Here is a 60,948-nt window from a genome sequence, read left to right as displayed (position 1 = left end):
CCTTGGAACTAGAGACAGAAAGAGCATTTCAAAACAAGTATATTTTACCTTCTTTCTCTGATTTATGAGCAGGAAGAAACTTCTAGGCAATCTCTGACTTTCCGGTTGTGTGCCTTTCAAAATTTCCTGCCGTATTCTCTGGCCCGTACGGTTCTACTTGATGCCACATAATTGGTTCCAAACTGAATTACCTCCCAGATAATGGTATCAGCTTCTGCAATAGTGCAGTTGCTTTTCATGCTTTTCTGCTTCAGGGAGACAGCACATTGCCTTATTTTTCTCCTGTCATGTTTTGAAGATTTGGTCTTCTCTGGATGATAGAGGAGTACCTGTTGTGGTGGATCTGATTAATAGTGTAAGGAATTGTTTTGGAGATGTTTCTGGCAGCAAATGTATTTCAGTGGATGAACTGTTAGATAGCTGAAGGTTTGACACTTCTATCCGGCTAAATACCCATTCTTGCTTTTTTTGCTCATAAATGGCCAATCCACTACTTTTGTTTCTATTCTTTCTCATTCCCCTGATGCTGTCCTCCCCCATGGTTTCTGTGGCAACAGTTTCAGAATGTAGTCATCCAAGAGGTGTTCATTTTCTCAGGTACTATACTTTTGAAATATACAATTCTAGATGACAGGTATCATATAAAATGATTTTATATGGTATTTCAGGATATTTCAGGTTGCAGTAGAGTTCATAATTTATAATATTTTCTGAAGTCATATTCTTTATGTTTCAGCTGAAGGAAAATTTACTAGTCCATTAACTTAGTTGCTAAAGAACATTTACTTCTGAAGATCATAGAAATTGTAATGATTTAATGTTATAGATATTAAAATATATTTTTTACAGTGAAAGGATGTATTTATGATCAAGACCTTGTGTGCATTGGCATTGTTTTTAATAATAATGCATCTTGATCTACTAGATTTTTGTTTATGTACAAAAAAAAGACAGGGTGGCAAATATCTTGGCTAGCTTTGTGCGTCTTTAGTGCAGGTATCAACATCTTGAACAAGTCATCCAGATTTCTCTTACAGTCTGCAGACAAGCAACATGATTAAGCTCTTTCTCAAGTAGGTCCCTCAAGTACTTGGTATGACTACTCTACACATCAGCTTTACTTTTCAAGATGTCTGAGGTGGGGGCATGCAAATCCCAGACTCACAGAACCCATAGGGTTGGTCATCTACAGCCAAGGCAGGAAAAAGAAGACAGGAATTAATAGGCACATGCCTTTCCACATCCCCATCCTCCTGGGAGGTACCCCAGAGAGACAGCTTTTACAGCTGCTGTTGCGACAAGAGAAGTCACTTGGAAGTTATCTTGGCATGAGTGACTGAGCTGATAGGAGGCAGAAGTTTTCTTAATGCCATTCCATAATTTTCTTTTATTGTTTAGCTGTGAGTTATGCCTATTCAATCTCCTCACCTCTCTGGGCCACACAGGAACTCTTTCCCTGGACTTCGCTCAGTATTTGCATTAAGCCATCACACACCAACTCCCCTCACCCCCAAGTCTCCCACTACCAGTGCTCACCAAGCACCTACTCATTAGATTTCAACTACTCTCTTTTTAGTCTAGAGAAGAGGAGGTGATCCTTCCCCTCTACTCAACCCTGGTGAGGCCGTATCTGGAGTGCTGTGTCCAGTTCTGGGCTCCTCAGTACAAGAGAGACATAGAGCTCCTGGAGCAGGTCCAGAGGAAGGCAACAAAGATGATTAAGGGACTGGAGCAACTCTCTTATGAGGGAAGGCTGGTGGAGCTGGCCCTGTTCAGCCTCAAGAAAAGACGAGTGAGAAGGGACCTCATCAATGTACATAAGTATCTAAAGAGGAAGTGCCAAGAAGATGGAGCCAGGCTCTGCTTGGTGGTGCCCAGTAACAGGACAAGAGACAACAGGCAGAAACTGATGCACAGGAAGTTTGCTTGAATATGAGCAAGACCACACACTGGAATAGGCTGCCCTGTTCAGAGAGGTTGTGGAGTCTCCCTCCTGGAGACATTCAACAAGTGTCTGAATGCAAATCCTTTGCCATGTGCTCCAGGATGGCTCTGCTTGGGTAGGGATGTTGGACCAGACGACCCCCAGTGGTCCCTTCCAACCTGATCCATCCTGTGATTCTGTGGTCAAGTATTGGAATAGGTTGTCCTAGGAAGTGGTGGCGTCACTATCCCTGGAGGTGTTTTAAGAGGCGTCTGGATCTGGCGTTGGGTGATGTGGTTTAGGGGTCACAGTGGTAGTGCTGGGTGGACGGTTGGACTTGAACATCTTAGAGGTCCCCTCCAACACTGACGATTCGATGACTCTGCATAAACGCCCGGGCCACCAAGGGACCTGACCACTCCCTCCACCCCTCCCGCGGCGCCAGGCGCGGCCAGCCGAGCATGGCCGGCCCGGGCGGGGCGGGAGGCGGGGCAGAGGCGGAGGGGCGGGCGGGAGCCGGGCGCTGACCCGGCGGGAGGCGGGGCCGCGCCGAGCCGGGCGGGGCGGGATCGCTGGGAGCCGGCGGCGCGGGCGGCGGGAGCGGGGCTGCGTGGCGGCGGTGGGAGCTGCGCGCCCGGCCGCGGGGGCCCCGCGCCGGCGGGGGCGGGGGGCTGCCCCCGCCGCCTGCCTTCCTTCGCTCCGTCCCTCCCTTCCCTTCCCCTCCTGCTCCCGCCCGGCCCGGCCCGGCTCCGCTCGGCTCGGCGCTGTGATTGGGCGGAAGATGGCGCTGGGCGGATGGAAATCCTAATGACAGTCTCCAAAATCGCCTCCATCTGTACCATGGTGAGTGAGGGGCTGGGGCTGTGCCGGCTCCCCGGGGGTGGGGACGCGGGCGGTGGCAGCGGCTGCGGGGGGCGGGCTGCGGGGGAGGCCGGGCGGGGGCGCGGGGCGGCGTCCGTGGCGCGGGGCGGGAGCGCTGCCGTGGGTGGCGGGCGGGAGCGGAGCGGAGTTAATCGGCTTTGGGAGACTCAACCTGGATGCGGGCGCCGAGGGGGTTGGGCTGGGCGGGCGGCGAAGCGGGGTCCCGACTGAGGACGGGGCTGGAGCGCGGGGTGACCAAGCACAGCCTTCCCCTAAGTGTGCCGAAAGCGGGGCATCGCCTCCAGCTCGGGGCTGCTTATTGCGGGCGTGTGGTGGTTACGGTCGGGTTTCTGGAAGCGCCCTCCTTCTCCCGACACACTCCGTAGCGTCCCTGCTCTCCCTCCGAGTGCAGCGCGCCTGAGCTGGGGCTGGAATCGCCCATCAGCGGGCCGGTGCTCCCCGGGTTACCCCGACAAGTGCGGGCATCCCATCCCGCCCGATGGGCTCGGCCAGGCGCGCTCCTTGTGATCTGACTGGTGTGCATCGATCCTGGTCCCGTAGGAGGCTTCTCCCTGTGACTGCTTTCTCATTACTCTCTCTCGTGATGAATTAGAGCCAAAAGCAGAAGCACAGATGTGATAAGGCTCTCTCGGGTTGTTTTAAAGAGGGATGGGCGGCTCAGTAGATTCGCTGATGGAGGAGTGATGAATTTAAGGAAGGAAATATCCCTTAGTCAGTAGAAGTTACTGGTTGTCATGCAAGAGGCGTGCTGGTGGTTCATAGCAGAAGGTCTTGCATTTGTGCTCTCTTGTACCTATTCCGTGGCCATGTGAAAGTTCTTGTTACCAAATCCGTTTCCACGGGGGAAGGAAAGAGATTATTAAGTGGAAGAACACACTCTGTCATCTACTCTGTTAATTTGCTGAGTTGCTATTACAATGTCTCATAACATCAAACAGTGGGAAGTGCTTACATTTCATATTATTGGAAACTGATTTATGGTTTTCATGAATCGTGCTGCAAAGAGGCTTTAATGTCTCAAACAAATATTTCAGAGGTGGCCCATGAGAATTTTGAGTGAATGTCTGGAAGCCCATAGGATGGGATTGCTCAGGTGGTGTTTAGTCACTGGCATAATGTTTTTTGTGACATGGGAGATGACATCTTTCAGTTTGGAATTAGAAGAGTCTGATAAAATTCTTGATAAATTCTTGAATTTATCAGCTGTATACTGATATCTTTATGTGGCCAGATTTGTAGGATGTGTACCATGTACTTGAGGAGTTTCCATTCTCTGGAGGCAGGTTGTTGAGGAATCAGTGTGATTGATCCCTGAGCTGGGGTGATCTCCTTTTCTTGCAATTCTAGCTGACATCTTTTCACCCAGAGTTGGCCGCTGGCCTTTGTGTCAGCATAAATTCAGTGCTGGCCTCTTGATTTGGGTCAAGTGTGAGACCTCACTGCCCTGCTTCTGGACTGCATACAAACCCTAGGTCTGGACTGGCCAAGCAGATAGTTTAAGATTATTTTGTGTGTATGTTTATTAGAAATGATGTTATGTCACTGAGATTTAGGTCAATCCCAAATCAATTTTTTCAACTAAAAATCTTCTTATTACTAACTAAAGTATCTGTGTCCATAAAGCTGAAATTCTGATGGCAGTTCGATATTATCTGTCCAATCATTGTCACGTGTGCTGAGGTGGATAAACTCCAGGCATAAGATTTTTGCTGGGCCTTTCTGATCCATGAGCTTTAATAGTATTGTGATGTGGGACACCTAGCATAGGATACCAGCTGTAAAAGCTTTTCGGCAGTTAATATAAGATGGTGCTTAAAAGTATATCCATAAAGATAGTGTGAGGGAGCACTTGGTAGTTACTGTGGAGCTGTTCAGAAGTGTGGTTGTGGTGAGGCAGATCTTTTTAATTTTAACAAGAGTCAAATACTTATGTTTAAGCATATGTTTTACAAAATTGAGAAGGATTATAATTGCTGAGTAATACTATTTTTTTTTCTGGCAATGCTTACATCGTGTCAACACACTTTGATAAAGTGCCAGACAACTACCTAAGAATTCTCACAAGTTTTTCTTGCCTTTTCCCATGCCTCTTGCAAGAACTCTCAGACTGTTACTTCTCTTCTTATGATTACTTAGTACAAAACCAGTAACAGGCATTTTTTTCAAGAGACAGTTTGTGCCTACACAAACCTAGCATGCATGTACACTTACAATCTCTAAGAGCAGTCTAGAACTATTTTGAAAAAGCTCTTCCATTGCAATTCTGCATTTCACGACTTCTTTTTTTTAAATCTGAATTCAAGTTTTGCTTCTGCTGACTCATTTATATTTTATGCATCTTACCCTCGTTGTTCAAGCCCTGAATATTATAAAGCAGTATATTATGTTTTGCAGTACTGGCACGTTGTGTGGGTACAGTGAAGAGTGATAACCAGTATGTTTAGTTTACCTGTAGTACCTTTTGGGGATGGTCTTCCAAGAGGACATCCCGTCTGTGTTGATTGGTTCCTTTGTGTATGCTCCATTAGTTCATTGATCTACACCCCAGTGTTCATACCAATGTTAACAGAGCTCTTTCTGTAGTAATGTTTCCTAGTGTTGTGTCGCCTTTCAACTTCCTTAAAATTCTTTGCTCTATATCACCTTTCCCATGCTTCCTTGTGCTGTACTAAGTCTTAATGACAAGGCTGGAGATTGTGGAAAAGCACTGGAAATACCTTTGCCCTTGAGTGGTTTAGCCACTGTTCCTGTTGCAAATTGCATGAGGTTAAAATTGTGTGGTCTATTTTTTTAAATTATTTTTAATGTCTTTGCAGTAAAAGTAGAACTTGATCTTTTACCCTCATCCATGAGTAAAACTGCAGTCAGAGTCTTACCTGACTGAACTGTTTGGGGTTTTTATGCATGGCTGAGGAGGGATAAAGTAACCCAGGCTAACTACAAGGAAGATGTGCCCCATGCTATACTCACAGATTGCATCTAGTACTTCTGCTTCTGTTGTCTAGAGTCCAGGAAACTCTTGCCAGCAGTTGAAAGGTATCAAGTCTTTGAGTCGCTGAAGCAAAGAGAAGATAGAAATTACATTTGTAGCTTAAAAGCTATGAAAAGCCTCAAAGATGTCAGCCTCAGACGTAGACAAGGAAGTTGTAATGGTAGTAGTACTTGTTTTCAGTGTTTCTTGTAGAAAGTGGTTGATGATGTTGGCACAACCTGGAAAAGTGTGATGATATTTTAAAACTATGCTAATCTAGGAGCTGTAGCATTAGACATCAAAATCTTCATGTTCTGGGTATTTGTCTGTGTATTCCCTTCTCTGCCTGGCAGCTCAGCATCTTGCTTACAGAGTGTCACTGAACGTCTTCAGTGATGGTTTCAGCCCCTCAGCACTGACATCAAATAGATAGTTTGTGGTTAGATGTTGACTGTGTGATGTAACAGTGTGTTCTGCATGAGGACCTCTGCTTATCTTACAGTCCAAATTTTTGTTTCGTTTTTGAAAGGATTAAGACGTGGAGTCACGCTGAATGGCTGGCTCTTGTCCTTTTCCTGCCTGCCTCCTCTTGAAGGGCAGTTATGTTATGAGTACCCTTTTGCCCATTTCAGTCACATTTCACAAGGGTGAAGATGTTTCAGAGGTACTAGAGTTCAAACAAGCATGTGTGGGAAAGGCGTCCTAACAGAGGAAACAGACCCTGGAAGTGCCCAGCTGAGGGAAGGTTGCAGTGCACCTACCTTGAGTGTCACAGCAAAGAGGCTTTATAAAAACTCTTAATTGCAGGAAAAATTTGTAGCTAACTGTGGGAGAGGTGTGGGTTTATGGGCTTTCTTACTGTTTCAGGAATTGTTTGTTTACAATAGGATTTTCAAACCTGATTGTGAAATCTGCACTTCATGTAAATTGATGTTTGCCAGAGTCTACAGCCAGCCAGAAATGGCTATGAGGTACTCACTCCTGTTCCTTCTAATTGCACTGTCTCCTCTGAGGCATGAATTGTAATACTTAAACATTAATTGATGATCAGGTTAACAGATTCCGCAGGAAGGTATACAAAGGATCCATGCTGGAAGAAGGGAGAATTGAGTAACAGCAAGGAAAGAAAAGTTATGGGAAAACCGCTTCAAAAGAGGAGGTGACAGAAAAATCCAGCAGAGAAGGAAAGGACTAAAGTAACACAGAGGAAACAGTGGTGTTGTGGCATTCCTTTATCCAGCTGTCTACCTTGCTCATGTAGCACGGTTGGCAAGAAGGAACATGTGCTGCTGCTGCTCATCTCAGCCACTGCATTTCACTCTGGCACCATGACCTGAATCTGCCGTGCTTCGTGGACCAGAGTGCTCAGGGACATGTTCTGTTGTGGTGGCTCTGTTGCAAGCACAGGAAATTTTGGAGAAGTATTTGTTAGGCAGCTGGGGTAAGAGTTTACACCACAGTGTGGAGGTTCACTTGTCTGTTGGAGTTCTTATCAGGAGACTATTTCATGATAAACATTATACTAAGATTCAAGCATGGTTGTGACATCTGTCATCATCATTTTTGTAGCTGTAATATGCTACAATATGGTAATAAAAGATGAATGTTTTTATTTGGTCTTTAAACTACTGGGTTTGTGACACTTTTTAGTATACTAATTAATTTAGACAATTTCGTTTTCAATTTTCATCAAAGTAGGAATTTGACTCTAATATAAAACAATTGTCAAATATGAAACACAAAAAATTCTTGAAGTTACGTAGTTGTAAAGCAGTACTTATACCAGCACAGGGAATTATTTAGTTGACGTATTATTTAGGTGGATAATTTTATTTATGTAAGTGTTCCATTTTCTTTTTACGCGTACATGTGTATATTCATCTTGCAAGTTCTAAGCTCAAAGAAACAATGAAATACGAATTTGGACTCTAGTCTTGGCAGCAGGATTTTTAGCTGTGTCAGTGTGAACACCTGATCCTGTTACTAGACAACACTGGAATATTTAGATCGGTCAGTTATGTGCTCCTGAAGCAACTCAGTTGCATTAAAACTTATACGAATGATTCTGTAAAAATGTGGCAAAAGGGGCTTTTCTCTTCAAATTTCTTGAGGGAAAGAGGTGTATAAAAGCCATGTGGAAGGGGTAACTTTTGTTTTTGTAGCTTAGGAAGATTGCCAAAATTAAATGCTTTTAACAAATTATTTATTTCAGTAAGGTGTACCTAATCTTTCAGCTGAGGGAAAAAAAAAATCTAGATCTTTTTTGTAGTGTAAAACCAGAAGGTTGTATTAACATGAGTAGACCAGAATAGGAACACATTTTTACCACCTCTTATAAACTTAAATTCTTTTTATGATTCCATGAGCATGGGAAGTTATAAAAGCAATATATTTGTTTTCTGAAACTGGAATTACGTAGGTTAATAAAAGCATGTGAAACACATCACAGGATGCAGTTTAGCAAAAACAACGATTGAGCAAATGTGTTTTCCCCACTCACCCTGCATTTTAGGTAGTAATTTTTCTGAAATATTAACTTGTCTCTGACTTGACTATTCAAAAGGATACGCCGTCATACACAAGGAAGTGTGACTATATGTAGTTGTGAAGGAAAATACATTGTGAATGTTCAGTGGGGCTCAAAAAAATTGGCTTGGTAGACATACCAAATACAAAGAGAAATTAATTTTGTGATTTGGTATAATTTTCCTTACCCAGGCAGAGGTGTTTTTACTTCATACTCAAAAGATCTTTTGTCTTAGCTGCACATGATATGAATATATATGTCTTAGACTGATTAATTAGTAAAATAACACTATTTGGAAGTATTTAAAAAGTATTAACTGAAACTATCCAAATATTTCATGTATTAATAATGCATGTTCATTTGTAAAGAAATGAACAAAAAGGATTATTTAATTACACTCGTATTTCGATGCTGCTTCCTGGCTGGAAACAGTATCAAAAGAATTGCATTTCAGTCTTGGTTGCAATTGAAGCAACAAATATAAACTGATTTAATATAGCTGTTTTCTTTGCTCTTAATCCTGATTCCTATGAATACATGGAAAAGTATGAATTCACGTATTCTGCTAAACATAACTGGAAGAGCAGAATTCTGCATTTCTTCGTTAAGAGAGGATTCCTTCAGTCATAGTGCATTAATTAGTGCATTAGGCTGTGAAATTCTCTATATCTTCACTAGTGGCGCAGACAAGGATAGCGAAAAAAAAAGAGTGAAAACACTAGTGAGTGCTTCTATACTGAGATTTATTTTTGCAAATTATAAATAATTCCATTAATTTTACACTTGTTCAGGAACATTGTTCTTCCTGATTACTGAATTTCCCTTTTACTTGTAATGCCTTTTGGTCACTAGGAAAGGTGATAGTTCTGTGTTGTGTGGTGGTATTGTTAATTTACCTATAGCTAAGGTCATGTTTTAGAGATTTGGCTTATATATACACCCGTGCAACATGGTTTAGTTGTATGAACCACCTTTAATCAGTGTTGTTCCTTTTCTTGAGCAAGGTGGAGGGCATTGTAAGGAAGGATCTAGCATAGTGCATGTGTGAAGGGAGAAATGGATCTTCAGGATGTTGCTGACAAATGTAAGTTGACAAGAAATTTGTTTTAAAGGTGAAATTTTGATTTTACTCAGGAAGTTTACAACTTAATCAAACTAGAGGGTAAAGCTGTTAAACTAGTGCAAAGATAACCCACAAAGCAATCAACTGATACTTACTCTAGAAAGGGATAGATCAAAGCCCCTCTCCCGTGCCAGTAAAAAGTGTAAGCTTCCAAGCATGTTAGGCTGGTTATGAATCAAGCCTTTGTAAGGGAAATTCTGCCTGCTAGGTTGGATGGTAATGACAAGGTAGGACACTTCAAAACTGCAATTGTTTGCCTGCTTGCTGACATGTTTTTAGACAGTATTTTTAATATAGGGTGGCATACCAGTTTACCATGCTTTTGGTTTGCATTTTGGGAGCACTCTTAGAGTGCACAAATTAGATGGCTTTTGAAGGAAACTACATCAGACAACACAGTTCAGCTGCAGCTGGTATTCAGTCACAAAACCAGCCTACAACTAATCTGGCAAGAATGCTGTGAAACCCAAAGTGTGTGTGTCAGATCCTAAGCACCAACTGATTTGTTTCACAGATTGGCTCCAGTTATCCTATCCATGTGTCAGCTGTTAGTGTGTCTCAGGAGGACTAGTTCAACATGTAACACCGCAGCAGTGTGGCCTCTGAGGCTGTGAGGAAAGGCAATAATAAAAACGGAAATGGCATTTAATAATATTGTTTCAGCAAGTGAAAAACTAAACAAACAAAAAAACCCATCTGCGTTTGTCTGTGCTTTGTTTTTTCTGCCCTTTTCCATTGAAATGGATTGCATCAGTGGGTTTTTTTAGTTTATTTTAGTAATTTGGGAGGATGTGTATTTATAAAATGTGAAAATTGGGAAAATACAACTGTACTCAATTCAAAGAAAATACACTTTCCTATTCCACTGTGTTTCCTGGGCTTTGATTCCACTAAACTGAAATAAACCCCTCATCTGGCTAATGTTAAGTGTGTTGATTTGTAGAAAGCTCAAGCTCTTTTAAAAATAAAAGTTGAGAAATTTAATTAAGGGGCTTCCATGGCAAACACAGATTCTTATCCCTCCATTAAGAAATTAGCATTTACGGTGATATTTATAAATCCAGTAGTATAGCTTTTTTCTTTAACTTGATGGGGGATATAAGCAATAAATGTTCAACTGATTTGAACATGATTAAATAAAGGTTACATGACATATCATTTTGAAGGGTGAAATCTGCAATAGTTCAGTTTTACACCTAACTTTCATTAGATTTGTGAAGATTTTTGTATAGTCATTGATGGTTTAATGTTTCCAAGATAATTTTCAGTAACAGATAAAAAGCAAACCTTGATTTCATGTTGTGTTCTTGTAAACACACCTTAGTTGCTGAACTTTCCACTTTGTAAAGGTGTATTTCATCAGCTATGAGAAATTCGTGTTTTCTGTGCCTGTATCTCTTTGCTGGAAGGGGGTTAATGTAAGGCACTGCTAGGTTGTGTAGCTGTATAGCTTTTACACTGATACAATGCAAAAAGTGGTAAATCCTAGTACTACTGCAATATTATTAGTGTTTTGGACTTCTGCTGTGCCTCTGTTCCTTCTCATTTCTGGGTAATGACCTTGTGTGCTTCCCCTCAGAAGGACAAGGGAAATTGGAGGTGGAGGTACTGACCAAACTTACTGATGTCCCCTTCTGTCCCCTATATAATATCAAAACCAGGTTGCAGTGTGGGGACTGAACACCTGTTGTATGTGTTATTAAGTGAGCCCCCCAAAGAAGAGGGATTTATTTGGGGATTTTCCCCAGCGATCCCATTTAAGTGGCAGAGGAATCAATTATCTGAAGTACCTCAGCATAGAGCACAGCCTGAAATTTCCTGAGTCTAGTTCCCAAGTCCAGTAAGTCCAACTTGGCTGATGAAAAGAGAGACACTCCCACTTCTGCCTTAAACCTCTGCTGTCCTCATGTCCAAGAGGTGATATAGTACCGTAATAGTTGGTGGTCCTGCAGTGCTCCCCCCCTGCATCTGTATTTGCATGATGGAAGAGTCAGCTGAGACTGATAACATGTATTGTAATCACAGCTGGGAAACATTTTGAAGCAAGGGGTAGTTAGGTTTTAAAATAGCTTTTATGGGTCAGTTGTGAACATGCATTTTAGTGTAGTCTCCCTGTGTTTCTGCTTTTGCAACCAATACACTGTGCACAGTATAAATGATCACTTTGGAGGGAGAGATAGATCCTGTATGACAGACAAAAAGAGAGCTGTAAAGGGAAGTCTGAGTAGCTCGAGGGTTTTATATTGATGTAAAACATCCCTGCTGGTTTGTACTAACATTCATAAACAACTGCATTCAAACATAGATGATGCAGTGCTTTGAAATCATGTGAAAGTCTGAGCCTTGAATGAAGCACCTTTGAATAATTGGAAAACCATGACAATCTTGTAGTATCTCAGCATGTCTTTCTTATTGCCAGGTTGGATCTTTATTGTGCTAGAAAACTAAATACAGTGTTCAGGTCTGTACAAACAGAAACATCAATGTTTGTATCATAATATTTTCCTTTCAAATATAGAATAAAGCAGCTACTCCACCCTAGCTTCGAAAAGAGAAGGAATTTCCTTAAGCCTGCTCTTGAATTTATTTTTAAAGAAGTAGAGATTTTAACAATAGTATAAAAGGCCACCACAGTTCCTTCTTTTTCCTGGTTTATTTGTAATACTCACCTTGCCAGAGCTTGTGGGTGCATTTAAATAAGGCTGCAAAACTAAATATTCAGAGTCACAGAGTGCTTTAATCTTAAATGAGGGTTTATACCCCTTTTCCTCACCACTATAATCTCCATTTGAGAACAGCTTCTAAGTAATAAGCCCTGCAGCTAAATCCCCAGTAACGGAGAGGCTTTATCAAACTGGGTAATTGGAGGGGATGTGACTGGTGAAAGCAGCTGGGGCTGTGCTGTGAATGGAGAAGAGCTGTAGTGTCTCAAGTGTGGAGTTTTGCTATCTTTTGCCCTGTTCTAGTTAAAGTTCGTACCTCCTAATGGGCCTTTGAGCATGTGCTTCCAGTTTCAGAACTGCTGAGGTAGTTTCTGTAAAGTTCTGCAGTGCCAGGGTCATACCATGGCAGATGCCATGTTGTATACATTTTGATACAGTTCTAGTTTTCATTCTGTTCCACTTCTTCCTGTCTGTAGTTAATCTGTGCAATCCTGTGTGCTGTTTTTAGTGCACTCTGTGATTTTGATTTAATTTAATTGTTGTGATAGCCTATGTAAGGGCTATTTGCTATATCTTTGGTGTAAAGAAAGAACTTGTTGGGAGGGAGTTGCACCTGGTTTTAAGGTTCTTTGCTGTATATTATGTGCTATTTTAGCTGCAGTTAGACTTGCTGGAATATTCATGCTCATGTATTAGTCCCATAGGAGAGAGAGAGAGAGAGAGATAGATAGATATCAGTTTTGTTGTGTGCAAAAAGTTGCATGTGTTTCCATTTCTCTAAAAGCAATCAGTGTAAGAGCTCATAGAAAGCTGGGGGTTTTTTTGTTCTCTGAATTTTCCAGCATAGAGGTTTTTCTGTCTCTAAATAAAAAAGAAAACAACACTTTCCTTTGAAACCCAGTGTTTACTGCTCCAGTTCAGTCAACACCCACAGAATAACCAAAGTTACCTGCTCTGGCTTCTTTTTGAGAATCAGACCCAACAGATTTTTTTGGGCAAAGGCTGCAGCCTTTGTAATGCACACCATCAGTAGCTGTACTGCATTGTCTTTTAGTTTTACAAAGTTCAAGGTGTTTAGCAAAGCACTTTGTACAGCTTGTGTTTTCAGTGTAAGTGGAACAGACTTATGAACAATCTGCATCTCTTAATTTCTTCTGAAGTGTGCTTTACAGAATGCAAGTTAGACTTGTTAGAAGGAGCTTGCCAGTGGGCCTTGTATGACCTGCTTTGCATCCTGCATTAGTGCAAGTGCTATTAAAGTAATTCGACTCTGAAAATAATAAGTACAGAACATCAAAACAGTGTAATTGCATGAAAATATGTGAAAATTATATAACTTTGAGATGTTTTTGGACAGAACATATTTGGAAACATCTCTAAGGTAATTTTTAGTTGTAATCAGTGTGTTTTGCAGGGGTTTTTTATGGATGGTTGATTGGTTTTGATCATTTATCCTTGCCAAAAATTTCTTTTTCCTCAGCAGCTTAAATTCACTGTTGCCACTCTAATATTTTGCTACTTTTGATTTTCTTCTAGGGCGCCAATGCCTCAGCTTTGGAGAAAGAGATTGGTCCGGAACAATTTCCAGTCAATGAGCACTATTTTGGTTTGGTTAATGTGAGTTTCAGACCGTAACTTACTGCTTTGAAAGGACAGGGAATGGGTTTGTTAAATAACAAGACTGTAATGATGAGTGAATACTTAAAAATATGAAAGATGTAGTCACTGGATATTCATTCTATTGAAATGTGTTTCAGTACTTAGGGTATTCAGTGAAATATGCTACTGAATTGTTGAGATGGGCTTTCTATTGAATACTTCATTTCATTTTATTAGTTGTAGGGTAACTTTTACATCATTTTCATGTTATTAAAATGTCTAAATCTTAAGAAGGCTATTTAAAATATGTAGTTTGTTGTTCATAATATGCCAATGAAGTAAAATAAATACATAAAAAGAAAAAAAATCTTGTGAAAGACTATTGATGATATGAAGTATTTATGTCTGCTATTTGTATTAAGATTAAAAAAAAAAACACAGCCCAAAGGGGAAAGCAGTGGTGAAAAAAAAACCCTAGATTGTTTAAATCAATAATTGGTTTTAAGGAATGACATAAACTTTAATTTCTGGTATTACTGATGAAAAACATATTTTGTTAGAAATTGCATTGTACTGATATGAAATATTATTCCCTTTATTGGGGCTTCAGAAACTACATAGTTTGAGCAAGCTGGTCTAACAAGAGCTATTGTCTGGCTTTTCTTAATGAAACTGATTATTTAAACGTTGTCCTGGTGCTGGAACATGTCTCTACCTCCAGGTGCTTAGCACTGACCTGGTTCAAGAGTCTCCAATCCGAGCATGCACTGTGGAGTCTGTAAACACTGATAAGCTGACTTCCATGCATCTCAAAATACCACCACTTAAATTTAAGTGATTTCTTTTCCTTTCTCATGAAAGCTGAAATACCCTCCAAATGCCGCGTTATCAGAAGAGGAAATTCAGGAGTTTCACTGTTCATACCTGTCAGTTCTGCAGCTGAGCTTAGGCTTTCCATTTTTCCAATAACAGGTTTTTGCAAATCTCTTACTCTGTTGACAGATAAACTGTTTTTCCCAATTTCTTGTCCAAGTCCAGAGAGGATTTAAGACTTAACAGTGAAATTGTATTGCACACCTAAGCTTGAAGTTTTTTTACATAGTTTGTACCCTTAAGAGGAGGTTCAATAAAGGACAGTCCTCCTAATATGTAATGAATATCAACAAGTTCTGGCTTTTTGTACTCAAGAGGGAGTAGAAATTTGAGGGAATATGTGTCATTCAGCCCTCAACCATGCACATAAGAGACAGACAACTACAATATATCAGAGTGCTTTTAACTTTCTGTTTACTGCAGGAATTTTGCTTATTTTAGCTTCAAACAATAAAATTTTATGGACTAAAATTTTCTGAATTGTAACAAATAATAAAATGGGATCTGTTATATTTATGGCACACTGGTGCTGGTTTTCAGGTACAGTGGTTAGCTAAGGAAATTCAGTGATGGTGATGCCTGAATGGTTTTAGATCTGTTCTGCAGGTTGTGTTTACTAACACAGCACATATACACCATGAATGTGTAATAAGCCCGCAGCATGTAAATCTGCCAGGAAGAGTGAAAGTAACAAATTGTGGCCAATGACTGGAAAGAATGACAGAGATAATGATAATGAAAAGAAATACTAGATAATTAGATAATAAATTAGTACTATTAGATTGAGAAGCAATAGAAATCACAATTTTTGCCTTCATTGATTTCTCTAATTTTTGGTAGCAATTACAAGAAGTGAATCTCCTAGATGTTCATTAACATTTACTGCTAAATTTTTCTAATTTGTTCATTGATTTGGTTTGTCCTAGCTTTGTCCAGAGTAATAGAAAAAAGTGAAATGATGTGTAAGTCAGTAGCTTTCTTCTAACTGTGTGATAGCTAGCCATTTGAGGTGTCTGGAATACAGAAAGGCATTTTAGATAAAGATGACAATCCTGAAACAGAGCTCTGTCAATTTATCCAGAGGCAGCATAAAAGAAGAGGAGGCAGAAGCACTGTCTTATCTCTTTTCCAGCTTTGTGGTAGAATCTAGGGATTGTTCAGAGGATCTGCTGAAAAAACAGTTTGAGAGGTAAAAGAAGGCCTAAGAAAGGGCAATTATGGGAAACATATGGATGACCAGATGGTTGATGGGAATGGAAAATTCATCTTAGAGGGGCAATACCATTCACTAAATCAGCAGGAAATATGTGAGATATGTGGTAAAATGAAAGTGTTAGTAGTGTGATGTCCCATGCATATGGACAACCAGGATCATCAAGTCTGCTTATCATTCTTCTTTCCCTCTTCAGTGCAGTAATGCAAACTAGTCAAATCTATGTGCTTCACAAATTAAATCAATCATTTTATCCAGTGAGCATGAAATAAGATATTTAATCTCAAAGAGCCGCTCTGGGAACTCTCCAGCAGTTTACTAGACTTGTAGAGCAGAAGGTTTGGTTATTCAGTCCCTTGCAGTGGATCCGTGTGTTTTGCAGAAATCCTATGCTAATGGAGTGGCCCATGGCAACAAGGAGAAGTTGTTAGAGCTGCCAGTACATCAGAGCTAGGAGGAACCCTAGAGCTGCACAAAGACAGTGTTTCAAGCAGATCTAAGTTCTTGTAAATCCCTTTGTTGAATGGGGTTCAACAACCACATTTCTTCCCAGCTGTATGTGCATCAGAAGAGTAAACTATAAGTGTTCATGGATGTGCAGTGGTTTTGTTGCAGTGTCTTTGTTTTCCCTACTGTCTCATTCTTCTTATTTCCATATAGGTTTAGGTGCTGTAACTTTGATTTCAGAATTTAAAAGAAAAAAAGGGGGGGGGGTGTAAAATGTAGAGAATGCAGTATTTTTGTGAAAGGAAACAGTCTCATTTCTCAGAATTTAGTACAGAAGAACAGTATGAACTGATAATAAGAGAAAATGTGGATTTTTTTTGCATCTCTTAGAAGTACACAGTGTAAGATGGTCTTTCTTATATTTTTTACTGCTCTTCTGAGGCTGGCTGGCCGGCCAAGCATGAAGTTACACAGTGCAGGGCTTGCATTCCCAAGTGTTGTGGCTCTGAGGCAGTGCTGGCTGGAGTGGGGAGGAGGACGTAGCAGAGCCCAGTGCTGGAGACCCAGGATTAGAAAGCAGAGTATAGGTGTCGAGTGGGTGGTGGGAGGATGGGGAGATTGCAGCAAGGTGTTGGGTGTTTCTCTGTAGTGGAGTCAAAGATGGGAACTAAAGTAATAATGGTGGTAAGACCAGAATGTATTCATTTATCAAATTGAGTATTTGCATTGTCTAGAAGCTTCTCAGCCTTTTCCCCCATGTTGTTTAGTACAGGTGCCATTTTAATTTTTTTAATGATTGGAAGCATTTATTTTAAAAATATTTTGAGTTTTGAAGTGATAAAGACTGATGCTTTAGAGATAAAACAAATGTGAACTAATTAAATTTTCTTCAGGAGTTTGCTTTCAAACATTCTTCTATTGCCTGCTGTTTTTCTGAATTTGGTCAGAGAAAGCCTTTTATGAACTTAATCTGGTTGCTTTTATTTCATACTCGCAGGCATGTAGGTTAACATACATTCATATTAAATTAATCTGAATTTTGTTCAGTGTTCTGAGGTCTTCATATTTTGTTTGTCTCTCACTGCATGGTTGCCTTCCTAATTAATTTATTATCAGACTGCTCCTTTTTAAAATTGGAATCTCATGAAATTTCTAATTTGCTTGCTTTTCATCTTTTGACACTTGCTGTAGAAATTTTAGCACTTTTCCAATTTGATTAAACTTTAAGAACTTTCTTAACCTTTTAATGTAGTTCTCTTTTTATGGCAGTTTCTAATTATAAACTCAAAAATAGCTTACAATATTAAATGCTTTGTCAGAAGCTACTGTGTGATTCATCAGCTTCCTTTAAGGTAAAAAGCCCTAGTTTTTCTCTTAAGTTCATTGACTTGTTTGTGGATTTGGACCACAAAGAAGCTAATATAAGCAGTTTCCTCGCCTAAATAAAGAAAAATAATGTATTTTAAACTCATCACTTTTTAATATGGTTACCTTAATGACATCTTAATATTTTTTTTAAATATGCTTCTTACTTATTCTTTGAGTGTGTCTTGGTTATTTAGAAAGTAGTTCTTCAAATTCCATTAGTTTAAAATAGAGGAAAGTAATTAATTTTTAAGTTTTGTAATGAAATTGCATTTTTGCAATGCATCCTGTTTGTCTTAATTGGGAGAGAGCAAAAAGTAGTTACTTCCCTGTTATTCCTAAGATGTGAAGGCTTTTAGCTCTTTTTCTCTATTGAAGGAACCTGCTCTTAAAATAGCTCTAAAGGCTGTCTTTGCCACATAAGTTTCCCCATCCCAATAATGAAGTCTCGGAATTTGCTATCTGTATGTGCTGCTGTCTTTATATAACGTAAATCTGAGTGTTATTTCCACATTTTGCAGAATGTGTGTCGTAAGTACATGCTTCCATTTGCAGGTTGCGTGACTGCAGCTGAAAGATTGGATTACTTGCTGAGGGCCTTGTAAAGATGTTTCCTACACTTTCAGTGTTGGATAATAGGTTTCACTGGAGGAGGGCAGCATAAAATTAGAATGGCAGCATAAAATTAGAATGGCTTTATCCACTGACAGCTCACAACGCCTTCACAGATGTGATGGGGACGTTTGCAGTGTCAGGGTGAGCTGCAGACAGTGTCAGTGATCTCAGGTGCCTGAAGGAGTCTGGGGAAGGGGGACATCTGGAGTGTCCCACCTGTAGTGTCCTGGTACAAAGTGGGTTACAGATGCTTTTCCTGCTGACTCTGCTTTCTCCTTTCAATCCAGTGGCTTGCCTCCTTCAAAGTGTGCACATCCAAATTGTGCTCTCCTTTCCTTGCAATCTTGATTTCAAGCTACCAACTGCCATAGCTTTGAATCCTGAGCAAACCATGTCACATTGGCATTCAGGAGTTTCCTTAAATCAATCTTGTCACCCTGGAACAAGAACTGAAAATGTGGGAACTGGTTACAGTAGTTATTTCTGACTTCAATGGCAGCTATTAAGATTTGGAGAATCTAATTTCTGTAGTGTCTGAGAAGCTCTGTATTTTCAGCTGAATTTCTTCACAGTTCAAGGTCATGCTGTGCCTGTTCTTTGCTGTTGTGGCTGATGTGTGGTAGACAGAGAGATATTTTTACCTGGGCATATTTTGGTAGCTGTGAAATTGGGGGTATTTGTTTGAACATTTTGACCCAAATAGATGTAAAATATTACCAATAAGTTAAATCTTAAGTGAGACAAAATTAAATAGTATTGTTCAAATTTACCAAGGTTTTTTGTGCATTTACCTACTTGGTAATCCTTTGTGTGATATTAATATGTTTTTCTACCTTAAAGTCAGGAAGAAACATCTTGCAGAAAGTTGGCCCCTGCTTATGCACTCTGTTATAGTTTGGAATTAATTTTACCCCTCTACCATAATACAATGCAAACTAATAGATCTGTCTTTTGTTTTGTAGTTTGGGAATACGTGCTACTGCAATTCGGTTCTCCAGGCACTTTATTTTTGTCGACCATTTCGAGACAAAGTCTTAGCATACAAGAGTCAGCCAAGAAAAAAAGAGAATCTCCTTACATGCTTAGCAGATCTCTTCCACAGTATAGCCACCCAGAAGAAAAAAGTTGGAGTAATACCTCCCAAGAAATTTATAACAAGATTACGAAAAGAAAATGGTAACTTTTTTTTCTTTTTCTTGTGTAATAAATGCAGCAATTATGATTTAATTCTGAAGTTTACGTAGTGGAATACCTATATATTTGTTACACATAGAAAGTGTTCTTGGTGCTGTAGTATAAACAAGAGGTGGCCCCAGGATAAGGGTGTAACCCTGGAGCAGTTTTGAGAGAGAATCCTTGTGTCTCTCTGTCCCCTCATGTAGAGCTAAAGTGTATTGTCATATTGTCACTGGCTGCTTATGAAATTTCTTGCTAGTTTTGTTTCTCTGTGAGTTTTAAATTTGTAATCAAAATTCGCTGTAAGACCTTTGTTTTAAAAAAATAATTTTTGAATGGAGGAATCAGTCTCCCAGATTGAATGTGTAGAAAGACTTGTCCATAAGAATCTAGCTTAAAACCCCCCACCATTTTTAAATTGATTTAGAATTTATGCAATATGCAATTTGACCTACTTTTTAAAGAATTAATTAATTTTAAAACCACTAAGTAGTTTTGGCAAATTGTTTTTTAAATGTCATTGTTATCCTAAATTTCAAGAGATTTCTAGGGATTTTTCACATTTCTTGTTTCTTCTCTGCAGGGCTAATTGGTCAGAATGTTTTAGTAAATGATTTGATGTTAAAATAGAAATGAAGCCTTGTAATCTACTACTCAGTTTGGATGCATTTTTATAAAACTACAACTTTTTTTTCCCTTAAGAAGTAATTACTGTATTTAAATAAACTGTTTGATGTACTGTACTTAACACTGCTGCGATAGATATGTTCACACTATTGCAATCTTTCCAAGGCTATGAATGGAGACTTAAAAAGCATTTAAATGGTATGATGACTATCTCTGTCGTAAAAACAAGAAATAAAATATTATAATGACATTCCTAGTTTGACATGGCTGTTCCAGCAAATGCACACCGTGAGTTGTAATGTTATTGTTAAAAAAAAAGCTCTTGAGTGCGGTACTTGCCTGTGCAGCATAGGAAACTCGAATTCCCTTCTTTGGCACTTCTACTCAAGTAAGTGTGCTTGTGTTTGATACAGGTGCAGAAACAGTTCATTATAACAAATGCAGAGAGTCATTCAGATGGAAAGCAGAAAGCAAACCACAGGAGCCATTAAGTTCATTTTAGAAAGTGTTCTTTGTAATGTGTAATTATGTCACGCCGCTAAAATTCTGCACAGGGCAAGGCAGTTGGAAAACCTTCAGTAGAGAAGTCACATATGGAAGTTCAACCCTTGTTTTCTTTTTGGGTCTCTTTTAATGATGATACTCTCACCTTTTGTACAAATAAATAGCTACATTCAGGCTGCAATTACATGGGTATCATATATGCTATTAAGTACTTATTGTGAAGGTATATAATTTTGAGCCTTAAAGAAGTTTAAGAATCGGGTAGGTGTGCAACACCAATCTAGAGTGTCTTCCAGTTTGTATCCAGCTATACCAGGGTGATAACTGAGGACATAGTTTTAACGTATTCCAGACTACAAAGCTGCTGCTCCATCTTTTATTTTCAATGTCTGAATACAACATGCATGTATTATACATCTCTGAACTGGAGAGGAGCCTTTCACAAGGGTGTGTAGTGACAGGACAAGGGGAATGACTTTAAACTGAAAGAGGGCAAGTTTAGATTAGGTATTAGGACGAAATTCATGCTGTGAGTGTGGTGAGGCACTGGAACAGGTTGCCTAGAGAAGCTGTGGATACCTCATCTCTGGAAGTGTCCAAGGCCAGGTTGGATGGGGCTTTGTGTAACCTGGCCTCGTTGGAAGGTGGCCCTGTCCGGAGCAGGGGGGTTGGAACTCAGTTATCAATTCTGTGTTTCTCTATTAATGACCTTAAAGTTTAATTGGCTGGGAAGCAGCTGCTGTCTTGAAGTCAGCTCAAGGTATACTGTTAATATTTGCACGAAGTTCTTCTAATTGTAAAATGAGCAATCTGTTGTAGTTTTCATTTTGCTGTAATTAATGCTAATTACTGACTGGGCACATAGCCCTGAGAGGCCTGTGATACTACACTGTGAAGAACCTCTGAAGTCTTTTATCTCAAGAGACTTGTAGCTCTTGTTCTGCCTTGATTTACTTGATCAAATAAAGACCTTGCAGTTGGCTAGATTGAATTTACTCGTCTCAAAAATACTGTAGTAGTTCATTAAGTAAACTACATGGTTCATACTCTTGCCTGACCTATTGCACTACTTAACCTCTCCAAATTACCTAGATTAGCATCAGGATTTCCCTACTTAGCTAATAACCCTGGACTTTTTTTCTATTTCTGTTTATTTCTGGGTGCCATCAGGTAAGTGACAGTAAAGCTGCCATGGAGTCCCTGTATGCATTTCAAAACTTGAGCTTCACTGAGTATCTTTTTCCTTCATCTTTCCACTCCTGTACTGAAGACATGTCTCTTAGAACATTCTTGGACTGCCAGCAAAGTGAAGTACTTGCACAATAAAAGACTTCTATGATATTAGCTGAGGATATAGAATGCTTTTTAAATAGGCAGGTACATTTCCTCTTAGCAGTTCCTGGTCAGACAGAAAAGAAGTAATTATTAAATCCGTGTTATCCCAGACATTGACCTAAGCTTGGCAGAGATACCATAGCCCCTGTAGGAGATGCAGTGGCATCTGGAGGCTGGACAGGATGACCCATACAAGTTCAGGTGGCACTCCACGTACACCTGTGTTTAGGCAGTTGAATTGTGCCCTGGTTTTCTTGCAGTCTTCTGGTAATTTCCAGTGATTTCTGCCAATGCAAGCTGACTTGCTGTCCCCTTTCCCCACCCCGTTTTTTTGACTTAGTTTATCAAGTAGGCATTTTGGGTTGGTGTTGTATTGCCATGAATGATTCAAGATGTGAAATAAAGGACTGGTTTTGAAATATGACGCTCTTAAATTAAAATTTACCTGTAGTACAGCACTAACCAATCAATTGCAACACCTTCTGCTTTATCTGGCAGAACTTTTTGATAACTACATGCAGCAGGATGCGCACGAGTTCCTGAACTATCTGTTAAATACCATTGCGGACATCTTGCAAGAGGAAAGAAAACAAGAGAAGCAGAACGGGCGCCTGCCTAATGGCAACGTGGACACTGAGAACAACAGCCCGCCAGACCCCACCTGGGTGCACGAAATCTTTCAGGGAACATTAACTAATGAAACCAGATGTCTTACCTGTGAAACTGTAAGTCTTCATGTGAACTCTGCCGTGTTTCCGAACAGCATGCTTCACGATTCATTTATCCCAGCAGCCCGACAGATTAGATTAGTTTCTTTCTTTAGTGATCTTATATTTGTGGGGATATTTGCAGTTTTTCCTTCTTAGTGAGAACATTCTAGCAGCTGGTGCATGAATTGTAGGAAAAGACACGTGTTCAATATTAGGAAAATTCCCAGTTGGATTTTTTTTGTCAGTGTGATCATAATCACCTTCAAAGTTTAGAGCAGAAAATTCTAAAGTGATGCATTCTTAAACAAAATAAAAATCTGTAATTTGAGGGTTGTGAGGTTCTTCTCAAATTTAATGTCTTAATAACTGAATGTCATGCTTAGTGATACATCCCATAAGTAAGTATTGTCAATCAGTTTCCATGGATTCCTAGTTTTTAAATTTAAAGCCATTGAAATCAAGATGGTTGGCTTTTGGCACTAGGATAGTAGACTGGGATTCTCAAAAAACATACCTGCACGTTCACAAAAAGCAATCCTTTCCTAAATGTCTGTCCAGAGGAATTCTTCTAGTACTACACCCTGAAAAATAAACTCTTTCTCTGAGTATGCTATACAAAAATATTCTTTGAGAAGTTCTACAATAAGAGATAGAATGTATTTCCTAAAAACTTAAAATTGAATTTTACCAGCTTGAGAAAGAGTAAAAGCAGCACAGTTTGAAAATTACAGTAATTCTGTCATCTCTATTCCTTAGAGATTGTAAAAAAGCTAAATGACTGTGCTCCTATTTTCTTTAACTGAATTAGGTAATGCAGATATGTCAGCATGACATCGGAAAGGAGGAATTCATCAAATCTGTATATTTCACATGCAATTTCTCAGTCTTCTAGAAATACCCACCTCTTTTATTTCAAAGAAGGAGCTTCATAATGTCATGTATAATGTAACTGCAGACTATGAGTTATTTAGGTGGTGATTCCAAGTTACCACATTTTCTTTTCTGGCAGATTTCCCCTCCCTAATAAGTATTTCTTGTCAGCTGTCAGTTGCTTCTCTTCTAGTTCTTGAACTGGTTGTTGTTTTTTTTTCTTGAAACATGAGTTTAGCTTAAGTCTTTTGACACAACTGACATCATTGCCTTTCCTCACTGTGGCATAATGGATTGCTGCTGTCAGGATTTTGATCTAGGTACCGTCCTTAATGCAATTTTAAAACACTGATATGCTCTTTGCTGGCATATTTTATTAGTTATCAGGCCTGTCACAATTCTGAGAATTCTACTAACACTGCTCAGGTTTTTTTTTCCTATTAGCTATTGCTAATAGAAATATTCAGCTATTGCTGAACAAGATGATAATCAAAGTAATCTGGAAACTATTTTATCAGTTTCTGTCTTTTTAGTATATCAGCTTGTGTCTAAAACACAGTGATCTGAAAATGAGCACTTAGAAACACATTTGGGCACATTAATAGGTAATATCACTGTGAAAAGTGTTTTATTTTCAAATATAGTGAGTATACATGATTGGTTTTATGTTTATTAGAAGCTGTTGGCATTTAGATTATTTCTGTGTTTAGAAATATAAATTAAAATGTTAGGAGTACTTGGAAATAGCTCATGTAGAAGATGAATTACTGCTTCTTAATGACACGACAATAGCCCTAGTATATTTTTTAATTTAAATTGGAAATTTATTGCATATGTAAATATATAAAGCATAACATATATCTTTGCTCAAAGTGACAATGGTTATCTTCTAACTGGACTAACCTACTCAATGTTCCTAAAATGAGCAAAATATTTATTCTAATTTTAGTTGTCCTGGTTATGGAAAAGAGCATCTTTCCAGGATACGCTGTTTCATTAGCCCGTCTTAACGGTAAAAATTGAACTGGCTCAAGATGTATCCTCAGTCTAAGTATGAACAGTGGAGTATAAGGAACATAGATATGATGCTTTAACAAAGATTTGTGTTGTGAATCAAGCCACAGTCTTAAATGAATATGTTACAAAAAGGATTGTAAGTTGCCTTTACATGCTTTAATGTGATTCCTCTTTGTAATGCTTTCACCCTTCCTCGACAGAGGCAGAATGATGAAGTGAATGTAAATTTTATGGCTAATTTATAGAAATTATCTAGAAGTTAATTGGTTTTACCTATTTCTCTCACAGTTTAAGGAAGAATAACAGTAAATCAGAAAATAATGTAATTGGCTTCATTAAGATTAAATTTCAACATCTAAATGTGGCCAGTACTTCTACAGAGAAATATAGGAAATTGTCAAAACCACCATATCAATCTCCAGGTGATGGTCTTGCTCTTGGGTTCAAATGACTCTACAAGGCATACAATTCTTTGGCTCAATCCTGCTTTGGACTGAGAGAAGGCAATAAGGAAAATCTCAGTGTCCTCTCTTTCATGAGTACTATAGAACCTTTAACTCTGTCTGATTTTCATTTCTCTTTTTTTTAAAACCAAAATAAGTCACACATTTTGTTTCAGCTTCTTTAAAAACTGCTTTCTGTCTTAGAACACATGGGAGTCTGTAGCTGAAAGAGCTCTTTGCCAGTGCGCAGATTCGCACTGCCAGTGAAATTCCCAGCTGTAAGAAATAATGGATTCTGTGAGTGTCAGCCTTCTGAGCTTTCTGTTCTGCACAGCTTTGGTCATCAGAGTACAGCTGAGCTGTGTGGGTGCAGGTGATGTCCTTGACATGAGAATAGCACACCATCCTCTTCAGCCAGAGCACTGGAACATCCAAATTCCTCACTATTACTCAGATGTTCCTGTTAGGAGCACTCAGACAGCTTTTTGAACGCATCAGGGCTCGATTCTGCAGGTGATGAGGTTTTCTGATCATGCCCATCTTTTTTTCATTCTACAGATGATTGAAGAACATAGCATTGGTGGTCGTAGTCTAAGAAGCTCAGTGATGTTTATTTGAAACAGAACCTTTACAGGAGGGGGGACTCGTAAGACTGCAGAGTGGCTTTTAATTTTTTTTTTTTAATTTAAACTTTATGAGTTGATGTTAGAAAAATCTGTTCAAATACTAAGGCTCGAAGAATCTTAAAAATTAGGGAAAGCAATTAATGAACTACCAACATAAATGGAAAAAAATCAACCTGGCTGTTCTTGCAATAAGGCCTTTAATGGTTCCTCATGATCTTAAGTGCACAATGGACTGGCTAGCTGGAGTGTGGTTTTTTAAGGCCATATTGTCACAGAGAATGGAAATTGTCCTTTTGTGAACTTCTGATTTCAATACCAATCTCTTTTTAACCAAGTACAACACATCCCTTCCCTCCTCTCCATATCCTCTCTGCCCTTACAGCTTCTGCGTGGGATAAAGCTGCCTGTGAAATCTGTATTGTTTTGCAGAATTTTCTTTGATTAGACCAAAGGAGGAAGAATTATCTAATTGCGTGTCTGAATAACACTGATCACATGACTCCCTAATTCCAGCTGTCCTAGCTGAAGACTGCAGCAGCAGAGTATTTTCTAGAACTGATTTTTTTTTTCCTGAGCCATTCTTAATCCTCAGTTATAAGGACTTCCACCAGTCATTAGAGTCATAGAGAGTAATAAAGAAAAAAAGTAAGGTCTGATAATCCCAAGAGTGATTGGCAATGGGATATTTTGAAGAATTGTCCACACAACTAAACCATAGTACATCCTTGGATTCAGGAAATGTGCAGCACACTGAAGATGCAGGTGGCTTTTTTCTTCCCATTCTAAACATTTTGAAAGATTTCCATATGTGTTCTGTCATCTCTCTGAAAGTGAGCATCTGAATATTGCAGTAGAAATGATGTGTACTGACATAGTGGCGTTTTTTTACATGCACACTTAACTCTTGGAAAGACTAGGTACAGAACAATGGGAGCCCAGTCCTCTCACAGAAGCTTTCAACTTAAGTTTCATGAGTTTTTGGACTTGCCTTATGGTATTAATTCTCAAAAATACTTGTCTTGACCACCTGCTTTTTTCTTTTTTTCTCCAAGTATGCTGCCCTTAGGAGCTGTGTGTTTCTCATCTCTTGATTATCAGAGAGCATCTTTACTTTTTTTTTTTTAATCCTGAGTTGAATTTCCAAAAGGAACATAAATCTCATATGTTTAAAAGATCAACTTGCATTACTTCTCCTGTAGCCATTTCACTTTTCCTGCTTTCAGTCAAGAAACTGCAGCCAGATATATTTTCTAAAAGCCTTTACTTTTGTATCTAGGCAGAGGATATTCTCATGAGTGTCATTGAGTATCTTTAGATACAGAGAGGAGACACTAGCAGACAAAAGATTGCACATGACTGTTTTCTAAAACTTCAATGATATAGTTGGTTTTCAGGGCAGCTGTGGCTTTTTTCATCATTTGTCAGGATTTGTGGTGGAATTTACTTTCTGCTTCTAGAATATTCTGTTTCACTTGTTATTCTTACATTTTTGTGAGAATTGGCTACTATTCTGCCTCTATCAGACCAAGCCCCAAGTTCTCATTTGCCAAATTTACTGTCTTCTGTTCCTTTAAGAGTATGAATCTAACCAGGAAGAAGCTTCAAAATATTCGTGCTGTTTATTAGGTTCATTATGGCATGCAAATACATAACTTTCAGTTCAAGGGAGTCAGAGGAGAGGAACAGAAGTGAAAGCGCTCAGCAGAAGATTCTGTTCTTTTGAAAAATGTGACGTGTAGAAGAAGCTTGGCATTAATATTGTTGATCTGAAATCACAGCGTAATGACAACTAGCATTATCTACACCCAGAGATTCAGACACACTGCCCCATTCCTGAGCAAAATCAGAAACTATAGCAAATCTCTGAAATAGAAAGGCCACTTGCAAAAATTTCTAACAGGATGTTATAGGGTAAAAGATGCATTCTGTCAATAAAAGTGGTACTGAAAAACAGAGGTAAACTAGTATAATTTGTTTTAACTATGTTCTGTTGGTTCTTCTTTTCATGCAAGGTAAGCAGCAAGGATGAAGACTTCTTAGACCTTTCAGTTGATGTGGAGCAGAATACTTCAATCACTCACTGTTTAAGGTAGACACAAAAATCCGAATTTTTGAAATTTGCCTTCACCTGTTGCCCAGAAAGCAGGAAGTAAAACTAAAAGCTGACAGTTCTATCTTATGTAGATACAGGTGTATAAAGTTATGTTCATATGGTACATTTATGTGGCTATTTCATATAAAAAGCTAGCATTTACAGCTTTCTTTTTTTGCCCAGGGGTTTCAGCAACACAGAAACTCTGTGCAGTGAATACAAGTATTACTGTGAAGAATGTCGCAGTAAGCAAGAAGCACATAAAAGGTACATCCCACTTAGGGAAGGAGAAAAACAACCCATGCTTTTAATGAAAATACTCTGGTATTTCCTTTCATGTGCATGTGTCAAGGAGAGAACACCCTTTTCCCCTTAATTTTTCTACTCTTCTTCCACTTAAAAATAACTTGCCTGCATTCCTCTTGCAAGAATTCAATGTGTCTATTTCCATGAGTAATGAGAATCCATGTAATGCATTTAGGGACTCCTTTGATCATCATTTATTTTACAGATGAGAAAAGGAAGGGTCTTAAGACCAAAAATAAGTTAAAAAGCCAAGTTAAAACAAAATGTCAGTGACTAATCAAAGATAATAAGCAATGTTGAAAAGTCATTGATTGCATGTGACTTTTTAAACTTAGTTTTGTTTTGAAGATAAAATAATTTTTCCATTTGCTGAAAGAATCATTTTGATAGCACTTTTTGTAACTATTGTTGTTAGCTGGGTTTCTGATTTCTTAAAACTGTTTAATTAGTTGTGCTAAACTGCTTCACAGTGCTCCTGAAAATCATCAGAAGCTCTGTGGAAGCCTGAAAATCACTATGTTTAAAAACAATTCTTGTCTGCCTAATAATTTTTCTAGTCTTGTTTACACCTTTGAAAAAACCTGTCATTTTGTGTACTGTGTGGTTATTTATTATCTGAGAAAGTGTTTGGCTGAAGGAGTGGGAACTCTGACATGCTCTACTGGTTATACCACTGCTGCTGGTTATTTGGTTTACCACAGATTGCACAAACAGCTTTTGCATATCTCATCTGCCAGGTCTGCCTTCACACGTTGCCTAAGCTTACTAATTGGTGTCTGGTAGAGGTTGTGAATCCAGGCCTGGCCTGTTGTTCTCTGTTGTCTGAGCTCTTTTTCTGTGTGGGAGGTAATGTGATCCCTGGCCAATATCAACTGGGTTGACATAAACCTGTACTGCAGGCACTTCTGTATTAGCAAAACACAGCTTTGATTGTTTATACTTTGGGTTTCACGTAGGGCTGAAGTTCAGTTTCACTGCAGTCACATTTTTCTTCCATCTCTATAAAACAGTTTGTCTGTGATGGGGTCTTCTCAGCTAGCAAAGATGGTGTACCAGATTTCTTCACCATTGAAAGAGCTCCTAATATCAAACAGTTACATTATAAGGAGAGGACTTAGTTTTGAAAACAGAGCAGAAATTATAGCTACAACATAATAAAAACATAACTCTCCCTAAAAATAGTTGCTTCTGTCATCTTTCTGCCCTTCTCCAGCTGTTTTCATTTCCTAGTTCCCATGTGGGCAGGTGAGTTATCAAGGAATTTTTCCCTAGTCCCCTACCTTTTGAAAAAGCGTTGTCTTTTACAAATTTCCTGACATTCTCAAAGTACGGTCTTAATAGACATGTCTGAAACCTGGCCTGTATTGCAGAGACTTTTGAGCTGCCTTTTGGGGCTGAAAGCAGTTTGAAAAACTCAGCACTGTGCTGATCTAAGGCACTTGGCTGTGCCAAGAAGCAGAGCACTCTGGTTTGGTTGTTCTGCTAGGATGGGCAAATTCCTTGCCCAGAGATTTGGAAGTCTGTATTTGCTGCCAGGCCAGCTAGGATTGGCTGAGAAGGGTTCATAGGCACTGACGTGAAATCTCAATACTCCATGCTAGGGAAACGGGCTAGTGAGCCCTCAGTAAAACTAGGTCACTTTCTGGCTTTGACTGCCGTAAAACATTGCTGCAGCATTTGTACAAAATTATTGTGCCAGAGCACAGCCTTATCTTGTTTGGGTAGCAGGAGGTAGGTGGATAACAGTGGGCTGTTTGTGTCCCTTGGAAATTCTAAATGAATGGCTTGGAAATGAGTGGCTAGGTAAACTTGGAGTAATACTTCTGTGACAAAGTGGTGTAACAAAGCTCATTTTGAAAAGCTTGTTTGACTTGGCTGGTGTACTGGGAAATACAGCTGGAACAGGACCTCTGAAACAACTATTGCAATACCTGCATTGTGTATCAAGTGGAATCTAGGTTTTGCTTTTGGAAGCTCTAGAAAGCTCTGGGTAAATATACTTAAAAATTTAATTCTGTGCTATGTGATCTTTATGTCTAAATTAGTATGTGAGTTCATCATGGCTGTTTTTATATATTATATCTTCTTTTTTTAAGCACATTTTCAGTTCTCTCATTTGTTAAAAATCTCCCTTTAGCAGCACAGCTAAACTATTTTTAAACAGCTGATTATTTTGGTTTCTTTTAATGTAATGCAAAGATTTTTAAAGACTTCAGTAGAACAGGTTTCTTGTTTGTTGATATCAGCTGAATGTTTTGGATGAATATTGGAAATACTGCTGGTTTTTTGGTTTTGTTCCTTTTTTCAGGATGAAAGTAAAAAAGCTGCCTATGATTCTAGCTCTCCATTTGAAGAGATTTAAATACATGGATCAGCTGCATCGATACACAAAACTCTCTTATAGAGTAGTTTTCCCTTTAGAGCTTCGTTTGTTTAACACCTCAGGAGATGCCACCAATCCTGACAGAATGTATGACCTTGTTGCTGTGGTAGTTCATTGTGGAAGGTAATAACTCTCTTTCAGGCAAGGGATTTTTGTATAAGCATAACTGTGTTTAAAAGACCAACACAAAGCATCCAGTATCATATAAATCAATGTCATTTAAAGACCCCCTTAAAATAAAAACTTTTTAGGAAAAAAAGTGTCGTGGGGAGAAACTACCAGTCCTGGCAGAAATTACAGCTTTGTTACTGTGACAGATCATTGTGAAAAGTAGTAACTGTATTTCACATTAAAAATCTTTTTATGAACTTAACTATGTTAAAAAAAAAAAAAAAACAAAAAAAAAAACCACGAAGTGCAGAGTATCATGTAACAATAATAACATTTAAAAACATTTTCTGAGAAAAAAGCTTTCTTTGGAAGGAAAGCATTCTAGAAAGATTACTGTATAAAGCATTTCCTTTAGGGTGTGGGTTTTTTTTCTTAAGGCTTGAGTAACATTTTCTGAAATATATCCATATATTATGAATTTTGTTGATTACTTTGTTTAATCGCCTTCAAAATAGGACTGTTAGATTCGTATTTGATTTTGCTATACTCTACAAGCAAGGCTTAAAATCATGTTGTTCTACAAACTGCTTATTGGGTAGATAAAAGCCCCAAAGGTGAAAATTACAATTTGACATCTAAAATCACAGAATAATTTATATTGTGAGGTCAAATATTTAAATCTCAAAGCAGGGTAACTTTGACATTAGATTAGGTTGCACAGGTCCCAGTTTCATAACTAGGAATGCTGATTTCACGTCCTCTTTTGGCAATTTGTTCCAGTTACTCAGTGTTCTCACAGTGAGTAAAGAGTAGAGCTAAGATAAATAGATCTCAAATTGGAAAATTCTGGAAAATAAGCCTTTGTGCCATAGCTTTCTGGGGACACTCTTTTTCTGGATTTTAAGGGAAATTCTTTCTGGCCATTCTGTGCTCTTCTGACCATTTCTGCCTCCTTCATTGAAGCTGCACTCTTGGGGACTTCTCTATTCTCAGAGCCATGGCATGAGATGACCCCTGCTTTCATGGTGTAGGTGATCTGGTACTCAGACATGTCCCTCAGGGATGGGAGCCTTCCCTCCCTGATCCAGGCACAAAAACCGCGTGAGTGCTGTTAGCCACTTACGGCAGCTCCAGAGCTGCTCTCACTCAGTTTTTCACCCCCAGTTGTAAGGCTCTTTCAGAAACTGTACTGTTTGCTTACTTGAAACCTGATGACAAGTAAGACACACTTAAAGTTTTGCTGGGTTGTTTTTTTCTGTCACAGTTGCGGTGAAATTTCTTGTCTGCCATAACTGAAGAGGCTGAGCGTTGTTACAGTTTTGACTGGGAGCTTCCTCATTGCTGAGCTTCTTGAGATTCCTAAACTGCCAGTTTACTTCAGTTTTTGTTTACAGTGGACCAGATAAAGACATTCATGACTGAGACTGTAGATGAGCTGCAGTTCTACAGCCCTTTTTCTTTCTGAAGATCAGAAAAAGTTTGGGATCTGTTCTGTCTCTATGAAATACCAGAATGCTTTCTTGATTTCACTTCTCTGTCTCTGTTTAAGATTTCATTTATATTTTCAACACCTGTGCTGCTTATTCCTCATTTGAAATTATAATCCTTTATTTAGCACAATAAATAAGACCACATTATGAAAATGATGTAAGTAGAGAGTAATAAAGAAGAAAAGACACATCCAAACAGATATTGTAGTGGAAGCCATTTTAATTACTGTTAAGTATTGCTTTTCTACAAGAAAAAACAATTAAATGGAATGCATTTCCACATATATGTGTGTTATTGTTTATGTTTTTTCCTAATTTTATTTTGCAGTGGCCCTAACAGAGGACATTATATTGCAATAGTGAAGAGTCATGATTTTTGGTTGCTTTTTGATGATGATATTGTTGAGGTAAGCCCAACCAGAGCACATGCACCGCCCTTGTGGATATGTTTATTTAAAGTAGAATGACAGAAATGAAAAGAGGCTTCATCTCCAGTCTAAATGAGCAATAATTGTGTGTGCAGAGCTGTGCCTTACAGTCTGACTGTACAACACTTTGAATTGCATTTCGGTTTTTATACTTGAAGAAGCTCCTTTTTTGATGACCACTGTCTTTCACCATTGTTTAATAAGCTATTCTGTGGCCAGAAGACAAATAATGATACAGATAAATTGGGTTTTTAGCTTACAATACACAGGAATTTGTGCATACTTACAATAATATTTAAAAATTTATGTGTAAGACATATATAGCTGCTCTCCTCTGTGCCGGTGATGGCTGAGGGGAAGCTGAAACACAAGTTTAAGACTTATTTGGATTTTACTATTTTATGTAACTATATGAAAGTTAATTTGGTTTGACAGTAATTTTTAGAGTGGAACTTAATTTTATGTGTATATTATGCAAGATATTCCTACTTTAATTTTTTGTGGTTTTATGTACAGAAAATAGATGCACAAGCTATTGAAGAATTCTACGGGTTGACATCAGACATCTCAAAGAACTCTGAGTCTGGTTACATCCTCTTCTATCAGTCTCGAGACTGAGAGGGAGCTGTAGTGAAGAGAGATTTTTGTGTCTCACGTCTTCTCTATCCTGGAATGGAGCAAGCACTGAAGAGCAGGAGAGCAGGGAGCTGTAGGGGCAATAGCACAGTTTGCACACAACTAAGTAAAGAGTTTGGGGTTCCTAAAACTTTTGTATCTTTTTCATTTTATTTGCTCAGGTATCATGCTGACTACACATCTCCACTGCATCCCATAAGCAAAAAGAGAGATACCAGCCACTCTTGCAGGAGCTTTCCTTTGGGGAATACCATCTCTGTGGTCCTAGTTCAGAGCCCATTGAAGCCTTTCATGGACTTCAGTGGCCTTTGAATCAGGTTCTCACTGCACTGCCAGCCTGGTGCAGTTAGGAGCGTTAGAAATCTGTATTTTATACAGACTTTGTGTATAGCAGGTAAAGGATTCTCTGTGGAGTTAGTTTCCTATGCTTAAGTTTGAAAGAATGAGGTTTGGAGGGTTAACATATAAGCAAGAAATTATGTCTGGGCCCAACTCAATTGCCTTCTTGATGGAAGTGGTTTAACTGAAGGTGTAAACTGGTGTCAGGGAGGCAAGGATGCTTTGCTTCTGTGGAGAAGCTTACATTATTTATAATGTGTGATCGGGAACAATCAGTCAAGATTATGGCTTTTAATCTCCGTATGGGGAAAGATTTGGTTTGCAATAGTTTATTTCTATTTATAAATTATTGTAGCTTAGGATCTTGTGTATTGTCCTTTATTCTAACAAGTATTGGAAATTTTATATATTAATTTGAATTAAAACTAATCATGTTTAAATGTTAAAGGAGAGTCAATACAAATTACAAAAACAACGACTACAATATCTGAAAAAACTTAGTAACACAGAAGAGATTTCCTTCTGGAGGAACTGGTGTCTAACCAAGGTACTTTAATTAAATTAGAATAGACTCTTCATTAATGGGTGAAAAAAAGTGATCTAACTATTATATAAGAAGACTTAAATCATCTTTTATATAATAGGAAATGGTGATGCAGTGGTGGTATACTGGTCTTTGTAGTTCTTTGATGATTTGTTAATGGTTCATACTCTAGGCAAATTAGAATGCTTTGGATCGAAGTAAACGATTTTAAGAATATTATTTCCTCTCCTAAAAGCACATCAGCTTCCATTAAACATTAAATTATGTCTGAGTAATAAGAAGAAATAGGTTTGGAATTTCATGAGACTGAAGATACCACATTCCTGCAAAAGTAATAATATTTAAGTCCTGTATAGTGGAAATTTTTGAAACTAAGCAGTTTACCTTGCTTTAGGTATGAAACAGCATTAAGAATTAAATCTTGACAAAACACCTGATCTGTAAGAAATGTGAACTATTTGACATTCTTCACTTAGGAGTACGTTGTCTGACAGTAGCTGAATGTAATTTCTGGAAGGTCATTGGATGTGCATTCCAGATTGTGGCAATCAGGTCTTGGATGTCCTTGTCGCTCCCTTGTCAGCTAGTGATTTTTACATTACTGTAATTTTCTAAGGTTATTTTATTGATACTGTTACAACTTTTAAAAAGAATGTCTCCTGTCTGCTGCTATAACTGACTATTTACTTACCTATATCTTTTAGCTCAGGAAATGACTTCACCTATTCACTCAGTTGAACAAATCTTTAACAGGGTCACTAAATAAATTGGGCTACTGAGCAACTGTCATACTGTAACAAATCGCTTTTGTAAGACGCAGAGTTTCTAACGCCTTGGTTTGGCTAGAATTCTTTTTTAGAAGATTATGTATCATGATTAAACTACCAGCATTGTAAAGTAAAGCCCAAATATTGTGGGAGATGCAGAAAAAGATGGTTGGATTTTTCTGAAAGGATTCAGATAATGTTAAAACTCCTTTTTGGCTTTCAGTAGAAAAAGGGTTAAAGGGGTAAATCAGTTGGATAATGGTGCATGTTAGAAGGATGAAGTCCTTTGCATACTAAAGGTACAGAATTGCAAAACAACTGTCATATTACCTTTTGTTAATTTGGTCTTTTTTTTCCTCCTTTTTTTTCTTTTTTTTTCTTTTGTTTTAATGTAGTTAAAAGCTAAGGCTAGTTGATAAATGTTTTATACCGTAGCAAAATTTAAAACATTTCTGTTGTTTTACTGGTTTTACTCCTGCTCTGTATTTTTATAAGATACTGACTTTTATTTTGTATAAGGGTTTTGAGATAGTATTCCAAATTATATATTTCATTTTTCTTTTAGCGCAGCTGAAATAATTGTAAGTTCTTAATTAAACTGATGTCAGAAACTGCAACTTAAAAAAAAATTAAAAGAGACAGAAATATGAAATATAACTGATTGGCATGTAAAACATAGGATTTTTTCTTGACTGTAATACAGTGAGGAGTGTGGGAAAGTTATCAGTTGTTGTAAATGGTGGAATTCATTTGCTGTGTAACTATGTAAATGTCAATTGGGATTACAGTCCCTTATTTTGTATATTGGAGCAAAAAAACTTCTATTAAATAAAGTATGTTCTCTAAAGATACATACTGTATCCTTTGTGGAGCCCAGATGGTCAGTCAGCTGCCTTTTGTGCTTTACAGTGTTTTTAAACAAAAAACCTATCTGGAACTTCCTGTATTAAGCCAAGTGCCCTGAGCCCTGGGGGAGAAGTGGTTTAAATATGCTGCATTAAGGAAATCATTGGGTGGCAGCCATGGTTTGGGTGGTGTACTTCTCTAGGAGGAGTTTTTTGGTAAATCCTTGGATTCTGGGGTAGAAGAGAAGGGAGTTTTAAATACTGTTCTTCCTGGACTTCTCCCTTAAAAAAAAATTTGTACCTTGCCACAAAATATGAGTCCAGGTTACCCAAGGGATTTCTGGGATTGTTGCCTTGTGGGAGGGAAAACAGAAGGAGAGAAAAATAGGAGTGTTTACAGCACTAATGTGGGAGAGAGACTGACAAAGGACCAGAGTGCAGCATCAGAAGTACAAGCTGCAGCTGGTTACAGTATCTGTGTATGATCTGGGATCCTTCTTCACTTGGAGTCCACTCTTCTTTATCCCCCACTACAGTCTGTGACATCTGCATAGGAGTGTCAGATTAACATAAGATCCACAGATCTTTATCCTTCTGGAGCAGCAGCTTGGAGCTGGGTAGGACATCAGGGCTTCTTCCCCGTGTCTGTCTCAGTGCTTCCACAAGTACTATTGCATATGCTCTGTTTGGATCATGTACAGATGAGAGTCTGTATTGGTTGGTTACTCTCTTTTGTGGTGATGTTTGTGAAGTTTAAAACCTGAAGTATCTGAAGCTTCTAGTTACTTTCCTAATTCCCTTACTGAAATTGAAGGAACATTATCTTGTGCTATTTGGTCTGGTTTCTCAACTGTAGGTGTAAGATGATCACGTTTAGTCTGTCTTATTATTAGGCTCATCCTTGTAACTAAATGAAATTTTGAAATGTGTAATCTTCAGTTACTTCAGAATTTATTTAGCTTTCTTTCTTCATACCTTTTCCTACAGGAATTTCCACTTGTCCTTATCAGAAAGACCCTAAATACATGCATTTATGTCATAAACTCCTCCTAACTTCCCTTGTAACCTTTCTAACTCTTAGACTGTTGATTCAAAATCAGTAGTTAGCATACAAAACTTCCACAACATGGATTATAAACGAACAGGGATGAATTCTCTTACACACAAAGCTTTGTCTACTTATATGCACAAAAAGGTGACATCTTTTTTTCTGTTTAACTGCTGACTTTGTTCAGTGACAGAATTCAGCTTGGTCTGAAAGATGGAGAGTGGGGCTTTGAGAAAGTGTTGGAAATGCATCAGCCACTGAGGATGCCAAAAAGGGTTTGTGGTGGTTGGTTGGTTTGGATTTGTGGGTTTTTTGTTTTCATTTTGTCATGGTTTGGATTTTTAAAAGTTGTCTGAGAGCAGTTTCTTGAAATGGTATTCATAGATGAAACCACCTCTTCAGTTAGCTTTATCTCTAAGAGAAGAAAACATTTCAGTACATGTTAATTATCTGTGGGCTGTAGAATTACACTGAAGATACTTTTGTGACTTTTCTAAAAGTTTAAACAATCCAGGTATGGATTGTTTTTTTCCAAAGAGTGGTTTTACTGTGGGAAGATTTCTACTTTTCCACCCACATTTGTCTGGGTTGATCTTAAGTTTGTGTATCTTAGAAGTTCAGGGCTTTTTTCCCCTCTTGACAATGCAGTATGCACTATTTATGGTTTTGGTCTTGTAAGGCTTCAAAGTCCTCCAGCCTCTCACAGCATAACATGAGATGTGTAATACCTTAGTCTCTTTAGCTGTGAGCCTCCAAGTACTCAATTGTTACTGAATTGATATTCTACGTAATCAAGGGTGGTTCACTTTGCAGCAGCTTTGCTACTGATGGATTGCTATAAATGAACTGTGCAAATCAACTACCATGCAAACAAACACAGGCTTCATCTCTTAAATACAGAGATCCCTGAAATCCATTGTTTCCAGTTTTAGTGATAGAGTGTGGTGAGGCAGTAATGAACTTCCTTTGGTCTCTGTTGAAGTATGTTCTTTGGGTAACTTCTATAAGAATGTGTTGGATATATAAGGAAGATTGTAGATATCACCAGTTTTGAAATGAACTGAGTAGTATCTTTGAGTTTCTTAACAAAAATACAAATAAATTCTATTCTTTCTTTCTCTGTAGTGGCTTGTGATTGCTGCCTGCATAAGAGATTGTAAGGGCTCAGAGAAGAGCAAGGTACTTTTTACCCAGGTCTTTGTTACGGAATCTATGTTGGCATCATTAGGGAGCCTTAATTACACAGGGCTCATCAGTCGTGTCCTTGATCTGCATTCCACAGGTTATATAATGCAGGAGAGAGAATGCACAGCAGGAATCTGTCTGGGAATAGAGAGAAGTAGCTTTAAAATTATTTACTAACACAATAGATATGAAAGCAGCATTCCCCCAAAAGACAAAGTACTGTATTTAGTGCAGATTCCTGGTATTCAGAGAGTTTAGGGGGTACTCAAAACATCCTGCCATTCTAGGTTTTTTCATGCCTTTGTGTGTGTGTTTAATTTGTTATTTCAATCTATTTGAAATTTCTGTCTGTACACAGATTTTTAGGTTGATATGATTGTATTAATGAGTGCTCCTCCAGAAACAATTTATGCGTATATGTGAGTCACATGGAGTGTAATCTTTTAGTGCTCTGATCTACAAAGATTTTCTGACTCTTCGCTTAGGACCCCTTTGTGTATTTTCTGTAACTGATTTTAGAAAAAAAAGTACTGAAGATCTCAAAATATTTTATTAGCAAGTTGTATTATTGAGTGATTCAATATCCAGAGATGCCTCTGCTCTCGAGCCTCAGCTGAATTTGAGTGTCATCACATGATAACACAGCTTGGTGTATATCAGCTGCTCTGAGGTGCATTGTTATGGTATTTCAACTCTGTTTCACTGGGTGTTGCTTCATTGCAGTGGCTGCTGTGATCAGCTCTCATGGGATGTGCTAACAACATTCAGCTTGAGTTGCCTATTTCCATGCTTGCACATTTATTTGGCTTTCTGGAGGCTCATTATCCCAATATTATGTCACATCAGTCTTCTCTGCATCTTCCATGTCAAGGAAGATTGCCGACACACAGCCTCAGACAATATTTGGTAAATTACTGAGTTGTATGTCACAGATGAAAGTATCTGATGATTTCTGTTTTCTAAATTGTCATGTCTCTGTGGTGAAAATACTCTTCAATATAAAAAAAAATTGGAATCATGGGATTGAACAAGTGCAGCCTTGGTGCACCCTTTTCCTCCTCTTTTTAAGGAGGCTATGAAAGGCATGCAGTGTTTCTCCCTAAGGCTGCTACATAATCAGAAATGTATTTGAAAAATGAAATCTTCGTTTTGCAGCAGATGCCTTTTAGATTATTTTTGAGTTTGTTTGGAGTACCATGTGATGGCATGGCAGTGTTACATGGGGGTCTGTCAGAAGCAGGTTATGAGAAGACCTGTTAGGAGCTAGATGCCAGAGAGGTCTCACTTTAATTGCTAATCCCAGTGCAGTCTAACAGGACCCAAATTTTGCAGAGCAACCACCAAGAACCTTCTTTTTTTTTTTTTTTTTTTTTTTTTTTTAAATTCTGGTAACTTTTCCTGAATTGGAGAGTACTAAAGGGAGATACTACAGGTTGAGATCCAGAAGTGTGTTCCACATACATATCCCAACACCAGTTAGCCTCTTTTTTCCCATATTTTGCATGTAGAATAACTCATAATTTACCAAAGGAGAAGAGAGACAAAAATTACTATAGTTCCTAAGCTGTCTTTTGTCTTTATTCATTACAGGATTGTGTGCAAGGTAATATATAATTGGGGGGGGGGGGGGGGGGGGGTGGGGGGCAGGGGGCGGAATGTTGAAAAATAACTTTGCCATTTTAAAAAAGTAGAATGCATGATAGTTTTGCGCTTCAGTGAGTAAAGAAAATTTTCAAAGAATACGAAGCAGTGAAAGGCTGCTTTTTGGACAAATTTGGTAAATTTAAAAAATAATCACATACTGAAAGCTTGTTAATAAGGATTAGAGTGAGATGAAAAAAGCCCCAGAGCCTTGAAATCTCTGAAAACAGTGACAGCCCACCAGGCTGGCTGATGGGGCAGTCTGTATTACACCAGTTATTGACCTGCACTGTCAGCGTGTGTGTCCAAAACGTGGCATCTCCTGGTGCTTGTGTTGCACATTGGATACCTCTACACACGTCAGAAGACACAGCTGTCTGTTCAGCTGAAAACTTCCATAAGTTTTGCCTGGGATGATAATGACAGTACAGCAATATTTGTCTCTAAGTGCACAAATGCCAACTTCTATTTTGGAAACTGAGAAGGAAGAATGTGAGAACACAACTGCCAAGTGTCCGCCTCACAAAAAGATAAATCTTGGGTTTATATGGGGATGCTGAGTCCTGAGTAATCCAGTCCCACTTCAGTGTTTTCCATCAAGAAAATGTGTTTCAAGCAGCTGCCACAAATCTCAGGAGGAGACTTGGCCTGCCTGCCACTTGTCCTGTGGTATTCTAGTGTTGCAGCCACCTACATGAAGTGCGATAAAAATTCCATCTTATAAAACACTCCTTGCAAAATTAGTGGTGAGACCAGGTAGAAGGCTGCATAAGCTGGTCCCCTGCTCTTCCTCTTGTGTGCAACAGGCACAGCAGCTTCAAGGGCTTAGCATATGCGCGGTGGTTTTCATAGTCAAGACATCTTGTTCTAACTTGCTCTGTTTGGCAGTTTTTAACTGAGGGGCACTTTAACATCTGCTTGTGGCGATAATCTCATTAAACCATGATCCGACTCCAATTTCCATTCCTGGCTGGGCATGCATAGAAAACATTTCCTGATGTTTCGTGGCTGTTTACCAAAGTACTAAGAGCAGAACTGTGTTTTTTGTTTAGCTCCCTCAAGGTTTGGGTAAGATTGTAGGGGTCAATAGGCAGGAAGGTTAATCATTAAATTTAAAAGGAGTTACGTATTTCAAATACTTTTGTTGATGAGGACAATATCATGTAGTGCAAAGGCATAATTCATATGGAAGCAAGGAGTGATGAAAGTTTGTGGCATTGAATGTCTGAGAGAGCAAACCTTTCAAGTGCTCCCTATGAGCATATGGACCCTCTAAAAGCAACATCTCTCTCTGAGTATTACCTGATAGGCTGATTCAGTGCAGATGACTTACCTTTTCTGGTGAAATGAAAAGCAGTGAAGCATTTTTTGCATTCTGCTGGCAAGGTCTACAGTAATTTTGGAGGCTTGAGATGTTTTTCATTGAAAATTATTTTGATGCTTTGTGATTAATGATTTACTGGAATCCTTCTTACAGATGATTAAATTCGGTGAATTAAAGTTCCAAGTCTCCTTGTATCAAGGCTGGTTTTCCATTGTTGCTGTTATTTTTTAAATTATATTAAGGAAGATGTGGAGATGAGGATTCAGCTGTCACATTAGCGCTCCATTTCTTTGGCTGATTGCTCTGTTGTGGATGTCTAGATAATTATATGTAAATCACTGATTTCTTGCTAATGGCCGACTTGAGGGGTTTTTTCCACAAATCTGACAGTTTTTGAATGTTTCTCCTAAAGTGTGAGGAGGAATTAAAAAAAACGTTTTGACATATTCATACAAACGTAAGCTGAATGTAGACATGCAAATGCCTAAAGTGCAGTATCTAAACGTGGATGTTTTCAAACTGCTACTTTTATACAGGAAACCAGGCTACATATATAAAGACAAAAACTGCTGAAATGAAAGTGCCTGAAACTAATCATTTCAATATGATTTAAAATCCTGCTTGTCTTCTGAATATTTCTTCAGTGTCAACGGTAAAAACCCCCCTAAAATGAAAAGGAGCTACATAATCTCAGTGTCTTTGGAAAGGTCATTGCAATGTGGATGCCTAATACGGAGTTGGAAGCCTAACTTTTTATACAGAGTTGGCAATTTTGGCCTGATGTATTAATAGAAATTTTAAGTTCACATAAGGTAAAAATTCCATCTCGTGGATGGTGATGAAAATCTACAGGGCCACAGGATTGAAACTTTTTACATTATAAAATCCTTGTTTTCTTAAAATCACTGGAGCTGGTAATAGCAGTGGTCAAAGCGTTAGGGGTGTCCTGAGTGTGGCATGTTCAAACCTGTGCGAGCAAAGGCTCTCATTTATGGATGATTAATGCTGTTCGTACAAAAAGGCTAACATCAACAGTGAAGCTTTCACATGCTATGTGTGAAAAAGCAGAATTTTCAAAAACTCTTTTGAAAGCAGTCTTTGCTCATAACTTTACTGCGCTCAGTTAATTGAACTATTCTTTCTCCAGAGCTTTGTCTCATTCAGATACCATTTGGGGCTTGGAGAAAACATTCGCAGTAAGTTTGGATGCCATTAAAATTCAAATGAATGAATTTCAGCCTAAAACTGAGTGAAATATGCAGCCAAACATAGTTATAATTATTCCATTCACATGTCAGTAATAGCTGACTTATCCCATATAGAATTTTAAATCTTCAAAGCTGAATTAATAAGCCTCAGAAAATTATGCTTAGTCTGTTTTCTTATACTGTTGACCTGAAGTTTTCTTTTGTTTTGATCATACAGCTATTTGAGAAGAACAGCCCCCTTCTAGAACATGTAATAGACTAAATGACACAGTTATGTGACATGTACATGCTGTTCTGTCAAACACTCACTCTGGAGTGTTTCCTCCTGAAGTTTTGCCTCAAAAACCAAGACATACATTTGGTGCCCGTGAAAGTGGGAAAAAAACAACAATTTGGTTTGAAGCACTTCATATTGAGGTACAGCAGTAAGACCATGCTGTTTGATTTAATAATTTTTCTGTGGAACCTAACCATAAGTACATGTCCACAGCTATGGGCAGTCGGGTTCCCTGGCTTACACCTTTTATAAGTCAGGAATAAGAATCAGGACTGCCATTTTAATATGCCTGGTAGTAGTGATTCATGAAAGTTTGGCTGACGTAATGGAAACCATTGAGAATGTGTATGTCATGTTGTTTTTCCTTTCTAACCTTCGTCGTTTCCTTTTGGAATGTATTAGCAATTACACCTAGTTTGTTAGGGGAAAAGCAGGGGATGATAATTCCCAGCCCTTCATCTCCTTCTTCCCCTTCAGATCTGGCACGTCACCTTTTGAAAGTGTCCAGTTTCCCCTGGATGTTAAAGGTACCATTTTCTTATTTTATCTAGCAGGGTTTCTCTATGTGGTCTCCAGCTTGTCTAAAATAAGGGCTGAGATTTCCAGAGGGGTTGCCCAGACACCTGCCCCAGTTGTGGAAAATCCTAAGTGGTGTGGGGTATAGGAGGACATAGGCCAGACCCTGAAGCAGTTTTCTGACCCAGTAGCCTGGAACTTTCCCCCTGAACAAATTCAGAATCCAGCTGAGGTGGGGAAGTATCTGAAGGAAAACTGCAATAACAATGCTGATGAAAAGAAAAAGCTCATTGCCATGTACTGGGTCCTGGCTAACGCTTGCCACATGCTGCTGGATACTGTAGGGCAGAAGATACAGCCAGAGGAGCAGGAGAAAAAGCCAGCATACACCCCAATCACTCCAGCTGCAGCTAAAGCAGATGGGGAGCCTAAACCAATAACAATTGCCCCTGTCCAGAGAAAGAAACACAAAGCCAAATCCATTCGCCCAGTGGATGATGATGGGCAGCCAGCAGAGGAATTGGAACCTGAAATCATCACTGAGTCCCTGTCCATAGAAAGCCTTTGTACCCTGAGGAAGGATTACACCCGACAGCCCAATGAAACTGTATTAAGTTGGATGGTCTGAATCTGGGATGCTGCAGGCAATGGTACAATTCTGGATGGCACTGGAGTGAGGCATTTGGGATCCCTGTCATGTGATCTAAGAATCGACCAAGGGATGACAAGGGGGCCTGAAGCTCTCAGTCTCTGGACATGGCTCTTAAGAAGTGTAAAGGAAAGATACCCGTGCTGGAAAGATCTCCAGCTGCAGCTAAACCCCTGGAAAACCATGGAACAAGGGATTCAATGCCTGAGAGAACTGGCAGTGATAGAGATCATATTCTCAGGTGACCAAGCAATTAGGAGCCCTGACATGGTAAAATGCACACCAGTGGTGTGGCTGAAACTTGCCCAATATGCGCCACCAGAATACACCCCTGCTTTGGCAATGATGACATGGAATGACAGGGATGAGACAGTGAGTCCTATGGTGAGGAGGCTCTGGGCGTATGCAGACACTGTGCACGGCCCAACACAAGCCAGAATTGCAGCTGTGGAAAAGAGTCTGTCAGAGCCCATACAGAAGATGGAAGATAGGATGGACAAGACTCATCAGAAACTCAGGAAGGAGCTGAAAGAGGGCCTCCTCCAAATTGCATCAATGCAGACCAGAGGCCCTGTCACCAGAAGCAGACATCCCACGGCTAGGGAGAGAGGGTACACCCCAAGAGCTGAACTATGGTTCCTCCTGTGTGACAGTGGGGAAGACATGAAGTGGGATGGAAAACCAACTTCTGTCCTGGCAGCATGGGTGATGAATTGAAGGATGGTAATGCTGAGAGGGAGTTCCACCAGAAGGGAAGTAGCCCAAGTTTCGAATGATAACCGGGACTAGAGGGGCCCTGCCTCTAGCCAGGTAGAGGCCAGGGAGAATTGCATCTTTTGGACAGTGTGGGTCTGATCGCCTGGCACATCAGAACCACAAAAATACGAAGCCTTGGTTGACAGGGGTGCACAGTGCACCATCAAGACATGTGGGGGCAGAACCAGTTTCTATTTCTGGAGTGACAGGGGGATCGCAGCAGCTGACCCTGCTTGAAGCTGATGTGAGCCTGACTGGAAAAGAGTGGAAGAAACTTCCTGTTGTGACTAGCCCAGAGGCCCCGTGTATTCTGGGCATAGACTTCGTCTGGAGCGGGTATTTCAAAGACCTGAAGGGACTCGGGTGGGCCTTTGGAATAGCTGCTGTGGAGGCAGAGAGCATTAGGCAATTGAACACCCTGCCTGGACTATCAGAGAATCCTTCTGGAGTTGGGCTCCTGAAAGTGGAAGAGCAACGAGTGCCAATTGCCACCTCGACAGTGCACCGCCGGCAGTATCGGACAAATCGAGATGCTGTGATCCCCATCCACAAGATGATCCATGAGCTGGAGAGCCAAGGGGTGGTCAGCAAGACCCACTCACCCTTCAACAGCCCCATCTGGCCTGTGCACAAGTCTGACGGGGAATGGAGATTGACTGTGGACTATCGTGCCTTGAATGAAGTGACTCCACCGCTGAGCGCTGCCGTGCCAGACATGTTGGAGCTCCAGTACGAGCTGGAGTCCAAAGCAGCGAAGTGGTACGCCACTATTGACATTGCCAATGCATTCTTCTCCATTCCTCTGGCAGCAGAGTGCAGGCCTCAGTTTGCCTTCACCTGGAGGGGTGTGCAGTACACCTGGAACCGACTGCCCCAGGGGTGGAAGCACAGTCCCACCATCTGCCATGGACTGATCCAGGCTGCACTGGAAAAAGGTGAGGCTCCAGAACATTTGCAGTACATTGATGACATCATTGTGTGGGGGAACACGGCAATGGAGGTATTTGAGAAAGGAGAGAAGATTATCCCGATTCTCCTGGAAGCCAGCTTTGCCATCAAGAAGAGCGAAGTCAAGGGACCTGCCCGAGAGATCCAATTCCAAGCTGTATAGATGTGTATAAACGTGTGTGTTTAAAGTTGAAATGTATTAATTTGGGCATTGAGCAGATGGTATGGAATAAGGGGTGGAATGTCCTGGGGTGATGTTATGAAGCCACTTTATTCCTCAACCATCCGCTCAATGCCCAAGGACGCTGTGCCTTTAGGATGGACCCGGGGGCGGGGCCGGAGCCACGGACCCGAGGGGGCGTTGAACGGTTCAGCCCAAGGGCTCCAGGGTCTGGGCAGGGCTCGGGAGGGAATGAGCCAGGAGCACTGTGCTGTTTTCTGGGTTTTCTTTGTGTTCCAGCTAGCTGGGAAAAGGTTCTGTTGGGTTTTTTTTCTTGTTCTTTTTTCCCCTTTCGTTCCCCTTGCCTCACTGCCTCCCTTCCCTCCTCACTGGTCCAGGGAGCCTATGGGGATGGCGCCGGTGGGCCCGCGGGGTGGCCCCAGCTGGTCTGAGCCCAGGTGTCTGTTACCTCTCTGGGAATTTGTTGTATTTTGAGGGAGTTTTTTATCCTGTTCTACCCTGTTTTGTTCGTGTGTTAATAAACAGTTTGGATTCTTTTTCCCACTTTCACTTCTTGTGACCCATTTGTCTCATTGACAGAGGAAAAGGGGGGGCCCTTTTCCCTTCAGAGGAGACACAGGAGTGTTTTCTCCTGAAATTTTGTCTCAAAAACCGAGACATGTTTGTAGATCTTTCATAAAATACTGGAATAAACATTGATGATGATGATGATGATGGTGACTAATAAAGTGCAATTCCAAGCTATAGAATGGCCAGCTGACTGAAGGGTTTGGATTTTTTGTTTTGTAAGACATGTTTTGGTTGCTGGAGGTATGTATGTGCCTACCCTTATGTCTCTGCTGTGCCCTGAGATTAAAACCTAAATCTGATGTTCCTGTTGCTGAATTAGGACTGGTAAACCACAAGGAATAGTGGCCACTGTGGATTATAGAAACAGCCACTAGTGTTGCCCCATCTTGCTGAAGAACAAGGCAGACTGAAGTACTGTGGTTATGACTGAGAAGAGCAATGGTCCCACCAGGATGCCCGGTGAGCTGGGCTCCAGGACTTGCTCTGGCTCTCTTGTGGAAGGACAAGCATTGCACCCTACTGCAGAATTCAAACACATTAAACCAGTCCTGCCAAGGCAGTGCCATGTATATGTACTAAATACTCAATGTCACCAGGAATTTTGCTGATGACTGATTATTAGGGAATAATAATGTTGTGAGGAAAAGCAATTACATTCATGTCAGTAATAAGTGCTTTTAAAAGCAGGGCTGCAAGAGCAGCTTTCTGAGAAACGGGAATCTGGTTCTATTGAAACATGTTTCTCTTTCCACATCAAAATAAAATCCAGAAATTCGCTTGGGCAAACAGTGGGACTGCAGAAGGGAGCATAGAAGGAGTTCCAGCTTGTTGAGCATGCAGTGGGCCACCTACCGAGCAGCACTTGTGACAGTAAACATAACATCTCAGCGTGCTCAGCCCTGTGCTAGCTTTCAGTAGGATACTGGCTCAGATCCACTGTGCTATTCCTGGTCTTCAGAGCACCAGCAGAATATGTCTCAACTTCTTCAAAGCCCATCCATCTCTCACTGATTCTTGATGGATTGGAGATCACCAAACCACCGAGGGCCAGGGTAAAATCCACTAATCGGGTACGGCACCTTCTGAAGAGGGTCCGTTCCTGTTGTGTTTGTGCACTTGTGTCTTCTGAGCTATAACTGGGTAGGAATTCTCCAGCAAAGAAAATTTTGTTAGAAATCGATGATTTGTGAAAACTGAAATGTTTTTTGGAATGTAATTCACCAGTTTTTTGGCAAAACAGCTGCAGAGTGAAGACAGTGATCCATTCGCTTGCCTACCAACTCATCGTGTGGGTTTATGGGGAGTCCAGATTTCAGGAGCACTAAGGGATAGTCATGAGGGTTTCAGACAACATAAATATCTTGAGTCTGCTGTGCTTGTTTAAGTTCTCCACAAGATATGGTGGGTTCAGCCTAAACATTTGATAAGCCTGATAACATACACACACTAAGAGGCTGGATTGAGACCCCCTTCCTCCCACTTCTACCCTTTGCATGCTTGACTTTGTAGCTTTCTGGATTCCCTGAAAGACAACAGGGATAAGCAGAGATGGTTTATTTTGCTGATAATTTATCAGTATCTAGAAGGGCTGAAAACTTTGGATATGTACAAAAACCTGTGATTTGAGCTAATAGAGCAAGAGATAAGATGGTTAACTTCTGAAGACTTTGGTAAATAAAAAAATTAATCATATGAGATAGCAAGGGAGCTTCACAGAGACTTGAAGAAAACAGGTGACCTTGCAATGATCTTCTGACTCCCCAGGCTGGAGGAGATTGTTTCCCACTTAACTCTCCTTTTTCATGTCTGCCCATAGCAAGTTTTTGGAATTGTCTCCCAATGCCATCCTCTTGTTTGCTTTTAAGTGTGGTGAATTAAAATTTGTTAGTGAAAGAGCAGGAGCTATTTGCTTCCCAAATCTGTGTTCAGTGTCTGTGGTCATGCTAGGTTGCTCAAGTCTTTGTCCATTTTGGTCTTGAAAATGCCCAAGACAGAAATGCTATAGCCTCTCTGGGCAACCTTTGTCACTGCTTGACTGCACTTGCTGTGGAAGTTTCTCCTTGCAAGTCTGAACTTCTCTCTCTTTAGTTTATGATGATGATCAATCATCCTCCCACTGTGTACCACAGAGAATAGCCTGACTTTCATCTTCCATGTTTTAAAATCAAAGACCTCTTATTATTTCATGTGACCCCTTGTGTATCACAGAGCTATAAATTTCACCCTGCTGCTCCTGGGGGACACCTCTAAGTGGTACATGTCTCCACATGTAAGGTGCCTCTTGCTGGCTTCCTTACGAGGTTACCTCTTGCAGCTCAGTACCCTTCCGTTCAGCTGCCTTCAGGATTTTTGTGTGACCTCGTATATGGTCAGTTTGAACCAGCCATTTCCTCCTCCCCCATATGACTAATCTCTCCTGCCTCATGTTTGCCTTCACCCCACTGTCCCTGAGCTCCAAATTTCTTTGTGTGTAAGTCTCATTTTCCATCTGACCTGCTCCCCACCTCTGAACTCTATCTGCCTCTCAAGGCAGATGTCTGCATACACACGATTCTGCTTTCTGTTCCTCCCTCTGCCTTCCTCAGTGTCAACTCCCAGCCTAACTCATCCCACCAGCTCCAGTCCTGCTCTCCTCTTATTCTCTCCCCTCTCCTCTGGGGTGGATCTGAGACTTGCCTCCTTTGCATTCAGACTGGAAGTTCTTGGCCTCTCCCTGCCGGGGCTCAGCAGCAGGATACTTCTGCAGATTCAAACCTAGCCCCCAACCCCAGAATTCAGTTTGTGACTCATGAGTTCTACCTTTTGAGAGCTGCAGATTCACAGGCTCAAGGTAGTCCACGTAACATGGGATTAACCTTTGCCAGAGACTGGGCAATGCTGCTTGCCAGAGGGGACATTACCACTTACTCAGTTTTCAGCCTGGAAACTCTCTCCTGTGCTGTGCTTTTGTTGTACTATACAAAGCTACACACTTCAGTTCCAAGGTCTCCTACCTGTCGGAGGTCTGCTCCTCATCCGTATCTGCACTTTGGCTTGGGCAGCCATGTCAGCTTCATTTTCCTAGCAAAGTCACAATACCTTTTTCTTCATTTATGAGTAACATAAGGGATCTGCTTAAGATTTTGTAATTTGTAAACGAGAAGCATTGGAAAGATGACTTAACTTCATGATCTCCTTCCTAAGAAGAATTTATCCTTGGAACACCTGTAAATCATCTGAGGTACTGTGTCTGCTGCTAATAATATCCTATTTTTTCTCATTTTCTAATTTTAAGTTTGCACTGCTTGTATCCATTTATTTGTATCTCCCAGTGAGTTACTGTGTTATCCTGAAATTGTAGAGCGACCAGGCTATTTCCACAGTTTATACAGGATAAGTCCAGTGAGACAAAAACCTTTAGACACAAACTCTGGGAGAAGTGTTTTATAAACATTGCACTATTTTTTTACAAAACATAGTGAGGCTGTAATCAGGAGTAATGAGAGGAGGTGCAGTTCCAGCATGCTGCTAATTAGGCACTAAAAACCTGAGCACAGTTGTCAGCACCTCTTATCTCGAGTGATAATTCAAAATGTGGTGTTTCTCCCCTCCCAATTCCCCCTTGATGAATAAATAAAGAGACATTCGGTTATAATCACAAGAAGTTATGGCAAAACCCATTCCCTTTAAGCTGTTACACATCCAACAGTCTCTGGCAAAGTCAAGAGGGCTCATTCCAATTATTGAAACTAAAAAATATATTGCTATCTTTTTTATAAACAGCTACAGAAAATTGCACTTGTTATTTCCCCACAGCCACTAGCAGTAGTGCCACTTCCTTGCTTGGCTAGAATCCAGCCCCAGCCTGTGCCATGTGCCTGCCATGGCTTGTTTGTTTGGGAAAGCAGCTCCTGAGCTGTAATTTATCCCTCCAGCTGGTGCTTGTGCAGTGTTACTGAAGGGATGTGCTAATTACCTTGTATTAATTCAAGCAGAGACAAGCAGACTGCACTTTCTTATTTGTAGGTGGGATGAAGATGTTGGACATTGGTCCTATCTTTAATAGCCTTTTGTGCACACAGCCAAGCCATCCCCGTTTCTCCAGGAGAATGCTGTGGGAAACAGCGTCAAATGCCTTACTAAAGTCCAGGCAGACAACATGCACAGCCTCTTCCTCATCCACTATGCCTGTCACCTTGTCACAGAAGGAGATCAGGTTGGAAGAGCTGGACCTGCCTTTCACAAGCCCATGCTGGCTGGGCTTGGTCCCCTCATTGTCCTGCACGTGCTGCGTGATGTCACTCAGCAGGACCTGCTCCATGACCTTCTCTGGCACCAAGGGCAGGCTGGCAGGCCTGTAGTTCCCTGAGTGCTGACCTCCAGTCAACTGGAACATCCCCAGTGAGCCAGGACTGCTGGTTAATCACGGAACTGTACAATGAATTGGGTTGGAAGGGATCATGAACATCATCTAGTTTTAACCTCCCTGCCATGGGTAGGGACACCTTGCACTACACCGGATTGCTCCAAAGTTCATCCAGCCTGGGCTTTGAACACTTCTGGAGATGGGGCATCCACCTCCCTGGGCAATCTGTTCCAGTGCCTCACCACTTTCACAGTAAAGAATTTCTTCCTAAATTAAATTCTTTAATTTAAACCTACCCTCTGATGGAAAGTGGCTCGATGAACACCTGAGCCAGGTCACTCAGTACCCTTGGATGAATCCTGTACAGCCCCATAGACTTGTGTCTAAATGGTGTAGTAGGTCTAGATAACTAAACATTTCCCCTTGGAAAATGGGGGCTTCATTCTTCTCCCCATCCCTGTCTTCCGTCTCAGGGGAGCCCTGTAAACTCTTTTTGGCAGGCCATGTTGTAAAGGTTGCACACTGTATTTATTGCTGAGATCTTGGAGGAAGGGTAAGTGACTGCTCTTCTTTAGAAAATCCTCACGTTTCTAGATCACATTCTCATCTTCTCTGTTTCCAAAAGGAAAGCACACACCCCAAATGCAGGGCTGTGTAGGGGTCTTAGGTGGCACCGAAGCCATCCAGCATGTGAAGTCTGTCCTTGAGGTGCTGGTGATGCCCAGGAGGCTTTTGGTCCTTGGCTGCTGCTGTGCTGGACCCTCCCTGCCAGCCAGTGGCTCCCCAAGACGACAGCTTGTCCTGGCTAATTGAGTCTTCCAGCCTGGGAGAGACCTAACAATGAATGGCAGGAAAGGTTCCATGCTTGATTCACACTGGATCAAAAATCCCTAAATGGAATTTAGGATGAAAACCCTGATAGCTGGCATTCCTGTTCTTAGTAACAGGTTGGATTAGCTGGGACATCTAAGGGGGTATGGCTGTTCATCATCCTTGCCTGTGGTTCCCTTGTGCACTGCCAGTGGCTCAGGACCCCTTGTCACTTCTGCAGCCAGCAACGCCCTGAGGCAGAAGGACATTTCCCAGAGCTTTAAAGGCTGGGAAACTAGAGGTGAAGTTGTTTACTTCTTCACCTGACATTTACCATAGAAGTAATGGTAAAATCCAGACCAGCAGTGGCATACACCTGGCTGGAGGTGCTGAACCCGGGAGTCTGATGAGACAAACAGATGGGTTGCTTTAGCTTCAGAGAGGAGTGGGTTTGTGGTCTCAGCCCCTAGTGAAGTGCTGGGGTTCCAGCTGCTGCCCCAGTGGGCTCCACAGGATCCTCTCCTCACCCTCCACAGCCGATGACTCCTCCTTGCTGCAGGGCAGCTTTCCTCATCTGAGAGACCATCCTGTGAAAAAGCTTTCCCCCAGTTTTCTGCCTTACCCACAGCCTTCCCCCCATGCTCTTTCTCCAGCAGCTTCTGAACCAAACCCATGCCAGACTCAGGAGTCTCAAAGGCCATCAAGTTTCTCCAAGCTTCATGTTTGGTGTTGGATAGGTAAAAGAGAAAACAGAAATTATTGTTTCTATTAGTTGTCTCTTTTAAACATGTCATAACAGATTTTCTTGAGGTATTTTTACTCTTGAGGAGTGAAAACCATCTCTGAGAGCTGAAGATGGAAAGAAAGCTCCCTGCCAAGTGTCAGTGACTTTGCCCAAGTCCCAGGGAGTCTCCTTCACACCACTGCCCCCCCCCAAGCTTCTCAGATAGTTCAGGTTTTTATAACAGCACAGTCCCCGTACCAAGGGGACTATGCATTTTTCTAGGCTGAATCTCTTCTCTTTTTTTCCATCTTAGTTTGTATTTTCCATTTTAAAAATTATTCTTCTTCCAATATGTCTATCGAAACACACATCAGGGCTCATTTTTCCTTACTCTTTATAGTCCTTCACTACATTAGAAGTTTCCTTTAGGGGCCCTCAAAGCTCGGCACAGGGAGTCTGGCCAGAGGTGGGGCATGGTTAAGAATTGGCAGGATGTTTTAATTCCGTGGATGATAGGAAGGTATTAACCCCAGTATCAGTGCTAGGGCCTTAGTTCTGGTCAATGTGCCTTGCAGTGCTTATCTGGTGTGCAGTTCTCTTAGAAACATCCTAAACTAGGGCATATTCTTGCTATAAACAAATACCCCAGGAGTTTGCCACTGGCTTGTTGCCCAAGCCCTCTGCTGTGGACAATGTCCTTGAAATTTAAATAGGATACCTCGGCTGGGAGCGGCGCGCCCGCCTTAGGGCAGCCCTAAGGCTCTGCACAAAGCCAGAGCCGGCTCTGCTGAATCCACCGAGCTCGGCGGCGTTTGCATTTCTGTAGGTGCTCCTCTAAGCCCTTAAATAGCCCTTGCTGCTTTGAGGCCAGACACAGGTATTGAAGTCCCGCAAGTATTTCATCTGTCATCAAAAGCAAGAAAGAACTTGAGTAGGCAGCAGCTTATTTTTAGAGCTGATGATAAACCCATGGAAAGGGTTTTGTGGTTGCGTTGTGAACATCTTTCCACTTAATAAGAATTATTCACCCACTCTGCTGCAGTTTGCTTGTCTGGAGTAGGCAGTGACTTGGAGTTTCAGTCACAAATCCTCACTCTCCATTTCTGAGGATCCCTCCTGGCACACCCTCCAGCCGTCCTGGGGACAGTGCTTGTGTCAGCCCCTCCAGTATGTCTGACAAGGCAAGGGAAAGGCAAGTGGTCTCTCAGCTCGCTGTCGTCAGTGGCAAGGAGGGGGACCTGGCGAGTAGAGAGTGGGGACTGGGGCTCTTCCCCTCTCTCCAGGAAGCTGGGGATTGCATGCTGCTTGCTGTTAGCAAAACAGACCATTCCCCTCTTCTTTAACTCTGAAAAATATCACCTGTTCCACTGGCAAGTGCCTTTAGAAAGTCTCCGGGCAGCAAGGTAACAGTCTCCCTAGCAGAGAGGCACACTGGCATCATGATGGCTCAGTTCCATGTGGTTAACCAGTCTCTTGGATAATTAATGGATGTTTTTCAAATTGGTAGACCCTAAAGATGATTCTATTATTCAAGGTAGTAATACTAGAAAGAAAGTGGGAAGAGGGCTCTGGGCTGTGATGAGCAGTGGGTGTACATGTAGCTGCAATGAGCAGTGGGTGTATGGATAGCACAGCAGCTGCCAGCCGAGTTTTCCCAAGTTAGTTAGGGCCTCTCTGAGAATCAGGTTGCACTGAAAATGCTAAAACCTGCTTGCAAGCAGTCCTAACAGTGATACTGAAACTTGAACGGAGATATGCTTGATCTGGAATGAGATTAAAAGTCCCCGGGGTTGGACATGAAGAAGGCCTCCATCTCAAAGTCCCTTGCTCTCTGCAGCATTTTCTGCTGGCTTGGTCAATGCAGCTCCCTCTCAGATGGCAAGACTCTGGGTTTTAGAATCTCTTCCCTTCTCTGTCTATGCTACCATGGAGTGTATTTAATTCCAGTGGGGGATGAGAGATAAAAAGGGAGAGATGATGGAAGTGTGCATTACAAGTGCCTCAGTCACTTACCAGACCTTCCAGTGAATTATTCTCCCCTCACCCAAAATATTCTCATTTCAGGTATATAATGTGAGAGACATAATTACAGAGTGAGAGACCTGGAGGTGCAGCAATGAGTGCCTGTGAGAGGGCAGGAGGTGCTGCCTGCAGCCACAGAAGCCCTGAGGAGCTCAGTGCTGGGCAGCTGGGGACAGCCATGGGGGGATCTGTTTGGCATCTCCCCTGTGAGAGATGGCCCCATGGTCCCAGCTGCCCAGGATTCAGTAGCCAAGCTCTTACCTGGACATGTTCATGTCCCTGGCAGACAGGGCAATGCTAATGTGCCCTTCCAGAGGGTCAACCAGAATTTCCCCAAAGACAGAGCCAGACCCAGCCTGGGCTGCCTAAAGCAGCACATTTATTTTAAAGCAGAGATAAGTAAAAGATTCAGTAAGACCTATAGGAAGGTTTCCAAAATGCTTTTTTTTCTAAATCCAAGTCTGTAGGAAGCAAAGATGTTACATTGCAACACTCACACTGGGCTGTTTGATTTAGTAGGTCAGGTTGAGCACAAATGTAATTTCGTTTGATTTAGTAGGTCGGGTTGAGCACAAATGTAATTTTGTCTGTCCCTCCTCGGCCTGCTGTCCTCAGATATAGGCCAACTTCCTTTTAGATACAGTCTAATGGTAAAAGATCTCATTTCCAAAGGCCCAACCTAGCTGTGGCACCTGCTGCCTCCAGCAAAGTTCAGGAGCTCCTGGGGTGTGTAAGGAATCAGAGCCCCAGCACATTGCACACACAGCATTTTCCCTGCAGGTCTGCAAGAGCCTGGAATTGGTCGTGATGTGAGATCCCTACAGAGCAAAGGTTCATCCAGTTCAGTGACTGGTTCAGGGTTGTCCTTTGTTCTCCTCCTCTTCTTGCTGTGCCACACTAAATAGTACGAAGGGTGTAGGAGTGCTCGTCCATGTGCGGCTGCTTGGAAGGGGAGTGGGAAGGGAAGGAGCAGCTGGCTCTGCTGGTGTGGGTGCTGTGAGAGGCAGTCGTGGGCCTCTGGGGTTATTTCTGGTGGGGATTGCAGAATAACTTGGAGAAACAGCATGCAAGCACTAGGGCCTGTCTGCTCAGTCCAGGTACTTGCTGGGTTCCCTTAGTCACCTCACTTACGTCTTCTCCAAGAAAGGCTCTTGCTGCTGGGAGCTTGGAGAGGCCTTCTTCTTGGGAAAAAACTGCAACTGGCAAGAGGAAAGAGAGAAGAGGTGCATTAAATGAGGGAGCACATGTGGAATATCCTTCTATATCCAGAGGAGCAGCAGAGCAGTGGGAAGACAGGAAGTCTTTAGGCCATCTCTCTACAGCTCCCTTCAGCACCCCCTGCCTCTCTAGGGGAATGACTTCAGTGGGACTGACTCACAGAACTGAGTGCTTCTTTGAAGTCTGGAGATAAACATGAAGGGCTTTGTGAAACCCTCTGATGTTGCCCACGGGGAGGGTACAGGGCAGCACAGCAAGAATGGGACAATAATTGTTCCTGCACAAATTTGCTGGTGGATCAGGGTTGGAGATTTTTCAGGGTGCCAGAGGGATGCAAAAACATCCATGCCCTGATCTAGGAGGGTGGGGGCTCTGGCAAGCCAGATACAGCTCCTGGACAGGGTGAAGCCTTTTGCTGCAAGCCTCTTGCCAAGAAGCTGTGCTACTCCTGTCCACCTGACTAGCAGCATGCTTCTGTCTGCCTGCCTTTCACAGAATCACAGAATATTCTGAGTTGGAAGGGACCCACAAGGATCATGAAGTCCAACTGTAAAGTGAATGGCCCACACAAGGATCCAACTTGCAACCTTGGCATTATTAGCACTGTGCTCCAAACAACTGAGCTCATCTCGGTGTCTTTCCTCCCACCAGCTCCTGTGGGATACTGACCTGCCTGTTGCGATTGCATTGGGAATGCAGCTATAAATACAATAGCACAATTATTTATTTCAATTAACCTGTTTTCTGATAAGAGCAATCAAGCCAGCAGACACATATCTCATAGAAAGTGGCTCCAACATATTTTTTTGATGGCTAATGCTGCCAGCTGAGTCACAGGAACCTGGTACCCAAGTGCTCAGGTGCCTGGGCACGCTCCTTTCCTGGTCTTGTGAACCTTGCAGATGCTTTCTGCCACCCAGTTGAGTCAGTGCTGTCATCACTGGGACAGCTATGAAGTAAAACCCTTTGCAGTAGTATCACTATTTCCTTGTGCAATCTGTAGTGTTCAGGATAGCACCCACTCAGCTCCTGGCTGAAAATGCAAGTGAAAGTACATAGGATTGTAGAATGGGTTGGTTGAAAGCTCACTTAGTCCGTGACAGGCTACAGACAAGATACACCTCCCACTAGACCAAGTTGCTCAAAGCCATATCCAGCCTGGCCATGAACTCTTCCATGTGGGGCATCCACAGCTTCTCTGAGCAACCTGAACCAGTGCTCTACCACCCTCACAGTGAAGAATTTCTTCTTAATATCTAATCTAAATCTCTCCTCTTTCTATTTAAAGCCAATTCCCCAGGTCCTGTCACCACAGACCCTGGTAAAACATTATGTCCCCCTTGCCATCTGCTGTATGAGGTATGTGGGGATGGGGCTGTGGTCCCTCTTGTGCACACACCACGATCTGTCCGGGTCGGCAGTTCAGGCAGGGAAGGACGAGGAGGTGGTGGCTGGTAGTTGTGTCAGCTCCTGCCTGTACTCATCTGTGGGCGCAGGATGGCTGCTGGGGTGTCAGGAATATGTCTTGTGCCTACAGACGTGGTGAGAACCTGCAATCTTGTTGTTTTATCCTCAACAAATTCTATGTAGGTGGAACCAATTATATATAATGTGCTTCAGTTTCCTAAATGCAAAGCATAGGAGGCTAAAATGTGCCCTAGACTGACGTCAGGAGTATTTCAAGTGAAGCTGAAGGCAGTATCCCTTTGATATCTGTCTATTAGTATCTGTTTTGCTGATGTCACAGGTAGCTTTTCCTTCCATTCATCTATTTAGAGGGGTTTTTTTAAACTCTGTTTTAAATGATGATTTTCACCAGCAGAATGAAAGAGAGTTAGCAAAGGCCAGGATGGGTGTGCATGTAGCTGTTGCAAGAATATGGTACCATAGAAAATATTCCCTTGAGCCTCCTGGGTTCAGAAATAAGCTCAGAGTCATTCTCTGGAGGTGCCAAGCACATCACGCACAAGCCAGTGGACTTCAAACTGTGCATGTGTCTCTCAGCTCTTGGGGACTCAGGTAATGGTTTCATTTTAATAAGCACATCTACTCAGTAAGAAATGGTTTCTCAGTAGCTTTGGGAATCCAAGAGCTGGCTCAAAACTGAGCTGGCAAATTAATTTCTGTTGCAGGCAGCAGTCAGGCACCAGGGAGGGGGCAGTGTGGGGGACATGCTGGGGCACATATTTGAGGGGGTTGAGGACAGGGAATAGCCTTCAGGGGGCAAGGGCTGGGCTTTCCAGGGGCTGTTGGTAGGGCTCTTCATCCCACACCACCTTCTACCTCATCTCCTCAGGGAAGGGAAAACCTCCCATTAGACTCTCCCAGGTCCTGGGAGCCAGAGCCACCCTTATGGCCATGCTGCTGCCTCCCATCGCCCCACTAGATCAGCCGACATGGAGAAGGTAAGGGATGCACAGGGAGTCAGGGAATGCAGCCCCCACAGGTAAACAGACCTGTGAAGGGTGCGAGATGCAGACTTCCTATAACTCCCAGACCTTAAGCAGACAAAGGGGAGTCCCTGGGATTGCATGACAGGCTATTGGAAGGTGTAAACTTCTCACTCATATGGAAAATGCTACTAATTCATACAAGGGCAGAGATTTATTTACGAGATGCTGGGCTTATTTAGCACACTCAGTAACCAGCCATCTCCTTTTCACCAGACAAGATTTTCCAACAGTTCAGGCAGGCCAGAGTGCCTGTATCCTTAACTGCTACTGATGTTTCCACTGCATGGGGGAAAAGATGGTGAAAAAGAAGGTTTATCTGGCTTCAAAAAAGGCCACATTTTCAGTAGCCACTGACAACCTTTACATTTAATCTGGTAACACTGTATTTGTAGTAATGCTTCACGCTGTGGATTTGGTGTAAGCAGTAGCATTACATAAATTGCTTCTTCAGAAAACTCATATCTACCAACTAATAAAGTGTAATTAGTAATCTGGGCCTCCAGTGATGTTATTTTAAACAGGTTGTTCTCCACGGATGGTAACTGTTAGTCTATTCTCTGTATCACTTCCTTGAAAGCTCTAACAAGTACCTCTGTCCCACTGATAAGGGCACTGCTCAGGGAGTTGGGAAATTAAGAGAGAACCTGAGCACAGAGGCAATTAGTTGAAAGTACATCTTGTCCCTTAAAAAGCTGGTCCTTTTAGAGAGCACTCAGCCCACCACATTCAGGCCTGAAAGAAAACACCCTGAGAGGTCATTTGGGAAAAAATTGTTATGTGAAAACAACATGTACCAAACCCACTCAAGGTAAAGGACATTCAGGTTCCTGAGAAAGTCAGCAGCCGTCATCCTGAAGGCTGTCTATACCAGCAGCTCTTGGCAGCTCCTGTTCCTTGCGTGCCTCTCAATCTTTTCCAGTATTCCACAGCCACCATGTGCTGCCATACTCATTGCCTGTCTCAGATATTGAGGAAGCTGGAAGAAGTGCTCACTGAGCCACTTTCATAGAATAATAAAGTCACAGAATGGTTTGGGTTAGAAGGGACCTTTAAAGAACATCTAGTTCCAACCCCCCTGCCATGACCAGGGACATCTCCCACTAATCAGATGGTTTAAAGGCCCACCCAGACTGGTCTGGAACATTTTGAATGATGGGACATCATTTGTCAGAGTCCTGGCTAACTGGGGAGGTCCCAGACCACTGGAGGTCAGCAAATGTGACATCCATTTACAAGAAGGCCTAGAAAGAGGTTACAGGGAACTACATGCCTGTCAGCCTGACCTCGGTGCTGGGCAAGGTCCTAGAGCAGATCATTTTGAGGGCCATCATGAGGCACGTGCAGGACAACCAAGAGATCAGGCCCAGCCAGCATGGGTTGGTGAAAGGCAGGTCCTGCTCTTCCAACCTGATCTCCTTCTGTGACAAGGTGACAAGCTCAGTGGATGAGGGAAAGATCGTGGATGTTGTGTCTCTGGACTGTAGTAGCGTTTTGATACCATTTCCCACAGCACAAGTGTGTCTGGAGCACAAGTTCTTATGAGGAGCAGCTGAGGGAGCTGGGGGTGTTTAACCTTGAATGCCCTTGAATTCAGCCAATTCACCCCTCCTCCTGCCCAGTCCCCAGGGCTGTCCTCTAATCCCTGCCTGCAGCCCTTCTTAGGGCTGGGACAGTTCATTCTTGCAGCAGTTGAGAGAGTCATGGATGGCTGGGGAGAAGCTGTTGGCTGAGAGACCAAGCCCAGCCATGTGGGATGGAGACCAGAGCTTTGAGTGGATGTGGGCGGATGCTGTGCTTCAGGAAATGACTGAACATATCTGGCTCAGAAAAGAAGGAGATGAGGGCAAGAGCAAACTGAGGCCTAGAAGCCGGCCAGAGCTGCACGGGGTTCAAAAACATCACAAGAACTCCAAACATCAACCAGCAGCCTTGGGGATGCAAACATTTCTCCAGAGGCAGGTCCTCTGAAGCCACTAATGCTCAAAACTGTTGTAGTTCCCCTTATTTCATGCTTGCAAATGGAGTGGAGTGATTCTGGCTCAGTCTGTTCCAAGTCCACCTGAATTTCATACCTACCCCACAAAAGTCAGCACAGAGTTAAAGCTGATAAATTTAGACCCAAAAGAACCTCCTCAGTTGCAACAAATGTCTACCCAGTGGGGAAAGTCGTTAAGCCTTGCCTAAATCAACTATCCTGAGCTGGGGAGCATCTCTCCATAAATGAGCAGGAGGGAGATAAGTAAACTGCACTGATGCCGATGGAGAAATGCCACTCTGCCCTGTCTCCTTGGTGAAGTCACTGGCTGTGCTGCATTTGGAGAAGTATCCAGACACAGGCTTGCACCAGCTTTATTTTCTTTCTATTGTTTCTTTCTCAGTCAGGCCCAGAAAATGCAGCTCATCCACCTGATAAGAGCCTCCACAAAGCACGCCATGTTTGGTGTTAAATGCAGACACATCCCTCCCTCGGCCTCGCTTCAGTCGTCACTACACATGAAAGCCGGCAGAGGATAAAGCAGTGATGAGCAAGGCAGCAGAAAGATCAGCGGAGCAGGGATGCTGTGGCAGGGACTGTGGCCTGAGAACCTTGTTAGTCAGAGGGACAGTCATGCTGGGGTGACTCAGCTTGGGAAAATGTGCTTTTTTGATGACTTAATAAGACATTGTTTAATTGTTAGGGTTTTGGATTTAAATAATTGCTATTACTGACTCGTTGCTAGTGGATATCAAGGAAAGGGAACATGATGGCACTATCTTATCCAGCAGGCTTGTAGCTACCACTTCAAAACATGCTCCATGTGGTGCCACCTGTAGCTCAGGCTTTCATTTATGCCATCCCTGTGATTTTGGTGGCTTTACAGTTTTGCCAAGTGTGCAAAATTGTACCATTTGAACAGAGTTTTCCCATGCAGGTAGACTGCCTTGAGCTCCTTTTTAGTTACAGGATTGTGGTGTTTCAGCTGTTTCTGAGAACTAAATTTGGTGGAAATGTTTTGCAGGTAACTGTTTTATACATCACAGGATGCAACAGTAGAGGTTCTGGTCTCAAAACACCACCACAGGACATGAATGCTTTGGAAATTTATCAGCTTCTGCTTTCTCAGATCTCACGTGTTCCCCAGACACTTCTCCAGATCCAGCTTCTCTGTGGATGCTTTACACCAACACGGGGCCTGCTGTGCTCTGGCATACCCCTGTGCACTGCCTATCCTCCACACTGGCCATCTCTAGGGCACAATGACCCATTGCTTCTCCACAGGGCAATGTCAGAGCAGGACATTCTCAGCCATAGTTTATTTCAGCTCCTGAGTGCCAAAGACCAGAGGCCAGGAAGCCTCTCAGCCCTCTGCTTTTGATACTTCTCCCATTGGCACAGAGAAGCAAGGAGGGAAAGGAAGTATTTTTGCTTGAATGCCAAACAGAAATAAGTTCATTCAAGGATAAAAGGTGTGGGGGGAGGAGGAGCAGGGCCTGAGGAGACAGACAGACTGGAGACAGCAGGGGCAGAAGGGGTCACACTACCTCGGAGGGGATAAGCAGATGAAGAACAGTCTGTAACCAGTACAGCACACTCCTTTCTTGAAACCTGGAACAGGACCCAGCACTGGCAGCTCTCCACATT

General features: G+C 41.4%; 1 protein-coding gene across 2 annotated transcripts; it reads left to right on the top strand.

Moving 5' to 3' along the window:
• The first annotated feature begins 2,591 nt into the window (after positions 1-2,591).
• Positions 2,592-35,457, top strand: USP12 (ubiquitin specific peptidase 12). Of its 2 annotated transcripts, XM_048294946.1 has the most exons (9): positions 2,594-2,767; positions 13,627-13,707; positions 19,165-19,378; positions 22,343-22,569; positions 27,523-27,599; positions 27,786-27,869; positions 30,217-30,414; positions 32,221-32,299; positions 32,837-35,457. In XM_048294946.1, the coding sequence occupies exons 1-9, from the start codon at positions 2,720-2,722 to the stop codon at positions 32,936-32,938; spliced, it is 1,110 nt and encodes a 369-aa protein (XP_048150903.1). In that variant the 5' UTR covers positions 2,594-2,719; the 3' UTR covers positions 32,939-35,457. The 2 variants fall into 2 exon arrangements, with proteins under 2 accessions (XP_048150904.1, XP_048150903.1); XM_048294947.1 differs by lacking the exon at positions 30,217-30,414 and having other exon boundaries at positions 2,592-2,767.
• The last annotated feature ends 25,491 nt before the right edge of the window (positions 35,458-60,948 follow it).

This window comes from Corvus hawaiiensis, chromosome 2 (assembly GCF_020740725.1).
Source record: "Corvus hawaiiensis isolate bCorHaw1 chromosome 2, bCorHaw1.pri.cur, whole genome shotgun sequence".
Taxonomy (NCBI): domain Eukaryota; kingdom Metazoa; phylum Chordata; class Aves; order Passeriformes; family Corvidae; genus Corvus; species Corvus hawaiiensis.
The sequence above is the reverse complement of the archived record's forward strand: the minus strand, read 5'-3'. Positions and strand labels throughout refer to the sequence as shown.

Coding starts and splice junctions, on each gene's coding strand:
- USP12 (XM_048294946.1), top strand. CDS start 2,720: ATGGAAATCCTAATGACAGTCTCCAAAATCGCCTCCATCTGTACCATG. Junction 30,415..32,220: donor GTGGTAGTTCATTGTGGAAG/GTAATAACTCTC, acceptor TTTATTTTGCAG/TGGCCCTAACAGAGGACATT. Junction 32,300..32,836: donor TTGATGATGATATTGTTGAG/GTAAGCCCAACC, acceptor TTTTATGTACAG/AAAATAGATGCACAAGCTAT.